The sequence below is a fragment of the Ovis aries genome, chromosome 4, assembly GCF_016772045.2.
Source record: "Ovis aries strain OAR_USU_Benz2616 breed Rambouillet chromosome 4, ARS-UI_Ramb_v3.0, whole genome shotgun sequence".
Lineage (NCBI taxonomy): Eukaryota > Metazoa > Chordata > Mammalia > Artiodactyla > Bovidae > Ovis > Ovis aries.
Window position 1 is genome coordinate 67183020 of NC_056057.1, and position 54160 is coordinate 67237179.

The window sequence follows — 54160 nt, forward strand, 5'->3', positions numbered from 1 at the left end:
ATTTACAGAATACTTGGAAGAGTGATCCAAAGAATACACATGTAGTTGCCCACATTTCCCCATTATTTACATTTTGCCTCATTTGGTATATTGTTCCCTTTATCACTATGTATGTGTTTATGTGTGCACGTGTACGTATATTTCTGAAGCATCTGAAAATAAGTTTGAGATATGGTGCCCCTGTAGCCCTAAATATTACTCCATAAGAACAAGACTCCACAGAGCAGTCATCAAAATCAGCAAGTGGAACATTGATACAGAGCTATTATTTAATTTGGCCTCCACATAGGAATTTCAATTGTCCCAATAGGCATAGTGTTAGTCTCTCAGTCATGCCAGGCTCTTTGTGACCCCATGGACTGTAGCCCGGGAGTCTCCACTGTCCACGGAATTCTCCAGGCAAGAATACTGGAGTGGGTTGCCTTTCCCTTCTCCAGGGGAATCTTCCCAACTCAAGGACTGAGCTTGGGTCTTCTGTATTGCAGGCAGACCCTCTACGGTCTGAGCCAACAGGGAAGTCTCCAGTAGGCATGGTGCCTGTTAAAAGCTCTCCGGGACAATTAGAAGATGCGGGCAGGGCTGGAAAGCCTGGTGGGGATGCGATCTACCCAGCCTATTCAGTGTTCTGGCCACAACCACCGCCAAGACCCCCTCTTCCCTTTCTCGGTTCCTCTCTCCCCGGAGCAGGGAGCTCCAGCCTTGGCAAAGGTGGCCGGCTGGTGAAAGGCATTAACCCCTTCTCTGGGGGCAGAGTCTGGGCTCTGGCTGCCTGGGCAGAAGCCGCTGCCCGGCGCCGCTATAAATAACCTGGAGGGGGCGGGCCGTGGGGCGGTGTCCCTGCGGGCGGGGGAGGCAGGAGATACCCCCAGTGCCCAGGGCCGTACCTCGGCCGCCCTGGCGCGTTGGGGAGGGAGGGGCCCACTCCGCTCCGACCGGTAGCGGAGGAGGGTGGGAGGCACCGGAGTCAGCGGGCGGGGCGGGACGGCCGCGCTGGGAGGTGCGCTCCTGTTCGCGGCAGCACAAGGCATGGGGGGTCCCGCGGGGGCCCCACGCCTCCTCCACGTCCCGCACTGTGTCCTCTGTCTGCTCTGCCTTCTCCCGCCACTGCTTAAAGTAAGTGTGGGGTGTGGTGGGGGGTGCTGTTCTCAGGGTGGGGGTGCCGGGAGCTGGAGCGCTGTGCTCTCCTGACTGTGAGGGGGCGGAGGTGCGGGGTGGGGGGCTCACTGCTTAGTTACTGGGTTTAGTTTCACTCAGCCCTGTTAGGAGATGGATGGAAGAGGTCTTAGGGCTTGGTGGCTGGCATGGAGTTGGGGATCCCTGCATCCGGTGATGGGATGGAGATGTCCTGCCTAAGTGAGGGGGAAGGGGAGGGAGATGAAACTCTTAACACTAGCTAGCATGGGACTTAGCAGCCCTTGTGGATGAGCAGAGGGTGCAGGGAGACGCCCTAGCGTCTAGGACATGCCCTTTCCTCAGATCCAGGAATTCCTAGTCTCGGTCCACTCTCCCCTCCTCCATGGATTACACTCCTCCTTCCTTGTAGGAGCCTCAAGTCCCTTCCTCACCCCATCCCAGTTCTGGTCCTTCCCCACAAGGGATCCCCAGAAAGCTGTCCTGTCCCCTGTCTCCTGCAGGCAGGCCAGTCCCCACCCTCCTCTCAGTGCCTGAAACCAGGCAGCCCTCTGTATCAAATGAGCAATGGAGCAAAGGGGATACCTGGGGGAACCAACCTTGCCAAGCACTTCTCAAAGCTGTAAGTATCCCCCCATGCCCAAAGCTGTGGGTGTGCGCACTGGCCAGAGTCAGGGTCTGCAGGTGGGAGCTGGGGGTGTTGAGATGGAGAAGAGCTGCACAGAAAGAGCTGAAGAAGTGGGAGCGAGGTTGGGAGGGAGTGATACCCAGAAATGGATGTGGGAGGAATTGATCTCTAACTCTTTCCCCCATTTTACAGATGGGGAAACTGAGGTTCAGAGAGGGAGGGCCACACTTTTCATGAAGAGCCACAACATTTAAAGTGTTCAAGGCCATGCAGGGCAAGAGTCAGAGCCAGGATGGAGGTCAGGAGGCCTGGTCCCATCCCCATATGTCACAGAGGACTCCTTGAGGATCCACTGTGGCAAAATGGTTTTGCCAACAGACTTGATCAAATCCCTGCTTTGCTGATTAGTGTGTCACCTGGGGCAGGCTACTCACGTTTCCCCTCAGTTTCCTCCTGGGTAAAATGAGGATGGTTTGGGTGCTTAATGAATAAGGTTGTCATGAGGAATGGTTGTGACTGTGCCTGGCACAGAGCTAGCACTCAGTAGACACAGCTGGGGTTTTGTACCAGGTACTTGAAATGAAGACACGAGGGGCCCTGCCCTTCCAGGGGGTCTGGTTAGGTGGAAGACAGGACGGGGCACCGTGCCAGGGTGTGGTCAGTGCACCAATGGGCAGATAGTCCCTGGACCTGCCAGGTCCTTTTAATGACATTGCAGGGAGAGGCAGAGGCTGTGGAGTAGATCCACTGCCACCCGCAACCTCTCGTTCCTACTCCTGATTTCTTCTCTGAGCTCTTTTGCCCCCTAGCACTTGTTCCCTGGGTGGGTGCCTTCCAAGAGAGCTGGTGTTAGGACCAGGGTGGCCCTTTGGCCCTGCCCCTCTGGGAGCCATGATGCCAACTGCCCAAGCTGGTTAGATGGAGAGGGTTGCTGGTTGCTACCCCAGACTCCAGCGCGGGTGAAAGAGTCTGTAGGAGGTTACCCTGGGTCCCAGGGATGTCAGGACCAGTAACCTCAGAGGCAAGAGCCTGCTCTCCCCTTAGAGTCCACCCAGGCCCTGCCCCTAGCCCCCTGGATGGCCCAAGATTAGAGACTAGTTAACCACCCAAAGGTATCATTGCATAACTGCCAAAGAGCACTGTGGTCTCTCTAGCCCCAAAGAGCAGTCTTCTTTGCTCTTGGTCTTCGTGGTAATGCTATTTATTTCTGGATCCTTTTCCAACTATTCTGAGATTTCTGTTGTCTATGAAAATAGAGTAAGTGACCTGGAGCAGGTGGTGGGGAAATAAGAGAACCCAGGAGGGACCTGGCCTCCAGCCCTCTCATTTATTCAGTAATACTTTATTCAACCAGAATTTAAGGAGGATTATGTGTGGTAAAGACTCAAGGGTGAAAACATCAGCCTTTACCCTATGAAGTTGATAGCCTAGAGCAGACATGAGCAGGGAGAAAATAATGGTGAAGAATTAATTGTGTATTTACTAGCTGGTCATGAAGACTGATGGCTCAGCGAGTAAAGACTCACCTGCAATGCAGAACGAACATGGGTTCGTTCCCTGGCTCAGGAAGATCCCCTGGAGGAGGAAATGGCAACCCACCCCAGTACTCTTGCCTGGAGAATCCCACGGACAGAGGAGCCTGCTGGGCAACAGTCCAAAGGGTCTTAAAGAGTCTGATAGGACTGAGAGACTAAGCACACACATAGGAGCTAAGAACAAGTGTGTGCAGATGTAAGAGCCTCTGCCAGAATTGGGAGATCTAGTGGGAGGTGGGCAGGATGGCGGGGGTGGAGATGCGGTGCTCCTGGATAGGGACTGAGAAAAGAGCAAGCTAGAGGGAAGGCTCCAGGGTTCCAACCCTGAGAAGAGATGGTATGAGGCTCCAGGGAGCATGGTGGTCCTGGTGGGACCTGATTTCTATCCCTGGGGAACTCAGGGCTCGCTGACCTGGGGAGGTGCCTGATCTCACAATTGCAATTGTGAAAGTTCCAGCAGGCAGTTGAATAGTGAGGATACCCTGGACCAGTCCCCACTGCAAGGGCCTGGAGGAGCCAAGCCTTCACTCTGGTGCTACTGGCTGCCCTCTGAGCCCTTGAGAAGCTACTTTGAAAGCAGTGCTGAAATCATACAGCCTTCTTGGGCATCAGGCGCCATGCCAAGCCCTTTGCTAAAACAGTGGGAAGGTGGGGACATTTATTTACAGACGGAAATGGAGGGCAAGTAAGGCTAAGGAATGTGGCGCTGGATTCCAAAATCCTTGATTAAAACCGCCTCGCCCTCTGTGACACACTGGTAAAGAATCTGCCTGCCAATGAGGGAGACACAGGTTCAATCCCTGGGTCAGGAAGAATCCCTGAAGAAGGAAATGACAACCCACTCCAGTATTCCTGCTTAGAGAATCCCATGAATAGAAGAGCCTGGCAGGCTACAATCCATGGGGTCACAAAAAGTCAGGCACGACTTAGCGACTAAACATCAACAACATCACCCTCTGTGAAGACCCCAAGAGTCTTATCTGGGTCCAGATCCTCAGATTTCTGGCCAACAAGACACTCCCTCAGGACCTCAAAACAACTTTTCTTGCTTCCCAAGAAGGCTCAGCAAACAGGGAAAACACAGAGTCCAGAAGCCTGGACCCTCCCTAACCTGCACAGCCCCTCCCCAAGACCAAGGCCAGGGCCCTGCACACCCCCGCCCGCCCCCCATACCCAGGGTCTACAGGGTGGGGGTGGGGAAATTCAGGGGCCATTTACCAGAAGCTAATTCATCTAATAACTCTTCCCCCGAATTCAAATACTCTCTGAGTGTTTTCTAACTTAATCAGCTAATTTGGTCTCTCCATTTTTGCCATTTTGTTGATGTTTTAGGATGTTTTTAAAAAACCAATTTGTCTGAGGGCAATGCCCATTTAATTTCATATTCCTAGTCAGTCTCAGATTTGCAGCACTTTATAAATTACGGGACTATTCTGTATTCTCTTAACTGTCATTTTCTACTTTATCTAATTTTAAGCATTTTTAGGCCTCCTCAGTCAGTTTGTCTCAGGTCATTGTATCCAAAATTTTATTTTTATAAGATGTCATTTCAAATCTTCCAGAGGGAGGGGTATATTATTCCATAAGCTTATTTTGTTTATTCTCTTTAGCATCTGCACCAGGCTTACCACATGCTTGATACTGTTCTAAGCCCTGACACACATTACTGCTTTTAAGCTTCGCAACCACCCTGGGGCATAAGACCATCATTTACCCCCATTTGACAGATGAGAAAGCTGAGGCAAGTTCACGTGGTCAGTCATCTGTTGGTAGTAGGGACAGGATTCAAAGGAGATAGACTGACTGCAGATTCAGTTCTGTTAATGAAAATGTAAGATATTCAGATACCAACACAATCAGAAAAAGGTGACTCTTAGGCAAACTGACATTAGATGAGTTGATCATTAAGAGATGATTTTAGGCCTCGTGACCTGTTATGAGACCTCTTCCTGAAATTTCTGCCTTCCCTCCCTCTCCCCACCCTCTTTATTCCTCCCTGCTGGTCCCTCAGACATCTGTGTGCAGAGATCAGGGCATGACACAGGACAGGGAAGAGGGACAGAGGTGAGAGGGCACCACGGGCTTTCAGAGACGAGGGAGAGCACTTGGCAAGGGGAGGTCTGGAAGTTTCTCCAGGCAAGCTGGTGGACTGGATGGGAGAGTGGGACATCTTGGGCAGAGGGACCTGCTGGAACATGCGGGGAAGGGAGATCTGGCTGGAAGGCTGCTGTGGACTCCTGGGCTCTTTACTCAGAGATCTGGGCAGCTGATTTTTTAGAACAGAGCACCTTCCAGAAAGCCTGTCCAGATACTCCAGAAAATCATCACCTACTTCCTTCGTCTGACTGCCAGTCCCTCAGCCTCTGCCTCGGCCAGCCTCAGCTCCCGTATGGCCTCCACTGTGTCTGCTCAGGGCCCAGGCTCAGCCTCCTCTCCCCCATCTTTCTTCCCCCTCTTCTGCCTCTCTGTCTCCCTCTAGTCTTCCTCTTGTCCTCTCCCCTTTCTTCCCTCTCTCCTCTTTCCTTCCTCCCCTGTGCCCCAGTGCCCTCATCTCCTCCTCCTTCCCCAGGACAGGGCCTGAGTTCCTCCTGCCTCTATTCCTAGCTCAGGCTCAATGAAACCAGTGAATGAGAGAACCCTGGGGAGGACTCCTCCCCCTCCCAGAGGAGTCCTCTCTGACCTTGGGCAGAGCTGGAGGAGGCAGGGAGCTTACCCCATTCCCCTCCAGTTACTGGCAGCCTTGCTGCAGGACCTGTGGTCCCAAATCTCCCAGGCTTAGACCAGTGGCTAATTTTAGAGGAAGCCTTGTCACCAAGCCAGACGGGAGCATTAGGCTGGGCCAGACCCCCTGGCTCCAGGGAGATGGCACCTTTCAAGCCCGCCTATCCCCTGGGGCACAGGTTCTGCTTGGACAGGGCCCAAGGGTGGAGAAAGAGCAGCTGGCATCTTGGCTTCAACCCACTGCCTCCTCCTCCTGCCAGGGCAACTCCCTTGCCCTCGTCTAAGGTGAGAGCTTCCGACTCCAGACACACCGAGGCTGGAACTAGGACCCCAGCCATTCTCAAAGGGAGAATTCAGAAAGAAGGCTGCCTGGCAAGCAGGAAAACCCCAGAGCCTGAGTTCCCAGAGCTGGGGGTCAGGGTGCCACTCTACCTGGTGAAGGGGGCCATGGTCTCATCCACACAGACGTTTATTGAGCACCTGCTGTGTGCCAGGCTCTGGACTGGGAACTGTGACCTGGATGTGAGTCAAACAGACATGGGCCCTGAGGTCCGGCAGCCTGTAGCTTCGTGGGGCAGGACTGAGGCGTAAGGACAGCTCTCTGCTGCTGTAACAGCCAAGAGCTAATCAGTACAGAAGCCCAAGGTGTCTGCCACACAAGGTAAAGGGGTCTTCAGGGGGCTCAGAGTCAGTTCTAGAAGCCAGACTTCTTGTGTCTCATGAGCACAGCCCTGCCCAACTGACTGGGTCTGCTTCCTCTCCTTCCATGACCTAGCTCTCTGCCTGAAGCCCCCCACTCCAGTGGTGAGAGCAGCTTCTTACTCACCCTGTTTGGAGCCAGGGTCCTCCCAGCATCCATGGACCACAGGCCTTCACCTTCTTACTCAGCTCGTCCGTGTGTATCTGACCAACTCTTAACCTACTAGACTATCTGTCCAATCGTGCCTCTGCCCCTTACTCACTCATTGTGTGGCCTTGAGCGGTGACTTCACCACTCTGGGCCTCAGTTGCCTCACCTGTAAAATGGGATCATTACAGAGACCTCAGTGGCAGTTGTGAGGATTAAATGGGCTTTGCTGAAGCATTCAGAGCTTCATCTAGGACTCAGGAAATGCTGACTACACATCAAAGAAGCCTCTTTCCAACCGGTGAGCACAGGCTAGTCTCTTGTTGATCTGTGCTGGCTTCTCATCGCGGTGGCTTCTCTTGTTGCAGAGCATGGGTGTCTAGGACAGGCAGGCTTCAGTAGTTGTGGCTTGTGGGCCTAAATGCCCCGTAGCTTGTGGAATCTTCCTGGGCCAGGGATCGAACCTGTGTCCCCTGCATCGGCAGGTGGATTCTTAACCACCAGACCACCAGGGAAGTCCCACCCTCTTAATAGCATCCCTAGACCAGAAGCTTGCTACTTCCTGTGCAGGCCCTGTGCTTCCCTGCCTCTCAGCCTTTGCTTGCCCAACTCCCGCCCCTAGAATTTCTTTCTGCTCCTCTTACCCTTCCTTCTCCCTTGGACTGAGCTTCCATGCCCAGTTTCCTCACCCAGCATCCACTGAGCACTGCTGAGCAGTGAGCCCGGTGAGGGAGGTGCAGATGTACTTCAGGGGCCACTGTCTGTAGAACAGGGGCTGCTGAGGGCTGAGGGGGAGCTGCACTGGCTTGAGAGTTTGGAAGGTGGAACACAGGGTTTCCAGAAGGTTTTTCTAGAGGAGAAGGGCTTGATCCAGGCCATGGGACTCCCTCTAATAGGGTTGGAACCCTCTATCTCTGAACTCTCTAACTAGAGCCCTCCTAGAGTCCATGGCAACATGGACACATGGAACATGTGCCTTCTATGTGCCAGCTCTTGACATTCAGTAATCTGTTTAATGCATACCAAATCCCAGGGGCCTGTATTATCCTCATTTCAAAGGAGGAGGACAGGACTCAAGGAAGTTGAATAACTTGGCCAAGGCCACAGCGCTGAGGAGCAGCAACCCCAGAGCCCTGAATGTGGGCGGGTTCGTGTCTGCTGCCTCTGAGAGCTCATCACGCAGCCCTTGGGGGTATTCATTCATGGCTGTGTCTCTGCTCTCCCTGGCCCACCGTGTGCTTTCTGAGGGCACCAGTCTCTTCTTCCTCCTGCCTGCCCACCTACCGCTCACCACCACCCACAGCAGCGGCTGTGTCCAAAATAGGCACCTCCAGAGTATGCTGCAGGTTTGAGCTGAGTCAGATCCAGCCAGCCGGCCCCTTGAAGAGAATGAATGTCTTTAACAGCTTATTGGACCAGTGAAGAAGGAGAGGGAGCCCAGATCTGGGAGTTATTCCAAACCCTTTCTGATCTGCTCGCCATTTTGCCCACGCTTGAACAGCACACATCGATGCTGAGCACAGTGGCTGTGCCCCCTGCTTTGCTCAGCCAGAAGACTCAGCTGTGGCCTCAGATCACAGTGACTGATACAAGGACAGCCCCACCATGCCTGAGTCCCACTGGAGGATGTCCTGTGTCCCTATCCGTGAGCTTAGCACACATGTTCAGACTCCCACCTAAAGCTGAACACGAGATGCCTGGTAACTGGGCCATAGTGTGGCCTCTGGGGGCTTTGAGAGAAGGGGCTTGCATCTAAGATGCAAACTCTGGTTGGTCAGAGTCCACCATCAATGGCGAGCACCTCTGCATTGAGCATTGCTCCTCCAGTGACCTCCAGAGGCTGGGGGCTTCCTAGGACTTCACCCCATCCCCAAAATAAACTGCTACCGGCTGCTTCTCAAACAAAGAGAAGGGGGCTGGAAAGGGGTAATGGGTCAGGCCTAGGACCTGCACTTTCCCCAGACCAGCTGAGGGTGGGACACCAGAATTCTTCTTGGAGGATCTTGGGACCCAGAGTGTCCCTCCCCAGCCCACCTCACCCCTGGCAGGTGGCTCTCTGGGCAGCCGGGCCTTCCTGATGCCCAAGAAGCTGACACTGGGTAGCTCCTGGCATTCCTGGGATATGTGAACAACAAGACCATGGCCCCCAGTATCTGTCCTGCAAGCCAAATGGCCAGAGCTCCTGGCTGATGGCTCAGGAAGCTCCTTATAGCGCACACACACTATATGCATGCTATTCACATACACAAGCACACACCCTACACAGACATATACATGCCCCGCACATATACCCCTTATGCACACTACCCTCACACACAGGACTTCGGCTCCCCAGCAGTTCCTTCTGCCCTTAGCCCCGTGGAGACAGTTGACAGAACCCAGGAGCAATGAGTGCTTGTGGGTTCTGGCCGTGCTGCTCTTGCTCTTCCATCTGACCAAGTGGGATCATTAATTAGGAGCTCCAGGCCAGTGTGGTGAGGGTGAGCGTGTAGCCTCCAGCCCCGGCACAGGAAATGGACTAAGCCTGATGTGAGGAACGTGATGTTTGAGGGCTGTCCGGCTCTGGTCCTGGGAATATTGCAGGACAAACATTGACCCAGCTGCCAGGGAGGGAGGATCCGGCAGGCAGGAGAAAGGGGAGGGGCTGCCCACTACAGGGGCAGTCCTTTCTAGAATCAGGAATATCAGTGTTGGGGTGGTGCAAAAGTCATCTCATATGCACACACGCAAGCGCACACACTCACACACACTGGTCATAGGATAAAAACAGTGGTGGTCTTGGAAGGAATGGGAGACGATGGCTAGAATTGTAGAGGGCATTGCTTTTGTTCAGTCTCACACCATGCATTTCCCAGCCTCTCTGTTTTTGGCGCAAGTGTTGTCTAACTATGACACCACCCTTACCCTATGACACCACCTCTATCCCAGCACTACCCTTATGACACCACCTCTATCCCAGCACTACCCTTATCAACTGGGCAAACTCCTACTCAACCTTCAAAGCCCACATCAGTGTGACTTCCTCTGTAATGCTACCCCATTCCTTCTAAGCAAATTATAGACCCTGTAACAAGTTGGTTATCTATCCATCTTTCCCACCAAAAGATGGTCCCCTCGAGGACAGAGATAACCACATCTACTTTATCCCTCCATATTTAGCATTCCCTCATGACTTTTTCAGATGTGATCCTGGGTGATTTCTCTTTTGGATGGGATTGCCATTGTTACAACAACCATATTTGTTCCCAGGCAAGTCTCCACATTGACACCATGGTCCCTTCCTTTTCCCCTACTCGTTTTCTGGCTGCCCCTAACATGCCACCTCTTCCAGGAAGCCTCCCCTGTCTTCCCAAGTTCAAGTTAGGAGTCTCTTCCACATATTAACCTTTGTAATTTTCTCGTTACCTGTGTGATAGGGAAACAAACTATCCACTCTTCTCCCATCTCTTCTGAGCCTCCAAGTCTAGGGGGTCCCTACCTGACCTGGGACTACTTTGAAGATGCCACTGTGTCCCCTAGCCAGTCCCCCAGCCTGACACACAGTCGGGGTTGTACAGTGTTTGCTGGGGGATTAAAGGGCTGGTGGACACCCCCACTCCAGCTTTGCCAACTGAAGAGCACAGGGCACATCCCATCCTGGGGAGGAAACCTTTAGGGGCTGAGGGATGGACAGAGCGTGTTCTTCCCTGGGGCACCAAGCCTCACTAGGCCACCTCTAAGGCCTTTTCAGGGTTCCAGGCCTGGCCAGGCTGCTGGTCTGCTGTGTGGGGCCTTGAACTTTCCCTCCTCTTTTTTCCTCTGTACAATATAGAGGAGTAAGGGACAGGACAGGGCGGGGCAGGGAGCAGGGAGGGGTAGACATATGCTGTCACTGTCTAGCCAGAGCCTGACCTTCATCCCTCTCGTCCTCTAGGTGGGGTCCAGCCAGGCACCCAGAGACCAGCCCATGTGGGCACTGCTGGAACAGTACTGCCACTCCATCAAGACCCTCGCCAACCTCTCAGGTATGCCAGCCCCTTGCCACCACCTGCAGCAGACCCTGGGAAATGAGGGCGAGCCTCTGGGCCTGGGGAAGAAGCGGGCCAAGTCAGGCTTAGCGGGTGGTAGATAGAGGCCTGGGCCTTGGGTCTGTCCTTGGGCAGCCCCCTTCCCCACTGAGGGCACAGGTCACTGATGAAGAAGGGCTCGGCCGGGAGTCCTCCTCCAGCTCCCGGCTCCCTATGTCTGTGCCTAAGGAAGTGGCTGGGCTGGCATTCAGGTGCCCAAGAAGGGGGCACCACTCTGCTTCAAACTCCAGCAGAAGGTGTAAAATACATTCCCTGTTGCCGTGGCTACAGGTGTCACCTCCTGGTAAGAACCTGTGAAGTAGCAGCTGGGTCCCTGAGTTCTGACCCCTTAGAGTTTCCTGGCAGCTGATTCAGAGTCATGGGGCAGCCACTGCAGAGCTCAGAAGAGCCCTGGGTCTTCACGGGCTCTGGAAAGACGTCCCCAAGGCTCCATCCAATGTCCCAGCCTTCTCAGGGCTGCAGCCACAGAGGCAGCAAGGAAGGAGGAGGGCTGCAGCGTCCCTGGGATCTGGAGCTACTGCCAGAGCAGAAGGAGACAAGAGTGCTGGCAAGAGCTGGGACCCGGCACCAAACGCAGCTTGAGTTGCGCACCAGAGAGGAAAACCCTGCCGTCTGCCCTCCTTACAGTGGGGTGGTCAAGAGCCCAGGTGCTTGGGTCAGACAGACCCGATCCCAGATCTGGATCCCAGCTCCTCCACCTAACAGCTGCATGACTCTGAACAAGTCACCCGCCCCATCGTATTAATTTGCTTGTTAGTCACCCAGTCGTGTTCAACATTTTGCGACCCCACAGACTATAGCCCACCAGGCTCCTCTGTCCATGGAATTCTCCAGACAAGAATACTGGAGTGGGTTGCCATTTCCTCCTGCAAGGGATCTTCCCCATCCAGGGATCAAATCCCGGTCTCCTGCACTGCAGGCAGATTCTTTAGCATCTGAACCACCAGGGAAGCCCATTAATTTGCTTGGGCTGCTGTAAAATACCACAGACTGGTTAGTTTAAACAACACAATCACAAGGCCTCCCCTGGGTGACTTGTAATATCATTCATCCATTTCATAAATGGAATATGTAATATATGTATATATTTAATTTGGAAAAAGATATTTTTAAAAATCGAAGAAGACTATTAATGCTCATTATCCCACAACCCAGGAATTTTTTAATGTTTCTATCTGCCAGAAGTTTATCACACCATAGAATTTCATGTTTTTTCTTTTTTCTTTTTCCACAAAACCAGGATGATCCTGTGTCTACAGTTCTGTAACCTGCTTTTTCTTCTTGTAACTCAGAGTGAACATTTCCCTGTGTCATTAATTATTCATCCACCACATTGCTGGTGGTGCTGCCTAGCAGCCACGGTGGGGACGCATCATCCCTCATTAACCATGCCTCTGCAGTGGGCGGTACTGGCTGTTAGGATGCCCTTGAACTTCAGGAATAGTTTCTCTTGTCCCCACATGACAGGTATCTCCATTTAGGTGTCCACCAATTGAGAAAATGCATGTTGACTAACCTAAAGCTCAGAAACAAGTAAAACAACCTATTGTTTAGATATATGTACATGTGATAAAACTGAAAAAATTAAGAGCAAAGGAATGATAAATGCAACATTCAAAGAATGGTCCCTCTGAGGAAGGAGTGTATAGATAAATTTGTAAGTGATTGGTAATGATCTAGTTTTGGATTGGGCAATAGATCATTATATGTGCTACTACATACAAACTTTCATAACAGAAAAGACTCAAATGAAATAAAGTTGGGCCATGTATAGGCTAATGATGACAAAGGGTCATGAATCAAAGACTATGATCAATTAAATTGCATGACCCTAAGGTCCAAATAAAGGGAAAAAAGCCCCACATAATCACAAGAGACTTCAGGCAGGCTTTAAATGGATTGTTTCTGTTTTATTCATCACAGAGGAATCTAATAGAGCATATACTGTAAGTTGTAAGGCATATTATTTTTTCAGTCCATAGGCAATGTAAGAGTCCAAATGGAATCAAGGATCCCTTGGAAATAACTCCCTAATCCAACACACACACACACACACACACACACACCAGGACTGGTCATATGTGAAGAGACCCTTGGATCTCAGGAGACAGGGCTTCTGCCAAAGCATCCATTCCTCCAGTGTTGATTTGCTGAGCACAGCATGAAGCACTCTGATGGGTGCTGGGGACTGGTTAGTGAACATGACCAGCCCTGCCTTCCACAATAGAAAAACTAATAACCTTGCTGTGATATAGACTAGCCCCCGGCAGACTGAGGCATGGAGAAGAGCTACCCACCCCAGATGAGACACAGGAGGTGGGGGCTAAGCTGAGCATTAGAAGGGCGGATGGGAGTCAGCTGGGGTAACCACAATGGAGCGGTAAGGGCATTCCCGGCAGAGGGGACAACACATGCGAAGGTGTGGAGGCAGAGAATGTTCCAAGGGAATGGTGAGTGGACCCACAGGGCATCTCAAGTTCAGCAAGAGGAGAGGATGGGGAATAGACATGAAAAGCGCTGTTTGCGGTGCTAAAGAGCTGGGCTTCGTCCCAAGGGCAGTGGAGAGATGCTCTTGCGAGAAGTCACACAATCTTAGAAAAATCACTTCCTCTGCCCAGTGGAGGAGGCAAGGAGCCCAGTCTGGCTGCTGTGGAGAGGAGGATGGCCTGGGAGGGGTTGGAGGGGGAAATTCCTTTTCTTCCTCTGGGCCTCCATTTGGCTATCTGTAAATGAGAGTGTGGAGTTGGACAGTTGCCAGGAGCCCTTCCTGCTCCACAGCCTGGTCCCTGGCTCCACTTGAAGACACCAGGCCATCTCCACTGTGCCAAGGTGAAGTGAGATGGAATGAGGAAGGAGTGTCTGGTCTGGCCTGGGGCACCATCCCCCGTGCCACAGGGCAAGAGTGGGGTACCTTCTGGCCTCTCCCAAGCCTTCCATGCCCTCAGCAGCCCCATTGTAACCACAGTGAACCCCACAGCCTGTCCCAGTTCTGTATACTCTTCAGCCTGACTGAGCACAGCCACTCAGACATGCAAAGGCTGTCCCCTTAAATCCTGTTTTCTAGCGGATATCTGATGGGTGGTGGGATGAGTGAGAGAAAGCGTGTACTGTGCAGACCCGTGACTATGTGAGATGCTGTGCGTGTTTCCATTATGCTCTGCACGCCTGTCCGGTGTTCAGCTGAACCCTGGAGCACCTGGACTGCCACTGCAGCTGCCATCAGAGGTGGGCCAGAGGTACCTGCCCCCACGAAGCCCAAGACACACAGGTGTCTCCCCCAGCACCTGTCACACTGCCCTACAGCTTATTTGCTACCTCTCCCACCAGCCTAGGGGCATACAGACTGTCCTGAATACCTCTGCCCCAGTGCCTGGCCTGGGAGCTCACCTCCATCCCAGGGACCTCCCACCCACCTCTGCTTCCTTAGCTAGCAAAAAGGCCCAAACTTTAAGGGTAGTTGGAGTTCATCTAGGTGAGGAAAGTTTTTGCTGTTTACAATTTCTTCCTCATTTACTTATTTGCAAACACTAAAATGAGCTGTAAAATGCATTTGTTCCAAAGCTGCTCCTTTTTCCATTTTCCTCTCTGTCACACCTAGAATAGCAGACAATCGTGCTGGTGATAATAAACTCCACAATGAAATGGCACTGCATTCTGGAGGCCAGGGGGCCTTGGGTCTCTGGGCCTGTGCCCAGGTCCTGACTGTCCTGTCAGGATGCAGAATGGTCTTTAGCTCTGCCCCTGAAATGGTCACTTCCCAGAGGAAACTTTATCACATCTGCTCTCCAGTTAAGAGCAGTCCAGGTCACCCAGGCCAGCCTTCCATCCTGCATGTGAGACGTTAAGTCCTTGGCCTCTGGTCACTGGGCACTCACCTTCCCCTGGGATAGCTGCTTTTCCTGTGCGGTGGCTCTGGTGATGAACAGGTTAATAACTTTAGCTTGGGCTCTCCTTTCCCTCTGTGCTGGGAGCAGTGTGTGGAGCGCCCTCCTTTATGCATGAATGAGACTACTTCCCAATGAAGAAATGGGCTGATCCTGCCAGCCACAGTCTAGCCTGTGGGGGACAAGCCCTGTGCAGCAGGGCTTGGTCTGGGACTCAGCCCGAGTCTCAGCCTGGCACTGGTGGCAGGACTCTGCCTAGGGTTGGGGTTGGGACCCAACTGATCCTCGCCTGCTCCTGGCACTGGTTATTAGGGACAGTCAGGGACCTCTGCCTCTGCAGCTGCCCAGAGCTGAGCCAAGGGCTCTGTCCATTTAAAAGGCAGAGGATAGACCTGGCTGGCTGGTCTGCACCTCGTACCTGCCAATCAGCTGGCCCCAGAGAGATTCCCGTGCTTGCTCTCTGGCTCTGCCTGGGCAATGAGAGCAGCATTAATATGGAGGTTGGTGAGACTGGAGCACACAAATACAGCCCAGTGTGCCTCTCCCCTCTCCCTGCTCAGGAAGTAACGCTGGCTCAGGATGCTCTCAGCCTTCCCTTGCAGCTTTGTTCCCAGTGAAAGATGGCAAGAAGGCCTAGGACTAGCCACCCTGGGGCTTCCAGCCCAGCTGGGACTGGGTCCCAGCTCTCCCTGCCCTCTAAAGATAAAAGCACACACATACACATTCACACACATGCACATCTCCCTCAGTCTTGGCATCTCATAACTCAGGACCAGAGTCTCAGGGCTGGGAAGGGCCTTTGAGAACGTTTCACTGATGGAGAAACTGCCCCAGAAGAGAGGGTGAGAATTGGGGTAACATGCAGGGAGAGCAGAGACAAAGGCAGGCCTGAATCCAGCCTGAGTTGAGGTGAGCCACATCCCAGGCCCTGTATCTTGAGCCCAGATCCACCCCCACCCCCCTCAGTAGACCTGAGCAGTGGATCTGTCCTCACACTCAGAATGGAGCCACAGGGAGTTAAGGAGCAGGCAGTCCTGAGGGGCCTGGGCAAATTCCAGATAAAGGTTTTCAGCTCCTCCACACTTGCTGTGGGGTCTGATCTCCCCTCCACACTTACTTAAACACACACACACACACACACCCTGCTGTAGAAACCAGTTTCAGGTTGCCCTGCCCAAGCCAAGAGGAAAAGAGATTCTCACTTCTCCTTTTATTCCCTCTGAAACCCAGGGCAGTAAGACCTGGGTGTTTGAGGTTCTCCAGATAATTCCAGCCAGTTTCTCCCCTGGACTTCTCCATCTCAGTGAATGGCAACGCTACTCCTGCGCCCAGTCACCCAAGCGGGAGACCCGGCATTACCCCTGCCTCCTGGCTCCTCTCTCTCCAGTCCTGCCTCACCAGGGCTGGTTTACCCGGAAATCCCTCTCCACCCTAGCCCCCATGGGCTGGTACAGGTCTGCATCTATTCAAGCCTCTTGATCTCCCCAGCCTCTTTCGTGGCTCCCTTGATTCCCTCGACGCCCTTCCAATCCACTCCTTTCCCAGAGGCCACGGAGGCTTTTCTAGAGTGCAGATCTGCTCGTGGGCTCTCCACTCCCTGTCATCCCCTCCAGTGTCCTCGCTCAAGGAGAAGAAACAAATGGCGAGACACCGAAGGAGAAGAAACATGAGGCGAGCTTCTCGGGCGGGCGGGCGCGCTTTCCTGCCCCCTGCAGCCCCCGGAACTCGACCCTCGGGCAGGTCATTCCGCCACCCAAGGCGCACACTGTCCATTCCCGCCGCCCTCCTCCGGACCTGGTGTGAGCCGGAGAAGGCGGACTCCGGGTTGGACTGGTGGGCCGAGGGCGGGAGCCTGGGCCCGGCAGAGAGGAGCCGCCCGGCCCCGCCCCCTGGTGCAGCCATTGGCCGCGACCGAGCGGGTGGACCCGCAGCCGGGTGCGTTCTGCGGCTCCTCTCCGCTAAGGTCCAGACTTGGCGGTCCCCGACGTTCGAGCGCAGCGCCGGGAGGCTGTTGGCAGGTCGGGGCTGGACGAGAGAAGCCAAGACTGCGCTCTCTCGGCCGCTCACTCTCGAACCCAGCCCCTGGCAGCCACGCTGGGCGCGCAGTCACACTCCCTCTCCGCGCGCGGCTCCGGGGCGCAATGGACGCGGCACTGCTCCACAGCCTGCTGGAGGCCAACTGCAGCCTGGAGCTGGCCGAAGAGCTGGTTTTGGACGGCTGGGGGCTACCGCTGCATTCCGAGGGTAGGCGGGAGCCGAGCAGACCCGGGCGGCGCGGACTCCTTGCCTGGCGCGTTGGGTGCGCCCAGGTCCCCGCGCTCGAGCGCCTCGCGCCCTGCGTCCTGCGGCGCCCCGCGGGCCCCAGCAGCCTCTCTGATCCCCGCTCCGCTCTCTCCCATCACCAGGTCCCTACTCCTACTGCAACACGACCTTGGACCAGATCGGGACGTGCTGGCCCCGGAGCGCGGCCGGAGCCCTGGTGGAGAGGCCGTGCCCCGAGTACTTCAACGGAGTCAAGTACAACACGACCCGTGAGTGTCCCTGGGACCCTCCGCCGCGGGCTCAACACCTGGCTCCCAGCAGGGCGGTTTAGAGGGTAGCGAGGGCTCCGAAGCCAGCGTCGAAGACCTGAGAGCCACGGCACGGTCATAGCGCCGGCATTAAAGACATAATGTTAGGGGCGCTCCCCTCTGCCCGTACCTCGGTAAGACAGTGATTTGCCCACGATTCCCGTGCTCCATGCGCTGAGAACCCGGAAAGAGGAGAAGGAAATCCTTCCTTTTGAAGACAAATATCTCTCCCACATTATATGCTCTGGTGCCTGAAGTTTCTCCGTTAGGGCTTCTCTTTGTTTAGCCGATTTCCGCCCCGCATCTCCCTGGGGCGGTGGGGAGGGATGGGGCGCCTAGGATATGTTCCCAACCCCTAGAGTGAGTGCGGTGGTCAGAATCTACTGTGGGAGACGGGAAGAGCAGGAGGCAGGAAAGATGGGGTGAGGCTTATGTTGGGGCTGGGCATGGGAAGTGTAGCTGTTTCTGGACCAGAGTGTGGGGTGTAGTCTCTTCCCTACCTGGATGTCCTGGGACTGGCTTTCTGGGCTGTGAGTCGGGGCAGTGGTCAGCATTACTCCTGCCACCCAGCGTGGTGTCTGAATCAGGCCCACCCCCACCTCCTGGGGAGAACAGCCTGTGCCCCCCTTCCTCCTGGCAAATCACTGGCTAGCTTGCCACTCTGTGGAGGACAGCAGCAGATGCTCCAGGAGTCACACAGCATCCAGGTGGGGTGGTTCTGTATGGGCTCTGGGAGGGGAAGGGGGTGCCTGAGTCTATGCCCTCTGGAAGGTCCAATGGGAGCCAAGTGGCAGTGTCTTGTGAGGCATGGGACGCAACATCACTAGCCCACCCTGAAGGGCCACTCACATCTCCAGCCCCACCCACACCAGCAAAGAGCCTTCTGAGATGCTAGGCAGTAGTGGAGGACACCTGTTTGTCTGAAGCCCCTCATCCTGGAAACATCATAGCAACCTCTGTGTGTCTGAATAGTGGCATAGCTCCCCCATCAGCTCACTCATGCGTGCTCTCTTGCACGCACACACACACACACACACACACACACACGTATGTCCACACTCATACCTTCACCCAGAGAGATGGTTAGTGGGCTAGACCGCAGCCTCTACATTTAATGCTAAGCAGCATTGCCCTGTCTGCACCAGCGGAGGGCTCTCGTGGGCCCAGAGAGCAGCTTGCTTGGAGGAGTCCAATGGCAGTGGTGCTCCTAATGGAAGTGGGTGGGAGACCTAGCGGGGCTGCTGAGGAAGATTTCTGCGTCATCTGACCACGCTTCCTACCCATGATTAAGATAGACCTTCCAGGGAGAAGGTGAGGTCCCCGATCCAGGAGGTGCGCAAGCAGAAGGAATGGCTTCCATGCTCCTTGCCAGTCCTGAGATTATAAAACTGTATTTAGGATCCTGTGTGCTCTGTGGGGTGGGGCAGTGGAGATCAGGGTCCCTGATTCAGTCTGAGCCAGAGATAAACGCTAAGTGAGGTGATGTGGCTCTTCGCCCCTCAGCCTGTGGACCTGGGGCAGCCCTGCTCTGGTTCCCACCCCTGCCTGGGCTGTCCCCTTTCTCCCCAACCCACCTGGAGCCCCCGAGGACAGGGCCTGGGTCTCTTCTCTTCAAACAGTTTATTAAACAGCTACTATGTGCCAGCCACTGCACTGGCATTGAGGCCCTCACTCACAATTGCAACAGACAAAGGGATACAGAGTTAAGAAATGCCATGATGGGGGAGTACAAGGGGACTGTGGATGAGGAGGAAGGTGGGAGGGGAGACGGGGAAGGCTTCCCAAAGAGGGTGTTGCAGCACCTCCCACACCACTCACACCACGTCAGGTGAGAAGGCAAGAAAAGGTCAGGGCGCCACCAAGGTTGGCACATGTAGTGCCAATTAGCCCCTGGTACTAATGAACCACTGTCTTCATTTGGACCAAAGTACTGCCCACAGTCTGACTCCTGGTGAATGGGAGAAGCATGGGGACAGAAGGAGCATTGCTGTTAATCAGTGTGACAGCTGAGGTGTGAAGAGCCGAGGCAGCTAATGTCAATGGCAATGATTGATTTCTCTCCTCCCCTGCCTCCTGGCCACTGCTTCCTTCTGCTCTGTTTGCCTTTTCAGTGGGATCTTTCCTGGACAAAGAAGGACACAGGAGGAAAAGAGGTCCTATGAGAAGCCTGGGGGAAGAGGTGCAAGGGTCCTGGCTCTCTTCTTGCCCAATTTTGTTATGCTGCAGCCAGATCCCCGCTGAAGCCTCATTGTTTAGAGGGCAGGCATTGTCCAGGTGGGACAGCAGCTTAGGCATTAGTCCTGGTGAACTTTCACCCACTCAGCTGAGCACAGAGAATCGGCCACCAAACTCCCAAATGTGGACCATGGTCCAGGTGCCAGCTACCACTGAGAGAGCTTGGCATACATGACCTCCCATGTTCCCACCTCCCTAAGGCCCCCTGAGGTATGTACTGCTCTTGTGCCCATATTGCAGATGAGAAAGCTGAGGCTCAGAGATGTGAATGGGATTTTAGCAGGTGAAAAAGTCGTAGGTCTAGGGGAAGAGATGGGAGCATGCTTTGTGCCTTGGGACTGGCTGGTGTTATATGGAGTACAGGTAGTAGGAGAAAGAAGCAAAGGAGAGCAGATGGGTGGGTGATGGTCAAGTGATGTAGGGCGTCGCATAGGACATCACCTTTGGTGTGGCAGGGAGCCTGGGGCCGCTTGTACAGGGAGGAGTTCAGCTTCACGGCTCAGAGTCTCTGGCCACAAGAGGAGGGGTTAGGAGCCACTGTAACTGACCTAGGTCAAGGGGAGGCTGCGGATACAAAGGACACATCTGTAACTGACAAGACTTGCGGGACAGGAAGGGGGCGGACTCAGGGACCACACCAGGAAATCAACGAGCACAGATGAGTGTTTGTGGGCTCTGGGGAGCTGGAGGGACTTCTGAATGAAGATGCAGCGGAGAAGGCAATTGGCTGGATGGGGAAGCCCAGGCAAGCGCCTTGGGCTGGAGACAAGGTATTTGAGAGTTCTTATGTGGTTAGTGAACAGTCACAGGAGGGAGTGTGGGAGGCTTGATCAGAGCCTTGTCATTCTTACCCAGAGACTATTTCTGGATGCAGCAATGGCCTAGGGAAGAGAAGAGACTTGTTCAAGGCCACTTATGCTAGTCTGTGGCAGAGCCGAGTTAAGTGTCCGTGTGTCTGAGTCCCCTCCAGTGTTCTCCCCACCTCCACGTCACTGCTTCAGTGGTTCTGTGTGTCTGTACTGCCGTTTGACCTATGTTAGCACATTGATCTTTACAATCAACCAATGATAGAGACATAGTATTATCCTCATATTACACATGAGGAAGCTGAGGCACTGAGGGGTGACTTTGCCAAAGTCACACAGCTTATAACAGGACAAGGATTCTGGACAAGGATTCTAGCCAAGGCTCTGCTGCCTCCGAGGAAGCAACTCTGACGGACTAAGCAGAGAAGGGATTTGTTGAAAGGATATCGGGAAGTTTATGTAATTATTGGACAGGATGGAGGATCAGATATGGGGTACCCAGCCAAGAACTGAGAGCAGAGCTGGCCTAGCGAGGGAACCCCCACTCTCTCTGAGTGGGCCTTGACAGTGCCGTGAGCCCTGATCACCAGATGGGCCTCAGCCCTGCCATCATCACTCCCTTAGGATCTCAAGCTTCCTGCAGTGGTCCTCAGGAAGGCTTCTCCCCATCTCCGTTTTGTGGGCTCCCAGCTCACTGATTTCCTTGGTGCCAGAGCATCTGAGGAAGTGGGGGAAGGGGGGACTGGGGTTCCCCAGTCCAGCTCTGGCTACAGGGGAGCCTAGAAGGGGGAGGGCCTTTCATTTCAGCTCGATGGCAGGAGGTGCTTTCTGCCCCCCACCCCGCCCCAGGTTTCCCTGTGCCCATATGGGAAGCAGGTTCGAATTCTGGGCCACCTGAAACTAACATAATGTGCATATACAGTAGAACCTGGAGCAAGTCCCACCCGCTTCTCGGGCCCCAGTGCCCCTGTCCCAGGGAGAAGGGAAGTGGTTGAGCTCAGCGGTGGTTTGGCCGGAGGTGGGCACTGTGTTCCGTTTCCTCCCACCTCTCACCTGTGTTCACTCTGGTGCCCGTCTCTGTGCGCGAGTCCCTGTGTTTCTCTGTTTGTCTCCAGGACTCTATCTCTGGTTCTGTTTCTATGTTTGGTTCTGTCTCTGTCTCTGGGCGTATTTTCTCAATGTCTCTTTCTGTGTGTATGTCTCTGTGTATTTCTCAGTCTCTCTTTTGTTTTCTATTTGTGTGGTTCTCCCACCTTAGCCCCATCTTCCTTCTCTGTACTCCCCTCCATCTCCCCAAATCCTCTGTCTCTCCCTCCTCCCATTGCTCACTCTGTCTGCCCTGCTCTGACACCTCCTCTTGGCTGTCACTGTGGTCCTCTGGGCTGCAAAGGAGGGTCCTGCAACCACATGGGCAGGGTCATTTTCCTCCTGTGGAATCTCTAAGCCCAGCCTGGCTCAGCCTCAGCTCCTTGACCTCAGGTCCCACCAGGTCCTGCTGAAAATGGCAGGCCCATCAATGCTGAAGGATCTGCCAGGGTGGTGAAGAGACACCCCACCTAATTCAACCCCATGGGGAGGACTGGGGTCCCCACCTCCCAGAACCCCGCTCTAGAGACACGCTGAAGACCTGGTTGTATTAAAATGGGAACACATAAACTAGATGGTCTCCAGCCACAGGGGTCTCCCCCGGGTCTGCCTGCTTGTACTTGGGAACCAGGGGTGATGAAAAAAGGCTAAGCCCTGTCCTCAGAGAGCCCCAGGGTGCTTGAAGACCAAGCTCACCCAAATCAGCCGTAAGGGACTGGAAAGATAAGCTTGGTGGGCACTGGAGCATTCCTAGAAGGCTTCCAGGGGGGTGGGCAGGACTGGTTCTTGAGATCTTGAAGCAGAGGGGACATCACATTTTTTTTTGAGGACAGGTCTGGTGCCAGGGTGGAGCCTCAGCTCCAGAGTCCCAGGAAGATGGCCCTCTGCATTGAGAAATAGAAGCTGTGACTCCAGGAACTCATGTCTGCATTCCTAGTCCCCAGTGAGACCCAGCCACACCCTGAGCCCTGAAGCCCAAGGGTCAGCAGTCACCCTTTTGAGAACTGTCCCCTGCTGGGAGAGAGGGAAAGTTGGATGCCTATCACTGAGGGTTTGGCTGAGGGAAGGAGGAGGAAAGAAAGATAGCAGAAAAGGACGCCTCTCTGGCCATAAACACCTGAGAACTTCTGTGCTGAGTCTGGCATTCCCCTCCCTTGCTGCTTAAGACTGGGAGATGCTTGGTCCGTAGAGTAAAAGATACTTACCCAGGGTTCCACAGAAAGCCAGCGCCCTGAACAGTCTCTGCTGGCTCTGAGAGCTCTTGGCCCACACCCCGCATCTGCATGCATGGGGCCTGGACCACTGAGAAACATTAGCAGTGGACTCCCAGCTGTCCCTTTGCCTAAGCACCCTTCATCTCAGGCAAGACCAATGCGGCCTCCCGTGACTCCCTCACCCCCTCACCAGGAATCCTCCACTTAATATCCCTTCATTGGGCTTATATGTTTCCCTTTCTCCACTAGAAACAAGCTCTTCAAAGAGGCATAAGACCCGAATCAGCCTTCCAGGGTCTCCTGTGTTAGAGAGAGAGATGTTTAAAGAGAACTGTTTGGTATTTGCTCTTCAGTGAAATAGCACAGCCAAGGCTGTAGGAATACATGGAAGAAAGTTGATTCCGAAAAAGAAAGGAAAGCAAGTTGGGAAGACTTCATGGAGCAAGTGCTATGGAGCACACCCTGGATAATTGGGCCAATGATGTGTCAGGTGGAAGGGAGAGTGGGAACAGCCGGAGAGGGGGAACAGGGCCAGATCATGGAGGCCTTGAATGCCAGGGCATGGGCTTCAGTTCTGCTCACACTACTCAGACCCCAGATGCTCATCCACGGCATCGTGAGGCAGGACTGGAACACTCCCGAAGAGTGCTGCTTGATGTTCAGGATGTACCTTCTAAATATGAATCCAGATTGGCTGAGACCTCTGAACTTGTCCCTCTCCCTCTCCTCCCTTCCCTCCTGCTGTTAAGTCAGAACCTGCAGCGTCCTTCACTGTCCACTGTCCCTCCACCCTGGCAACCCCAGCAGGATCAGGAACCTCCACAGCAAATTCCACCCCCGGTGCCTCTCAGGGACCACACCAAAGGACCCTAAAGGCAACCCACCCACCTCAAACCAGGTGCTCCAGAGTCTGGCTGGAATTTCCCTTTGCAGCACCTGCAGGGGTGGGGCTGGGGATGAGGAAGAGCAGGAGGGACCCAGACTCAGCTTCAGGGGAGCCCACCTAAGTCCTGGCTGTGCTGGGATTCACTGAGTGAATGGGGTGGGGGATCCACCCCATCTGAGTCTCAGTTTCCTTATCTATGTGAAGGACACAGGAAACATACTGACTTCATGGGCCCCCGTCACAGTCAAGAGACAGCAGTGCCTGGGACTCCCTGTGCACAGTAGGCTGTTTCAGCAAGGGGAGTAGAGTGTGGCTTAGGGTCTGGAGGGAGGAGCAATCGTGTCCTTGAGGGTCCCACTCACACTAAGGATGGTTGTCCTCCTGCTGGGGTGGTGTGGCCTTCTATTGGCCTTGAGAGGCACCAAGCTGTGTGGTCTCTGGATGGTGTCTTGGGGCGCCAAGAGGGGGCAGTCTGTCTACACTAAGAGGATCTGATCCCCGAAGGTCTCCAGAGAGAAGTGACCCCCTGGCCCCCAGAGACCCCTGTGTTAACAGGAGAACAAAAGACTGCCAGCCAGAGATGCCCTGCCCCAACCCCCATCAGTTCACAGAAACGATGGTTGGGAGCCAGTTCTAATTCTACTCATCTCACCTTTGGGCAGGTTTTTCTCCTCTTTGAGCCTCACTTTCTCTGTATGAGGTGGGTGGGGAGCTGGATGCATTCTCGGGGCCCCCTTCCCCTGACATCCTCCTCTCTACAGCAGCCTCTGCCTCGAGGGTCCTTCTCCCAGCCTCCCTGTGCTGGCCGGTGTCATGGCGACAAGCCGATGGAGCGTTGCTAGGCATGACTGGAAGGAGGGAGCCTGCACAATAGCGGCCCGAACGAGGGTAGGCGCCTCCTCCCACTTGCCCCTTCCCTGGAGAGGCCAGTGATCTCACACAGTGAGCTGGATTCTACTCACACCTCTTCCCTTCATCATGGACCCAATGGGGTCTGCACTGTGCCTTCCCGACTCAGTTTCCCCACTCTCTGCTGTAGGTGTGGACATTTACCCCTCCCATACCTACTCAAGGACAGAAGGGCAGAAATAGAGAGCTGAGGGTTTGGGGAGGTCCAGAGTGATGGTGGGGTCTGGAGAGCAGGACCACACAACACTGAAAAAAATGGGAAAGAAGTTCCCTTCCCCTCTGTCACAAGCAGATGGCCCTGAGGAGGCCCTTCCTAACCTGATGACTGGCTTGATGATGGCAGATTCTCAGTCTCTCAGTGCGGCAGGTGGGTTCCAAGTTTGGGTCAACATCACCAGCTGCCCCCACCTCTACCCCCCGCAACGTGCAGTAATCAAATAAGACAGGAAATGTGCAGGCTTAACTCAGGGAGACGCACATTGTTTGGGTAGCTCCAGGAAACTGCTGTTGGCACAGGGCTGAAGGTGAATGTGGGACAGGGGTGGGCTGCTTAGGGTTAGATCTTAGGAGCTCTCCAGTTCACTGAAGCTGCATCCACGGTGAGAAGCAGGGAGTGGTAGCATTCTGCTATCCGTGGTACTGAAAGTTTCAGTCCTGCACAGTGACCTTATTCCTTCAGTAAATATTGCTTCTGGCCCTTCCCGTCTCCCTGTCAGCACCTTTCCACCCTCACTTCTTGTCATTTTCTTTCCAGACAGCCAATGACCACATTGCTGCTCCTCCACCACAGTCTCACTCATCCCCACACCCCACCTGACTCTTCACTCTGTTTCATAACTACCACTAAAAAAATGGTCCCTCATGGCCCCCATCTCCCATACACTGTCGGTTCAACTATCAGAGATAGAAGTGCCAACCTCAGGAGTGCTTAAAAGTGACATATGGATGTCTGAGGTTATTACAAGGGCTTGAGGGTACTACTGGCCATTTAGCAGATTGAAAAGTCCCATGTAGCAAATGCTTGACGCCCCCCCCCGAAATGCTAATATAACATCACTGAGAAGCAGTTTACATTACTTTTCACGAGTGGGGAAGCTGAGGCCGAAAGGGGTAGGACTTAACCAACATCACTTAATCAGCCAGAGACAAAACTACAGCTAGAATGTAGGCTTCCATCTTCTCCCAGCCAGGCTCCTGGACCACTCAGGTGACTGCCCAAACCAGAAACTCTCATCAAAGTGTCAGCCTCTGGAAGGGAGAGAGCGTATTGTAATGGGGGCTTTCAACTGGCCAGGGCCGCTCTGGGGGCCGAGTCCTGTCATGCTGCCAGGGTGAGAGTCTGGGCTTCCCAGACCACAGAGACCTAGAAGAGAAGACCTTGCCTGCATCATACTGACCCTGGTGCCCCTGGAAGACTACACTGCACAGCACTGGCATCGACCTTTGGTGGGGGCACCTGTGTTGCTGTGGTAACAGGCACCTGCCTTGCCGCCTCCATGCCCACAATTCTGGCCTGACCACCTTCCCTGAGACTCTCCGTGCCCGTCTTCCTCTGGCTCCCAGGAGGGACTCTTCTAGTCTTCCTTTCTTCTGTCCGAGGCTGTGCCTGAGAGCTTAGTGTCCTCATTAGCCAACTCTCCCGAAGTGCTGGGAGCATCTGTCTTCCAGCCTCCTGGTACTCAGTGTGTATAACCAGAGCCTTATTCCCAGGCATGACTGGGTCCCCAGAGGGGAAGCCCCCCTCCCACCATTGCATCCCACACCTCAGACCCTGCTTTCCCAGGTTTTGCCAGATTTGAGTTAATTTGATTCAGCCCACGTGTACTCAGTGGCTCACTCCCAAGGCAGGATCTGTTGACTCCGACATGGTTTCTGCCTACTTGTCTGTCCCCAGGGAGCTTAAGTTCGGTAGCAAAGAAAAGAAGGATCAATTCTAAAGAGATGAAGCCCATAGTGATGAGGTCAGATGCTCTAGAAGATTTTTCTTTTTCAAACTGTGTTGTTCTATAGCAGATTGTGAAGTAAATTTAGGGGGTTGTGACTAGCATTTGGGTATAAAATACATATAATTCATTAGAAAAGAACAGAAAGAAACTATTATAGCTGTGGTAAGATAAAATTTGCTTTGTGAACTGGATTCAGTCATGTGACGGATATGTGTGTGTGCGCTGGACTATGATATGAAATGGATGTGCTGCTGTAGTTCAAGGGCAGTAATTGAGTGTGAAGACCTATGTTTCAAGAAATGGGAAGACATAAAGGAGGTGTTTAGAGGGAAAAGGAAGAGATTAGTACCCTGGGTACTGGGGAAGCCTCCAGGAGGAGGTGGCATTAGAGCTGGGGGTTAAAAGAGAGATGGGAGTTTGTCAGTGAGTATTGGGTGAGAGTCTCAAGGGGTGGTGTGTGCCAGGCCTGCTGGTGCAAATATCACCAGCCACGTGGAGAGGTAGTGAAGGGCCAGGCAAGTTCTACTGGGGCCTGAGTGTCAAGAGCCTTGATTAGCACACCTGGAAAGTTGGACTTTATTCTCCAGAGCAGTAAAAAGCTGTTGATGGCCTTTATTGGGCTTCCCAGGTAGCTCAGTGGTAAAGAATCTGCTTGCCAATTCAGGAGTTGTAGGAGATATGGGTTCGATCCTTGGGTTGGGAAGATCCCCTGGAGAAGGAAATGGCAACCCATTCCAGTATTCTTGCCTGGAGAATCCCCATGGTCTGAGGAGCCTGGTGGGCTACAGTCCATGGGGTCTCAAAGAGTTGACATGACTGAGCATGCATGCAGCAGCAGCAACAGCAGATGGCTTTTATTTAGATGGCAACATGAAATGGGGGTAAAGGACAGAGTGTCTAGGGGGACAAACGATGAAGCAGGGAGGCAAGAGAGGAGGCTGCTGTACCAGTCCAGGCGAGATGACCAGAGAGGAGGTGGATAGAGGGACAAGAGAGGGGTGGACTCTGGGGGCGTGTGGAATAAAGGAGGAGACAGAATTCCATAGAGCTTGGTACCCCGAGGGCATTGATGTAAGGGACCAGAAAGGTCTCAGATCTGCAGCCTCTCTAGCCTGACCCCTCCTATCCTCAAGCCCACCCATGGTCAGTACCACCACAAGATACCGTACTTAGGAGATGAACGTTCTCAGCTCAGGGGTAGGAATTGATGCCTCGAACTGTGGTCCTGGAGAAGATTCCTGAGAGTCCCTTGGACAGCAAGGAAATTACACCAGTCAATCTTAAGGGAAATCAACCCTGAATACTCATTGGAAAGACTGATGCTGAAGCTGAAACTTCAGTATTTTGGTCATCTGATGTGAACAGCCGACTCATTGGAAAAGTCCCTGATGCTGGGAAAGATTGAGAGAAGAAGAAGAAGGCATCAAAGGATAAGATGGCTGGATGGCATCACTGATGCAATGGACATGAACTTGGGCAAACTGTGGGAGATGGTGAGGGACAGGGAGGCCTGGCATGCTTCAGTCCATAGGGTCGCAGAGAATCAGACATGACTGGGCAACTGAACAACAACATCCTCAGGGAGCCCCACACTGATCTGAGACACCAGACTCATGCACCCGAACAGCTCAGGTCCAGGTCATATGCTAGAGCTTAAGTGTGGGGCTCAGGCTGTCAGGACGGAAGAGCATGGAGGTATTGGGAGACTCAGGAGAAAGAGACTGTTTAGATGGAAGCAATCAAAAAGGCCTTCCTGGAGGAAGGAGCTTAGCACTGAACTTCTGGAAGGCTGGATAACGTCTAATAACACAGCCATAGAAGATAAAATTTTCTGCCTTTTGGACTCTAGCCAGAATCAGAGTCTGTCTCATCTCACCCAGGCCTGTTGAGAGGGACTCTAAACCCCTATAGAGAGGGACTGTTCATTTAATAAAAGCACCCACCCTCCCAAAATGCCTTTACATTGGCTTCACCCTTTACTCTTCCTTAGTTCAGTGACATCACTGAGCCTATGCATCACATTCTCTTCACATACAACTTTTCTGTGTATAAAAAACCTGTAGGGGGAGAGACCCCACTGGGGCTGGGCGCCACGGTGAGGGGCAAGGAGCTGGTGTCTGCCCTGGGTCAGAGTCGGTGTCAGACCAACACTGGCCTAACTGACTCACACCCCGGCCGGGGACCTCGCTGACTGGTGACAGGCCCAGGAGTCAGCAGTGGGCCAGTAACAACCCCAAATTTGAAAAACCTATGAGCTCAAATTAAAAAACAATTAGGCTAATAGAATCTCCGCCATTGTTTCTGCTCTTCAGCAAGTATGCCTTCCTAATTTCATTGCTTTTAACTCACTGTTAGCTCAGCGGAAGTGGATTTTTAAAGTAACTTAATTATTTCAGAATTCATTGCTTCCAAAAACAATCAAAGGTTCCCCCCTCCAGCTCTGTGACTCTGTGCTCTGTGAACCATTTATTTTAATTAGCTTTGTATTGTGATTCAAACGTAAGCGCAAAAGAAAAATCCACAGACAACTGCCCATTAGCCAGAGAGCAGAACCCTGGTACAAATTACCGATAAACAATGGGTGGTTTAGAGTTTCTGAGTACGCGGGGGAGGTAAAGTACAGAAAACAGCAAAATGCCGAGCAGAGGCCGCAGAGGGCTTTGGAGTTATCAGATATGAGAGGTTCTTCCTGGCTGGAGGGGACAGTGGGTTACCCGGAGAGGGTGGCTTGGGAGCTAGATCTTGACAGTCAAGCTAGGATTTAGAGAAAATAGGAGCATTCTTTGAACTTTGTACATCCCCCTTCAATAAACCCCTCCCTTCTCTATATCAGACACAGATGTTCTGAAATGTCTTTTTTGCACATCACACTCCAACTTGAACACAGAGGCGAGTTCTCAAGCGTTTAGAGAGCACGTGGTGGCCTCCGAGGCAGCTGCAGCTCAGGGTCAGCCGCACAGTCTGGTTGCCCCACGTTGCCGTCATTCCTATGCCACTGCCCAGTGGCTTAGCGGTTCGGAACAGAAGCCCTGACTTGGACCTTCTGGGTTGGAATCTTCTTATCTTTGTCTCCTTGGCAAGCTGCTCGATTGCCTTGTGCCTCACTTTTCTCATCTGTAAAATGGGTTAATCTTAGTGCTTCCTTCATCGGGTTGCTGTGAGGATGGAATGGGCAAGTGTAAATGAAGCAGTTAGAAGAGGAGCTGGCACGGGGCAGACGCCTGCTGTGTAAATAGTGACTGGGCTGCACATGGAAGTGCTGGTGCTGGTGGGAAAAGTATGGATCTCGGGAGCATAAAATGACTGTGATAAGTTTGGAAGCTATTCATCGTGCTAAAAGTAGTGAATCTTCAGCTACATCCCAGGGCTCACAATGGCGTTCAATCTTTTTTTTTTTTTTAAAGTTTATTTACTGCGCCGGGTCTTAGCTGCAGCACACAGGATCTTCAGTCTTCACTGAAGCATGTGGGATCTCTAGTAGTGCCATGCAGAATTTTTAGCTGTGGTGTGCAAATTCTTAGTTTCCGTGTGTGGGCTCTAGTTCCCCGACCAGAATCGAACCTGGGCCCACTGCACTGGGAGCGTGGAGGCTTAGTCCTTGAACCACCAGGGAAGTCCCTGGGGTTCAGTTTTGAACAAAATTAAAGGAAATGTACAAATTGCTAGTCAAAGATTGTATCAGAAATGGGTTTTAATCATGCCTTTTAGCTACCCTTGGTGGTAAGCCTTCTATGCACTTTTCACATTAATGACTTTCACGTGAATGTGAGACGTGTTGTGTTTGCAGGTCTAGAGAGACTGAAACGTAGGGACCGTAACCTGTGGGTACCAGGGAGCCAGAGAGAGTTCTTGAGGAGAGAAGTGACCCCCACCCCTGCTTGGCGCTTGGCATCTTTTGTAGGGAATGCCTACCGAGAGTGCTTGGAGAATGGGACATGGGCCTCGCGGATCAACTACTCACAGTGTGAACCCATTTTGGATGATAAGGTGAGTGTCCCCACCTGCCCCACCCTCGGTCCTTGTATAAGCAGTAGGACTCAGACTGAGCACAGAGGATTCCAAGGCGGGCAGAACCAGTCCTTGTGGCAGCCACCCACCCCTTTTTGCACCTCTTGTCTCTGCCCTATGTCCTGTCCTGTGCTCAGTGACACTGTGGTGCGGTAGAGAAGGGGACATAAGGCCCCACCTTCGGGAGAGCTCGGCTGGTGAGCAACACAAGCAAGGTGGCACGCCACACAAGCAGGAAATGACCGTGTGACCCGTGTCCCCACATCTGACAGGCTGTGTGACTCCCGTCCTCTGGGCCTGTTTCCCCATCTGGCATTCTGACTGTGCGACTCCATGTGGAAACAGGCGCAGTGCTCAGAGGGCTATTCCCTGCAGGTAGCTGGGTCCCCTCAGACTTCACCCCTCCCCTTGCTCTGGAACTGGATTCTGTACTGTCTGTGGTGCCAACCTCCTCCCCTTTGAAGCTACTTCTCATTCCTGACTCCAAAAGATACATCCCACCTCCATCTTCCTCCTCATTCACCCATTACAGCCCCCAGTGAGGCTGTAACTTTTCCCCAAAAGAAGTCCAAGCTCAGAGGAAAAACATTTGTCTACCCTGAGAAAGTGATTCTACAAACTGTGAGCCAAAGGAAATCTATAGTGAGGCCACAAGAGAGGCAAGCAGGACGGTCATAAAGGAGGGAAAGTGGTCCCCTCCAGCCCTCCGCCTTCACTCTCCATCTCACAGTGCTTGAGATGTGAACACTGGTAAACCAAAGTAAGGATGGGGTGTCGGGACAATCTGCCCTGACAGGAAGGACTGTCTTAATCATTGCCTCTGGTTAGAATTGCCAGCAAGTGGTGATAAAGCAGACTGACTTTTATTTGGCCTTGATACTGTTCTTAAAATCTCTACAGACAAGACACCCCCTCACAGCTGTACCCAGAGCAGACTGGTCCCAAGGGAACCCCAGACTTGCCATACATAGTTCATGGCTTCAGAGACCGGAGGGCAGGTTGATTACACAGATGTCAAAACTGAGTCCCAGAGGTGGAGGTCAATGCACTCTGAGGTGCATCCCACTAGGGTGTGAGCTGAGACAAAACACTCAAAATTTGGTGTAGCTACACTAAAAAATGGTGTAGCTACTTCCATTCCAGAATTAAAAATAAAATAGAAGGGATGGGGTGGGGAGGGAGGTGGGAGTGGGCTTCAGGATGGGGGGACACATGTATACCCGTGGCTGATTCATGTCGATATATGGCAAAAACCACCACAATATTGTAAAGTAATTAGCCTCCAATTAAGATAAATTAATTACAACAATAAAATAAAAGTCTACATCCCTGCACCTCTGGCCTAGCTCAGGATACATTGTGTTCAGATCTGCCCCAAAGTGCATGTCAGGACTCCTGACCACAGCCATTTATACCAAGAGCCACGCAGGGCCGACAGGAGAGAGCTGTGGGAGCCAGGTGTGCTGGCGACACCTGGAGCCTCTTCTGCCCCCGAGGTCAGGACGCACTGGGTGGCCATCGCTAGAGCAGCCGCATGCCCCAGGCCTCCAGCTGCCTGTGTGTCTATCTGTCTGTCCAGCAGAGGAAGTATGACCTGCACTACCGAATCGCACTCATCGTCAACTACCTGGGCCACTGCGTGTCCGTGGCAGCCCTCGTGGGTGCCTTCCTGCTTTTCCTGGCCCTGCGGTGAGCCACCCCACCCCTGCTTTTTCTCCGCCCTCCCCGCCATGGCATCCCCTTCACCCATCCCAGACATGCTCACCTCCACTCCGGCAACCCTGGGGCCAATGGACAGAAGGGGCCAGGGGAGACACCAGAGCACTGACCACTAGCAGGTATGCAGAATGCAAAAGGGGTGCTGGCTCTGGAGGACTGCCTTGCCTTCATCCCAAGCTAAGTCTCTCCCTCACCTCGGGTCAGAGGGAGGGGTACAGGCCCAGCTGACCCCTGTCCCCTGCCCCAGCTGAGCTCTGAGCCCAGGTGCAGCCTGTCCCGGCTGACAGCTGTCCTGGGTCTCGCACAGGAGCATTCGCTGTCTGCGGAACGTGATTCACTGGAATCTCATCACCACCTTTATCCTGCGGAATGTCATGTGGTTCCTGCTGCAGCTCATCGACCACGAAGTGCACGAGAACAATGAGGTCGTGGGTGGAGGTTTGGGGCTGGGCCCCGGGGGGCTCTGGGGGCTCCCACCTCTCTCACCCCATCTTCACATGCGGACCTGAACCTGAGCTCACCTCTACCACATCATTGTCCCTCCAGAGCTGGGGGTCGGGGAATGGGGCTCCAGATGGGGTCTTGAGAGCAGCTCAGACCAGACACCAGACTTTGGTTTATCCTGTTCCACTCCCCGTCTTGTGCATTCAGCACCTCCCTAAGGTCCCTTAGAGGAAAGGGGGCTGAAATTAACCTCTATTGAGCTTTAGCTCACTTGATTCCAATCAGAGAGTTGTAGGAATTTTCCTACTGGAATTTTCCAGACATGGAAACCAAGGCTCAGAAAGGTTAGATGACATTGTTATGATGCCTCTGCAACTGGGCCGTCAGGCCATTGAGCAGAACAGCACATTAGCTGCCCACCCTGGATTTGTGTCAGCCGCTGTTATACAGCATCCAGGTTGTGAAACAGAGCCATGCACAGAGCTCTTCTATCCACTATTAGAGACTGCTCAACACATTGTCTTTGGATGGCTAGTTCTGAGCACACACCCAGCCTGGCTTGCCTTTTGACTTGGCCCCTTGTTGAGCCTTGCCTTGGCATCAATGGGATTCAACCAGTTTGGGGTGTCGTGCAGCCCACTGTTGGCTTGTATTGACAAGGCATTGTTAAGCTTTGGGAGGGAAAGCAGGATTTGGAGGAGAGGATCTTTGGAGTCCCTCCTCAGCAGGACTTTCTCAGAACAGGGAAAACAGACAGCCACGTGGAGCCTAAGACTGGGGCTGGGATCATGAGGGGAAGCCACAGAGGCTGAGATCAGCTCAGCTGATGCTCTGACAGCCAAGGCTATTGGGCTGAGCCGTCCACAGTCCACTTCCCACACTGCCCACGCTCTCAGCTCCGAGGGTGCCCTGGGGACAAATCCCCAGGAAAAATGGCCAGGTAGGGTCCATTGAGAAGAGGTCTGGCCTGAAGCCAGACCTGGCCATGGCACACGGTGGCTCTGGGCAGGCTTGTCCTCTGAGGGAGTGGTAGTAACTCTGCTCAGAGGGACGAGGACAAATTCCCCTCGACTAAGGAGGCACGTGGCAATGGCATTCATTTCATGGTGCCTGCCTTTGCCACCTCCATCTCCTGGAACCAGCCTGTAAGATGGCATTGTCTTTTTCTCTACAATGCAGTGAGATTCAGAGAGGTATGGCCACTTGCTAGAGGCCCCAGCATTAGCGAGTCTCCCTCAGTAGACCGCTGCTGCTGCTAAGTCGCTTCAGTCATGTCCCCATAGACAGCAGCCTACGAGGCTCTCCCTCCTGGGATTCTCCAGGCAAGAAGACTGGAGTGGGTTGCTATTTCCTTCTCCATTCCAGAGACAGCTGCTATCATGCTAAGCCCAGGATTTCCTAAACCCAGGAATCTGGGAGGATCACCTCCAGAGCTGTGGCTCACCTTCACAGACCCTGTACTATTTCAATAGCAGTTTTCTTTTAATTGACTCACTATTTTTTTTCTGCATGAAATTTCATAGTCCGTCCCTAAATGGAAACCAGGCTGATTTGCTGTGAACTGAAGGTGATCCTCGAAAAAATAGGCTTCCCAGGTGGCTCAGTGGTAAAGAATCCGCCTGCTGAGACAGGAGACATGGGTTCAATCGATCCCTGGGTCAGGAAGATCCCCCAGAGGAGGAAATGACAACCTGCTCCAGTCTCCTTGCTGGCAAAATCCCATGCAGAAAGGAGCCTGGCAGGCTACAGTCTATGGGGTCGCGTTACTGGGCTACTGAGCCCAATACATGTGCTGGAGAAAATGACAGTGATACACAGCAGTGCTGTTCAGTTCTAGCCTCTCCCTGCAGAAAGCTCAGAGCCAGACTCCCACTTTCTTTTATGAAGAAGGAGATTAGAAATCACCAGAAAGAAGTCAGACACCCTGGTTCCAGGGGAGCCTGGCCCCTTAATCTGAAAAACTGAAAGAGAAATGATGAAGGATGACGTTTCCCCGAATGAGACTCGAGAGTGTCTAATTCCGTGTCCGTGACCTAACTCAATGACTCCCCTCTGTCAGCGCTCGAGCTGTGCACTGGGGGGCTTGGCTCCAGGCACCTGCTGACTGCCGCCTGCCTGTGCAGGTCTGGTGTCGCTGCGTCACCACCGTCTTCAACTACTTCGTGGTGACCAACTTCTTCTGGATGTTCGTAGAGGGCTGCTACCTGCACACGGCCATTGTCATGACCTACTCCACTGAGCGCCTGCGCAAGTGGCTCTTCCTCTTCATTGGATGGTGTGAGGGTCCCGGGGGGCCTGCAGGGTCGAGTGGGGAGAGGATTCTGCTGACAGGGTCACCTCCTTTCATCTTGGGTCCAAGGACGGGACCACATTGCTGTCTACCATCCCCAGGACAGCCTGAGGAGGCAGGCACTCTCCTCCATATAGACGAGGGAAAAGCAAATGGTCCCTCCAAGAGCACAGTCCACAAATGGTCCTCCTCTTCTTGCTTGGAGTGGCTGATCCAAAGACCTTTGTGTCTCTCCTCAAAAGAGAAGCTGGCCAGCTCCACTTCTGTATCAAAAATCTCAGAAAATCACACTGTCCTCTCATCTCTCTGACCTGCTTGGAGGGGATAGCTGAGAGTGGGGGAGGGGTGGGGCAGGGGTCTAGGAACAGGGGCCCCCAAGGTCCTAGATGGCCTGCAGTTGAATGATTGGAAACAATGTCCTAGCCCTGTGTGGTCCCCCGACTCTGCTCTTCAAGAGGGTGTCCTGACCATCTCTCTGTCCACTGCAGCAGTGTCTGTCCTTCTTTCAGGTGTCCCCTGCCCCATCGTCATTGCCTGGGCCATTGGCAAGCTCTACTACGAGAATGAACAGTAAGTAGGACTGGCCAGCAGTGAGCAGGTAGGAAGTGCAGCCATGCCAGGACAGATTGACTTTTTCGTTGTTTTAAAATAGAAAAACTTTCCCCGGCACCCAGAGGTACTCATGTGATAGGTGTCAAGTCAACTTTGTGGAACTGAGTTGGCGTCCAATGCATGACCCCCTTGGCCTTTGGTAAGCCCTCCTCCTGGAGTTGGGTGTGGCGAGCCTGGCCTGGGCCCTATGGAGGAGGCCAAGGGCTCCCAGGTTTCAGGCCAGAGCACATCCAAGATTGTGGCATTGAGCCTCTCACAGATGCCCCGGGTCAGGCCAGTGGACACTTGTTTCAGTCTGCATCCCAGTCTCTGCCTGGGCTGCAGTGTTTCACACTGGGGCCCTCTGCACCAGAGACTTTGAAATAGCCTCAGCACAGATGGCGGCAACAGGTCAGCCAGGGAATGGTGGGGAAGTTGGGAGCCACCAGCTGAGAGAAGAAAGGACAAGGAACGTCAGTCTCTATGTTCAGATCTTCTAGCAGTCTCCAAGGCTGGAGAGAACAGATGAGATTTAGGGGTGGGGACAGGAATGGGTAGGTTCCAGGCTCCTAGCAATAAAAGCTGCCCAAGAGTGAGAGGGCTGCCTTGAGAGGTAGTGAGCTTCCCGTCGTGGGGGCATTTAAGCAAAGAAAAAAATCCCTGTGCTAGGAGGGCAGCAGTGAGCGCACACACACCTAGGCAGTGTGCACTGGTGGCCTCCAGGGTGTGGAAGACATAGAACTTCCTGAAGCCTGCAGGGCCCTTTCTGAGGTCCGCTAAGAGTTGCTGACAGCCGAACTGGGTCCTGGGCTAACCCTGCTCAGACCCTGAAGCTTCTCCACTCCTGGCATCCCCAGAGAATAACCAACCAGCGTAGAAGCAGGCTTCCTCCCCCAAGGGAATGAGGCTGGGGATCCACTGGGGGAAGGCTCCTGCTTCCACACCTGCGGCTTTGTGTGGCTAAGTGCCTGGCCCAGGAGCGGCGTGCTCCAAGCAACGCGGGAACAGGTAGTACGGGCAGTTGGGCTTTGGGCCAGCGAGAGGGAACCCAGCTCTGCATTCATGAGTCTCTTGTGGGTCTAGCCCTGGGCCCAGCAGTCTGGGATGGGGGTGGGGGAGTGGGGGGAAGGAGACCCAGACCCTCCCTTAGTCTACCTGAGGAGACCAGACCCTCCACGTAGGACAAAAGGCAGCTCAGGAGTGAGCCAAGGAGGTCAGTGGGTCTGGAGCTGTCCATCCAGGCTTTAGGGGGAGGAGCAGCCATGGAGATGGGGTCTCAGAAAGGATCAAGCCAGAGGACCCTGGCTCCAAGGCTGCAGTGGCACCAGGCTGTGGTTCAGCAGGCCACTTACAGCCACCCCATCTTTGCAGGTGCTGGTTTGGCAAGGAGCCCGGAGACCTGGTGGACTACATCTACCAGGGCCCCATCATCCTCGTGCTCCTGGTAGGTCCTCAGTGGGAACTGGGACTGGGCTGGGCACCCGGAGGACTGCAGAGGACCCACTGCAGAGATGCTGGGGAAGGACGTGGCCTGGAGCGGCCCCTCCCCCCGCCCCCACACACACTCTACACTGTACCGCGCTGCTTGGCACTCCGTTCTCTCTTTTCCAACACTCTGATGCAGCCCCCTTCCCCTCTCTGGCCCTTGGGTTCTTTCTCTGGGCAGAGAGTGAGTCTGACTGGCAGATTTCTAGTGCCTCTGACGTCTGATATCCCCTTGCCAGGTTCAGTGTCGAGACAGCCAGGCGGGGGGAGAGAGGCCAACTGGTGACCAGAGAAGGGTCTGCAGGATTTGATTCAGCCCAGACCTACCTCTCCCTCCACCCGCAGAGACCTCCTCCGGGGCTCAGCCCACCGCCCCCAGCCTGGAGCAAGTGGGACCGAATGAAGTGGAGCATAATGAGCAATTGTTCCTTACCCAGCTCCCCGCCCTTTGCCAAAAGTATTCACATCTAAGATATAATTGCCGCCACATCTCTAAACCACAGCGAGCTTTAATTAAGGTAGAGTTTAAGTAGAAGCTGCATTCTGCAAAAAAATGAACCCATTATATATCATACATTGAAAAAAAAAAAGGAACATACAAAAGAGCCCCATAAGAAATTGGCATTTACGTAAGACTTATTTCAGGCTTGGTAATTTCAGGCTCCTGTATGTACCAGCTTCCTTAAAGGGCCACTCGCTCCCTGTGGGAAGCTTGAGAGGGAACGGCCATGCCCCTCTCGCACACAGCAGGTGCCTAATGGGGGTTTCTTTGGTCTACCTTGGAGACAATGACTGTTTATCTCTTTTTATCTCCTTACTCTCCACCGTTTTGTAGCTTCCTCCAGGATTCATTTGACCCCTTTCTGGAGTGTCCTTGATATATATGACTAAGAAGGTTTTTCACCCACTGCCTGAAACTCTGCCATCAGGGTTCCATTCATTTCAGAAATGGAAGCCGTTCGTTGTCAGCAGTCAGAGGGGGGGATCATTGTCCTTGGATTCCCAGCTGCAATGAGTCACGGATCCCCACCCCCTCCACAGTGTGAATGGAAACCTCATGAGACCCATCCCTTCCCCACCAGCAGCTGAGAGCCCATTCTGGAGGGAGAAGGCTTCTGATGAGCCTGAGAACCAGCCAAGGAAGGCTGACCTGGGGGTGCAAGCCCCCTCTGCAAAGATGCTGGACAGCAGTGAGGAAATGCACAGAGAAGGGGGACAGGCTTGGAAGGCCGTGTGTGTGTGTGTGTGTGTGTGTGTGTCTGTGTGTGTGTTAGTCACTCAGTCATGTTAGACTCTTTGCCATCCCATGGACTGTGGCCTGCCAGGCTCCTCTGCCCATGGAATTCTCCAAGCAAGAACACTGGGATGGGTTGCTGCGCCCCTCTCCCAGGGAATCTTCCTTTCCCAGGGAAAGAACCTGGGCCTCCTGCATTAGCAGGCAGATTCTTTACCTTCTGAGCCACCAGGGAAGCCAGGAAGGCCCAATGTAAGACCCAATTCCCACCTCCTGTCCATGCCCCCTTCTTTGGTTCCACCCTCACTAAGGGCCCTGTGCTTGTCTTTCCCCATGGACCCAGCCCACACTCTGCTATGTGCATGGACAGGGCTTCCAGGTTCTACATTCAACCCTTCCAGAAGCTCTGTCTTCATTCCCGGTCCTCATATCCCTGAAGCCTGGAGATAGGGATAATGCTCCCGTTTCACAGATGAAGAACCTGAGAGATGAAATGACTATACAGGATTACCACTCATAGCTAGCTGAGCTGAGACCCAAGGGGCGGGTCACCCACCACATCTCGTTGTCCTTTCCATTGGATGCGAGCTCAGTGCCCCTGCCGCTGCTGCTCTCCCCTGGCAGTTCACAACTGTCCAAGAGACCCGTGCTCGTTTCTAGGTCCTGGGAAGGGAGTTGGCTTGGTTGGGTTTGCAGGAGGCTGTTGTCACTGGAGTCGGAGTGGGAAAAGCACAAGCTCAGTGCTCTCCGTGAGTATTTGAACGTGACCTTCCCAGACAGGCTCGGTGGCAATCCCTGCTAGATCGGCAAGGAAGCAGAAGCTCAGAAAGGTTAATTAAGCAATTTGCCCAAGGCCACGCAGACTCTAGTTGGAATAGCTGAAACTGGAGCCAGGTGTGTTCACGTGGGAGGTGGTCCCCAGAAGTAGGATGAGAGTGAAAGCAGAAGACGAGGAAGGAAACCAACAGAGGTGAAGTGATGAGCAGGCTTCCCCGGGGCAACAAGCGGGAGTCTCAGAACTGACCCTCAGTTGCGAAGCCAGGTTACTTACCCACACACTTCATGTCCCGTCAGTGGAGGATGCCCTGGGGACCTGGAATCCCCACATTTCCAGGCCCCTCTCTGTTTCTGGCTGAGCTAGCTCCCCTGGCACCAGAGAAAGCCCCAGCCTGGAAACTGCCCTCTGCAGGTATAGGAGAATGGTGGATGGCATGTGAGGGCTGTCTGGCGAAAGACTCGGCTCTTTGTTCCATGGATGGTGTCTTCCCCAGCAGCATCTCAGCTTCCCCTGTCCCAGATGCAAGTTCCAGGGCCCTCATCTGCCCCTGGGAATCTCTGGGGTAGCTCCAGGGTCTGTATTGGGAGTAAGCACCTTTGATGTGCATACTCTAGTTGAAGAACTGTGGTGTGTCCAGCGGCCTTGTGGTCAGGGATGTGAGTCGTCTGGGCTTTCTCCGTGGCCCAGACAGGGCCCTGCGTGTAGTTGAATTCAGGACCTGGGCCTCTGAGATGCTCTAGATCCAGGCAAGACTAGCAGGCTGGCTATGTTGCTTGAGCCAGTGAATGTGCATGACAAGCTGAGGCTGGGAGAGGTGCGAAGAGGGAGCAGAGATGTGATGGCAGCACCCCAATACCCAGAGCTGAAGGGATGCGGAGGACACCCCCAAGGGCTGGGGCTTCCTCTCCAGGCCTGGGTTTAAAGGACAGGAGGAATCATGTCTGAAGCCAAGAAGGAAGAGATGTCAGGCCTCCTCCCTCCCTGCCTGACTCTGCACATGCGCAGACAGGGAAGGTTTGGGAAGGTGGCGGTGGCGGGGGGGGGGGGGGGGGGGGGGGAGGGTGGTGTCAGCACCTCCCTGGGGCAGGGAAGAAGGTGCCTGCAGTTAAATGAGGTGGAGAAGATGTTGTAAATGGAGAGGCTGGGAGCCAAACTCAAAAGGAAAGAGTGACTTTGGGGTGCACAGACCAGGCTGAGATGGGGTGGGAACAGTGTCACCAACTCCTGCCTGGTATGAGGAGAGGGGATAAGGCCTTGTCTCCCAGACCCTCCACACCAGCCCCTGTCCTGCTCTTGCCTCACAGAAGAGGCCCTGTAACTCAAAGGTGCACAGCAACTGCTTATTGGGTAGATGGGTGGATGCATAGGTGGTTAGTGAATCTGTGTATGTTATCTGTTAAGTGAGTGAGAGGGTAGATAAATTGGTGAATAGAATGTTGAATAGATATTTAGATGGATGGATGGGTGGTTGGATGGATGGGTAGATGAATATCACACTTTAAATAAGTGGGTAGTTGGGTAGAGAAGTTAATAAATGGATGGTCAAGTAATATTTGGATGGATGGATTAAAGGAATGATGGATAAAAGTGAGTGGATAATTGAACTGAATTGGTTAAAGGGTTTATGGATGAATATTGAATAAGGTTTAAAATGCAGGGAAATATGGAAGAAATGAGAATATATTTTGATTCCCGTAAGCTCTATTCTCAAAGAAGTTAGGAAGAATCAGAAAAGGTCAAGTGTTTTGTATCACTTGTATGAGAAAATTAGAATCTACCTATGTGTCAAAGTGACCTCATGATCCAGGAGAATATAACAGAAACCCAGGAGCTAGAGTTTAGATGAGCCTCAAGAGGAAGCAAGGTGCATTAGGGCATGGCAGCCCTGGCTGAAAGCTTCCACCGGCCCTCACCCTGGGTTCACCGGGCTGGACCACTACAGTTCAAGAGCAGCAGGCTGAGACTGAGAAGGGACCCCCACCCCCACCCCAGGCCCCTGGAGCATCCTCAAGCTTAGGGGTGATCCAGAGGCCACAGGGATGTCTGTGTCCCCAAACTCCCTGTCTGGGGTCTGGAACTTAGGAGACTTCAGAAATGACAGAGTCTCAGGCCTGGGACAGAAGGGGTGGGTGTGTGTGTGCGCACATCCTCAGACGTGTGTACACACATGACCCAGCAGACACCCCTGGGCGAATATGTATCTCCCTCTTTCCTGGGAGAGATTCCTGGGATGTCAGGCCTACAGTGCTCACTTTCTTGTCTACTTGTACTTGGAGATGGATGAAGAGAGACACAGGCATGTCCGTGTCCCCAGATGCACATTCACATGTGAGCACACTCCCAGGCAAACATCCCAGCACAGAGCACAGACCCACATGGAACATTGAGAGGGCAGCACATGGACAGACACACAGACACACAGACGAGCCGACACTTGCACACCCACAGAGACCATACACAGCCTGAAGCTGCCCCAGGAGGCCACTTGGGCAGGTCCTGGGGAGAGGCTGGGTGTGGCAGGCTCCGATGCTAAGGGAAGGCTCAGAATGAAGATAAATGAAGCCCTTCTAGGAGCCTCGGAGTCAGCCCAGGAGCCTGTTCATCCGCATGGCCTCAGAGGTGTCTGTGAATATTTTAGAGTTTTCCTCTAAAAAATGAATGGTGAGAGATTAATCAGTCCTCCCAGCAACTGAGTTATTAATTGCTCCATCTGGCCGGATCTGCTCCACCAGGGCAGGGCCATCCTCTGTCCAAAGGACCTCCAGGAGTCCCTCAGTTGACAGGTGGGGGCCCTGCAGCAGGGGAGTGTGGGCAGAGGGCCAAGCAGGGCCCTGGGTTCCTTTGGCATCCCTGGAGAGGGCACGGATTTGGGGACTCTGAGGAGTTGTGCCTCCAAGTCTGTGTTTCCTCCCTTGGGCCTGGGGGTGGAGAAGCAGGCTTTGGAACCCTCGGGTGACAGGGGGCTGAGCAAATGGGGTACCTGCCTGCCCTTAGAAGGGAGGAGCAGAGGCCTTGGGACCCCACGCAGGTGCCGGGGTAACAGGTGGAATGGGAGTGTGCGTGGGACATGGATTTTCAGGGGGCTGCAGGGGAGAAGGCTGTCTCTCAGCTCGTCCCCACCTCATAGCTCTTCCTTTTTCCTTCCCTGCTCTTCTCCCTCCAGATCAACTTTGTATTTCTGTTCAACATTGTTAGGATCTTAATGACAAAGTTACGAGCATCCACCACATCAGAGACAATCCAGTACAGGTAAGTGATGGGTGCCTCGACCCTCAGCAGGGAAGGAATGAGGAGACCATCTGGGCCATCCCCCTGCCTCTGGGCAGGACCCTCCGAGTTTCACCTGGGGGCCTCACTCAGGCTCCCAGAAGAAACACCAGCCAGTGAGGACCCACCTGCAGTGTGGGCTCAGCTGGGTCTTGTCACCTTTTCCCCCTCCACCCCCCAGGAAGGCGGTGAAGGCCACCCTGGTTCTCCTGCCCCTTCTGGGCATCACCTACATGCTCTTCTTTGTCAACCCCGGGGAGGACGAGCTGTCGCAGATCGTGTTCATCTATTTCAACTCCTTCCTGCAGTCATTCCAGGTGGGGCGCACGGCGGGATGGGGCTGCAGTGAGCTTCCCTGACCTGGCATGCTCAGGCACCCCTGCCCTCATAGAGCACTTCAGTGGGGCTGGCGCCCACGGGGTTCACTTCATACACACTGAAGTACAAGTGTGTGCACACCCAGGGTCAGGTGGGCCCACCCCCGACTGGATCAGGGTCACCCTCGCCTGCGCCTACTGCAGGCCCCAGCCCCTGCTCCGAGGCTATGGCTCACAGTGAACCCCAGTAAGCCTGCTCCATGATGGGGGTGCCCACCCGGCTCTGAGCCTCTGGGGGCCCGAGTCAGAGTGTTCCCCCAGCCACCCCATCCCTGCTCCAACCCCCACCCCCAGGCAGAGCTGCTCCCGCAACAGGCCACTGACCTCTCCCTCTTCCTCCCCAGGGTTTCTTTGTGTCTGTCTTCTACTGCTTCTTCAATGGCGAGGTATGACACCCGTCCCAGGGAGGCCTGGGCTCTGAGGTCCTCAGACCCCACTCCAGGGCAATTTGAGGGGAGTCCCTGACTCTGGAAAAGGGAGGGCCAGAGAAACCACTCAAGTTTGGGGAGACAGGAATCCTGTCTCAGGGACTCCAACCAGTTTAGAAGGTCAACTCTGCAGGCAGAAACAATACACCAGCTCTCCACAATGCACCCGGAAAGCTGGGTGGGCAGCCGCCCAGGCCGCAGGGGCTCATGGGAGAGGGAAGCCAGAACATGGCTGATGACAGGAGAGTGCATCCTGAGATGCGCTCAGGATGTGAGCTGTGCATCCAGGCTTTTATGGCCCAGGGAGCAGAAAGACACCAGTGCACCCTTCCATCTCCCTGCTGCTTGAGGGACAACAGGCCTCCAGGTGGTTTCAGAGAGCCAGGCTCCAGTGAAACCTGGTGAGCTTTACAAAGCCCAGAATCCTAGCAGAGCAGATTTGCAGGAGAGAGGCTCACTCAGGCCTGTGATGGGTGAGGACCCATCGTAGGTGCTAGGGCAGGAAGCAGATACCCTCCCAGGGCTCGAGAGTTTCCATACACCCCAGAGAAATTCCAGTGACGTCCTGAGGCCCCTTCACCTGCCCGTGCACAGGGTGATAGTGGGGTCTGCATGCTGGGGTCTCTGTCAGTTAAAGCAGACCCCAGGTAGGAGAGTCCACAGTGGAGACCAGGATGGGCTGCTAAAGGGTAGAGAGAGGAGGAGCCACTAAAGCAAGCAAACAGTGAATGCTTGCAGACCATTTATTCTGTTTAGCCATGTGGCAGGCCAGCATGTGGGGGACATGATCCATTTTGCAGAAAATTCTTCCGTTGCAATGCAGGTGAGAATAGAGTGGCACCAGTGACAGTCAGGTCTTGAAATGAGTAGTGCTCCATCTCAGCTGCATGCTGGGGTAAGCAGGGCGTAACTTGCAGGGGCATAGAGATCAGGGCTACAGAGGAAGTGAGAAGGACCCTGCTTTTGGAACCAGCCTGTCCCTGGGTGTGAGGGTGGCAGTCAGGTGGGCCACCTCAGCCTCCTGTGATGGCCCAGCAAGAGGCAGGGGGCAGGGGAGAGGACTGGCTGGGACCTCAGGATCGTCCTCCCCCTCCCCCGCAGGTACGCTCAGCTGTTAGGAAGAGGTGGCACCGCTGGCAGGACCATCACTCCCTCCGAGTCCCTGTGGCCCGGGCCATGTCCATCCCCACATCGCCCACGAGGATCAGCTTCCACAGCATCAAGCAGACAGCTGCTGTATGACCTCTGAGTGCCCCCTTCTCGCCCATCACTTGACCACCAGGACAGCATCCCCATTTTCCTTAGCACCTTTCTCTGGGTTCTTCCAGCCATGCAGGCCCTGGTGGGGGCAGAGAGAAGGGAAGCACAAGGGGGGGGTCTCAGGAACCAGGGCCGGCGGGGCCCCAAGGCTCAGTGCGAGAGGGAGCCGAGCTGAGAAGTCACAGGAACCCCCAGAGAAGAGCAGGTCACAGATCTTCAGGCATTGCCCACACGGGCCTCTGGCTGGATCCTTACTGTCACCCTGTTATAAGACGAAGAACTGAGGCCCAGAGCCAGGAAGGGCTTTCATGACAGACCAGGGGCTCCTCTGCCCCTACTCACAGCTAAGGGTCTTCCCACCAGCAGCAGAGTGATGGCTGGCCCCTCCAAGCCTTCTGCCTCTGTGTTCAGTGGCGCCCCTGCAGTTGGAGGGAGGCACAGCAGCTGAAGAGATGACTTCCACCGGCTTCATCCCAGAGCTCTCAACCTAGAAAAGCCTCACCTAGCCCCAACCCCTGACCCCATCCTGCTGCCCCTCGGGCTCTTAGAAGGATATGCTGCCTCCTTTACTGAGGGGCCTCTTCTCATCCTGGTCCACAGATTCAGAGCCTGGGGGAGGGGCAGGTGAGGAGGAAGATGCTTCCAGGATGGCACATACTCTTAGACCAACCAGATACATAGTACAGGACAAAACGGGGAGGAGAAGAAGCCTGGGGGGGTGCGTTGGGAGAAGGAGTAGGGTAGAAAGAGCAGAAACCAAAGTTTGACTTTGGTGGCTGGAACTAATCCCTCAGCCCCGACCTGAGGCTGGGCTTCAGTCTCCCCTTCAGAAACATCTGTGCTATCTGAGAAATAAACCATGCCTTTGTGGAAACGCAGCCTCCCCTCAAGGGAAGGGGTGCTGTGGGCCAAGGATGGTGGGCCAGGTCCACCCTCGTTTGCAGAGACTCTCGCCCTGGCCTGGGGCCGGTTCCCCCTCTCCACCAATGCCTGCGGGTCTGTCCCTTTTGTTCACCAGGCCAGTGACTGCCCTTCCTGCTAATGCAAAGGCAGTTTAATTCAGCATGAAGGAGAGGCGCACCCCAGCAGGCTGCGGTCTGTTCCTGTTTCCTGTTCTGGAGTCTCGAGGGAGGTATAGAGCTGGCCCCTGCAGTCTCCATGGGTGATTACCGGGACTGGCTCCATCTTGGCCTCCATCTGCCCTTCCCTCCAGGAGAGGGTGGGAGTCAAAGGGCAGGGAGAGCCACCAGGCCAGGGTTTGAAAGAGCTTTTGCTCTTGGTATACTGCCCCCACCCCATTTTTAAAAAATTATGTATCTCATCTTGCACATTTTTAAGTTGGCATCTAATATTTTTCACATAAATTTTAAAACTTGTGAAGAATGTGATTGCTGGCATTTGGTATTTACATTTTAAAAATAAAACTGCCACAGTGCTTTACAATACATCATATAAAATCCAAACAGTGGTGATTTAACTCTCATCTATTTAAAACAAAAATGCAACCTGCTCTTCCTTAACAGCTGGAAATCTTAGGATGTTCCTTTTCTCTTGGGATTTGTACTTCCATTCCATTCCCCCTACAGAATTTCTTAGTAATGCAGCATTTTTTATGGTTAAAAGTTTATTTCTTACCTTATCATACTTCTCTGCCACAAATAAACATTTAGAAATTAGAATTGAAATAACTTCCTATGACAAAACATTCTAAGGGTTTTTTTTTTTAAGTCTTCTGGATTGAGTTATTACAACTGATTTTTTGACATAAAATATAATGTACAAGTGATTAAAACAATATAGATGTCTAAAATTTTTTATAAGTAATTGCTGAACCTAGAAAGGAAAATATTGAAAACACATCTTAGTGAAACAAATAAGAAATTATTTGTGAATCTGTGGATGCATCAGGACCCAGCCTCTTTATTTCCTTCCATTTTTATAGCTCTACATGCTGAGAAGCCTTTCACACAAATAAGTATAATAGATGTCACCCAATTCTCTGAACTCTTTTTGACATGTGTGCCAAAAATTGCGCAGTGATTTATCATCAAAGGTGATCTGTCAACTGGCCACATGATTAAGTCCTCTGTAAATGAGGCTGCAAATTTTCATTTTTCGAACAACCTCAGACTTGTCAAGGACTTTGCTATGTGGAGAATATGCTTTTTGGGTGGTCCCAAAGCACCAGAGCACCTGGACTTCCTCCAGTGCTGGGGCTGGGAGGGGTGGGGTTAAGCCCTGGGAGGTGCTTGAATGAGATGCAGGAGGGGGGTGCTCTGCTTCACACCTGTGCAGCAGAGAGAGGTGGGGGCCCTGACTCCCAGGTGCAGAGCCTTGCAGGTCTTGGAAAGTCTCCCTGCCCCTCAGAGGCGTCACAATGGCTGCTTCCATTAGCATCATCGTGGGCCCTTGTAGAGCAAGGGGCAGCAAATGACTCAGGCCCAAGAGGCCGCTGGAGAGCCCCGCTGCTGGAGGAGCTGAGTGTTGGTCAGAGCAGCGTGGAGAACTCGGGCAGCTGCAGAGGGTCAGTGCCATGCCCCAGCCACTCATTATCCTGCCAGCCTGCTCCCTGGAGGGCCTGCCCTGGAGCACCCCTGAAGTCGCTATCACTTGCGCAGCAAAGTTAGCCAGAGGGACCGTTTGACTCAGCTCCCTCTGCAGTTTGGAGAGGCCCCTCCTTGGTCCTGTGCTGACCCTGCAGCCCCTCATTACTGGGGCTCCTGGTCATGGCTCCAGTGAGCTCTGGCTTGAAATGCCACCAGAGCCATTAGGCCCTGTCTCTGGGTCCTCCGTTCATTAACCTTGTTCAGCCCCTGTTCGTCACAGCCAAGCCCATCCTTGTTAGCATCTGCTTTAGTGTAGACAGCCCCTTGTCTGCTGGCCTTCCTGGAAAGGGGCTTCATTAGCAGACTCACATTTTGAGCAGGCAAGTTCCCAGACCCCTGTGCCCTTAGGCTCTCCTGTTTAACCCTTTCACCTCCCCTGATTTATAAAGCTAGGAAAGACTTGAGACCACAGTGGTAGTCCTCACACCAGGCTTCTGGCTCCCCTGCCTGTCAGAGACCACAGACAGAGCCCTGTCCCCAGCACGTCTGCTACCTCCTGGCTCATCATCACAGTGAGGTCACAAAGTGCCTGCTGGGGTATGAGCCAGTAATGACACATGTCAGCAATCGTGGCAGGTGATGGTGGTAAGTGAAAGGCAGGTCTGACATTTCCCTCCTGGGAGGGTCTGTTTAGAAGCCTCCAGACCCCTGGTTTCCAGTGGAGGACAGTAACTAGCAGGACAACAGAAAAGGGACTTAAGATGCAGAAAGTGAGTGCCAGCAGGTGGACTTACATAGAGCTGGAACACACACAGAAGCTCACAGACGTGGAAGCAGACACCACTGAGGCTGCAAAGGGAGGCCTGGATGGACAGAGAAACACCTAGGGATGTGCAGGGGAGGACCCAGACACTAGACACACGTGTCCATCAGTCAGTCATTCCCCATTTACTACCCAATATGGAAGTAACAATAAATTAGACAAGGTTCCCATTTCAAGAAACTCAACGTCTAGTTGAGAAGAAACAGCTCCCGAATAGTACAGAGAGTAAAATCAGGAAAAAGGATTGGTGCTCTGCATCATGTTTGTCTGAGTATATGGTAGGAGCCACAGGGCTGCTTGGATAAACAAGTAAGAGCCAGATGTACAGAAACTTCCAAGTGTTAACCACTGCACTTTGAAAAGAGAGCCCGAGGAGGAGGAACCTCTGAGGCTGCATCCAAGTCTAGTTTGGGTATCTGCTTGTTGGACAGACCCATGAGCGGGGCAAGGAGGGAGGTGCTGATCTAACTCCAGAAGATAATCAGCATTCAGCCTCTGCAGTGAATAAAACAAAGTAATTAATTGTGATTCTTAATTAGCTCTGCAGGGCACTGAGTAAGGCCCCCTCTGGTTCCTGGAGGCCTGACAGCGATTAACAGTCTGGATCATGGATCCCCATGGAGGCTCCTTTGCCCACACAGGCAAAGACCTGTCACTTCTCCCTGCCTCCTCCGTTTCCGGCCCCTTGTTCTCTGGGGAAGATTAGTGGCAGGCCCACAAGCAACCCTGCAGCTGCCTCCTCGCTTTCTTATTCTTTCAGCTCAGCCCAAGTACCTTGTCCTTCCAGGGTTTCCAAAGGGTGCACTATGGGGTCTGTGTCACTAGTTCCTGAGCAAATGAACTTCTCCAGCCCTGGGTCTCCAGACCCATCTCATTCCTCCATATGACAGATTCTGGGCTCTCCTCGCACCATCAACATGCGGAGTTGAATGTTAAAGTCTGCACCTGAAGGAATGAGGAGAAAGTCCTCCTTGGAAATGTGATGGATTCTTTTCCCTAGAAAAAACACAAATGTATAACACACAAACATATAGTGTATTCAATAGCGCATGTCTATACAAATGCTCACAGGAACCATGGATCCAAGTTTAAAAGCCCCTGACCTCAGGATAAAATTACAGTGCTCTAATTTAGCTAGTGGGCTTCCCAGGTGGTTCAGTGGTAAATAATCTGCCTGCCAATATAAGAGACTCAGGAGACGTAGGTTCAATCCCTGGATGGGGAAGATTCCCCTGGAAGGGGAAATGGCAACCCATTCCAGGGTTCTTGCCTGGAGAATCCCATGGACAGAGAAGCCTAGTGGGCTACAGTCCATAGGGTCACAAAGTCGGACATGACTGACCACACACACACAGCGGCATGCACAATTAAGCTAAAAAAGAAGTCCCTGCGTTGATGGTGTGGGTCAGAAGCACAAGGGCATTTAAAGTCACACAGGTTTCTGAGCCCACTCCAGAACTCCCAAAATACGGAGAGTGGAAATTCACACTTTATAACAACCACCCTCACATAGGAGGACCCTGGGAGCCACAAGCATACAAAGCCATTCTTGGCTGTATCTCCCACTGTGCCGGCCTCTTCAGGCAGTGGGCAACTCCTCACTCACAGGTCCCTCCTTGGTGTCAGGTTGGGTCATGAGGGGTGTGAGGGCAGGGCCTTGTCTGTCCCAGCCCTGGATTGTCATTACCCAAGGAAATGTCAGGGTTTCAAGAGAGATTTCATTTGAACTAAGGACTCCAAAAGGATGAATCTGAAAACCACTGAATTTGCAAAATTTTAGCAATAGCAACCCACTCCAGTACTCTTGCCTAGAAAATCCCATGGACAGAGGAACCTGGTAGGCTTCAGTCCATGGAGTCGCAAAGAGTCGGACATGACTGAGCGACTTCACTTTCACTTTTCACTTTCATGCATTGGAGAAGGCAATGGCAACCCACTCCAGTGTTCTTGCCTGGAGAATCCCAGGGACGGGGGAGCCTGGTGGGCTGCCGTCTATGGGGTCACACAGAGTCGGACACGACTGAAGTGACTTAGCAGCAGCAGCAATGTTATGGTAGTAATGTAATTTAAGCCTAGACTTAAGTTATATATGTATCTCTGGGCTAGTCATTTCAAAGGAAGACAGTTATTACACCAAAATAGTGAATGTGGCAGCTTCCCTGGAGAAGATGCTTTCAGAAGTCATTCAAATATTTCTTGAGCACCTACTGAGTGCTAGGCATTTCTCTGGGCACAACAGAGGATATAGACTTAAATGAGGCCGACTCAAATTCTTGTCCTCATGGAATTGTTGGCTTAAAAAAATGCACACTGTGACAGTTGTGAGTCAAATTTTACTTAGGGCAAAATGGACTATAGCCCAGGAGATAGCTCTGAGAAACTGCTTCAAAGAGGAAGGTCAGTATATACATGTGATTCTGGTGAAGGGGGAGCACATGCAATCAGGCACATATTTTTTGCAGAAGTTTCTGCTAGTCATGTGAAGGTTACTGCTAATCACAAGGAACACACATCACCATAAGTGATTTTAATAGTTTTCTAGATATGAGGAGATACAAGAATTGGGCTCATAAAACTGGCTCCTGAAGACATCTAACTATGTGAAGCCTTGTCCTGCCAGTTCTCCCCGGAGCACAGTGTGCCTCATTTCTGCTCTCTCCCCTGAATTCCTTCAGGGGGTGTTGAAAACCAGCAGCTGCAGCAGCACATGATCTAATCCTTGTAGAAGCAGGTGCCAATTTGTAGTTGATAAAAGTTTATATTCCAGTGGGGACCCTGAAAATTAAACAGACAAAGAAGCAAAATTTATTATGAAGTGTTAACCACTAAAGAGAAAAAGAGAACAAGGAAGAGAGTATGAAATGCGTATGGATCTGAATGTTCTGAGTAGGGAGGCAGGGTGTTGCTCAGTGTTGAAACTGTAGGTGAAATGGCTGGGGGAGGGCTCATGGGGGTGACGGCTGAACAAGGTCTTGAAGGAGGTGAGGGAGAAGAGGTGAGGACTGAGATGAAAAGCACTGCAGGCAGATGAACAGCAAGGGCCAAGGGACTGCTTCTAGGTGTGCTGGGCAGCAGGACAGCGGGGTGTGTATGTATGTGTGCTCGGTGGGGAGGGGGCAGAGGGGCTTCACACGGGTGTTATTTAGTGAGAAGAAAAGCCACTGAGTTTTTAGAACGAATGGGACCACTTTGACTGCTGCTGCTGCTAAGTCCGACTCTGTGCGACCGCATAGACGGCAGCCCACCAGGCTCCCCCGTCCCTGGGATTCTCCAGGCAAGAACACTGGAGTGGGTTGCCATTGATTTCTCCAATGCATGAAAGTGAAAAGTGAAAGTGAAGTCGCTCAGTCATGTCCAACTCTTAGCGACCCCATGGACTGTAGTCCACCAGGCTCCTCTTTGACTACTGGGTGTAAATAGATTGTGATGGGGTACAGGTACAGCAAAGAGTTCATGGAAGAGTCCAGTAGACCAGGTGGGAGATGGCCTGGTGCCTTGGACCAGGGTGGTGGCCCGATTCTGAATATCTACTGAAGGTGGACTTGATGGCCTCGATGTGGCATGGATGAGAAAGAGAAGTCAAGACTGGCATCCATTGTTACTAATCCAGAGGACAGGTTAATGGAGTGGGCCAGTTTGCAAGCCTGCTTCAGAATTCTTTTTAGCAAGATAGAAGATCTGGCCTCAATTTTAAAATGAATGTTCATAAAGATTTTTAAAAGCTTATTAGTGCTTTTTTTCTTTCCTGTAATCTCGTGCTTAATCTCACTATCAATTAACTCACCCTCAGATGCAGAACAGTGGGTTTTGATGAGCCAAAAAAGGTTTCAATTAGTCTAAATTGTTTCAGTTAGCATAACTGCTTCTGCACTAATTGTTGGTGATTGAGTTTTAAGATCCAGCAAATGTAGACACTGCCTGGAAAAATGCTCCTGGGGCTCATGTCTGCTCCAAGTCCTCAAAGTTGAAAGAGGAGGGCAGAAAGCTTTGGCTCCCAAAGAGAAAGGGCTCTCTCTTCCCAGCCCCAAGGTCCAGAAACTTCCATGAGGTTCAGGTTCAGGCTGTGGCCTGGGATGGAGGTATGACAGTTAGAGCAAGGCTGGCATTGCTAGATTCTCAGAGTCAGGACCAGAGTCCACTTTACTTGGCTTCCAGCACAAAACTCACAGCTGCAGCCACCCTCATTCAGCAAGATCACGGCTCCTGAATTAAGGTCACCTGGGAAAACTGAAGTCCATTCATTGCTCATTTCCCCACCCCACACCTGCTTGTCTAATTGTCTTACTGGATACAAGGTTCTTCTAAATACAAACTCTGAAAGGGAAGCCCTTTTCAGGAGAGCAAGCAGTCCAGCATTTCATATGGCTGAGAAAGTGCACAGTGGTGCAAAAGTAGGGGAAACACTACAAGGGACAAAAGCAATGACAGCCCCTTTGAGGGATCCCCCAGGGCTCACCTTGACTACATTGTCCCTGACCCCCAACACACACAATCCACAGAGTCTGGGCTCCCACGGGGTGGAGAGCCAGTGTCCATTTGCTCTTGCAAACAGGCCCCCTTCTCTGCAAACCCAATAGCACGTGACCCAGGGCTAGATTTCTCCATCCAGCATTCACAACAGTAGTTCTGCAGTCTTCTTTCTAGCCAAGCTGGAGTGGATTTAGATTTTGAAAATAAAAAAATCAAGCTTTTTTCATTTAACACAGAGCCACACCATACCCTACCCCCAACCCCCCAGGCCCAGCACAGATTCATCTGCCTAAAGTTCTACTGATGGAGGATTTTTTTCTTATTTGTTTTCAGATGAGGACATAGCTTCTTTAGTAGTAAAGGACTGTCAGCTCTGGGTTAGACATGTTGCCCACAACACTGCCTGTGTGTCTGAGTCCATTTCCTGTGCATATGTCTGCCTCCAGAGTCAATGCTTTACTATGATAATATCTCACCTGCAGGAAATGACATTGAACAGGAAAACGAGAATGGTCGCAGATTCTGAACCCAAGTATCAACCAGCACAGAGAAGTCAGGCCAAGGACAGATGCCTCCCACTCAACCACCTCGGCTGGTGACTCCGAGGAGTAAAGGAGAAAGCTTTTACTTAGTCGTTTACGGACCAACCTACTAAAATCTGAAATCATTCTGTTCAACCAGGTTTCAGAAAAGGAAATGAACTCTCAAGGAGAGCAGAAAAAGAACTGATTCAGGTGACAGCTCTCCCCTCTCTAAGCTAGAGCCTCTTAGGTTTCCTGCGTAATAACTCTCTTAGCCCTCCTCACAGCCCCAGACAGCAGACAGCTATGCGTACTTCGTGCTGTAGCTGCTGGACCGATAGCCCAGTTCTGATACACGTCCTAACCTGAGCAAAGAATCTTAAATGGCTACACAGATGATGTCCAAAGGGTTTTGGTAAATCTACATATTGAGGTACACAGGAATGCTGTGAATCTCCCGATGCTAAGTAAGAATTGTGTTTTGTGGTAAATACCCCAAATGGGAAAACGTTGAACAGTGGACAAGAGATTAAAGTAGAAAGATGAGCAAGGGAAAGAGAAAGAGAATGGGAAGGGGAGTGGAGGAAAATTTGAGCTTGATAGGGTATTATGCAAAATTGGTGGTTGAGGACAGAAATGGGTTTGTGGAGACAGACAAAAATCAGTGCTGTAGTCTACCAGAGCCTGGGAGCAGTTTTCATGCCTCTTCCTCCCCTCATTGTCATCTCTAGTGCTGGCAACACCCTCGTCAAACACAGGTCTGCAGGCACAGCTTCTCATGAAGCTAAGTCATGGCTGAGAAGCCTAGACTTCCTAACCTGGCTGAGAATCTGCATTCACAAACTCCAAAGTGTGGGACAAGAAGGAAAGGTCCTGAGCTGTAGGGCGAGGGTTATGTACAAGCAAGCATTTCCTGACAGCAACAGACTGTTTGGAACTGTGTTAATAAGTAACCGAGTGCTCAGATGGTAAAGAATCCGCCTGCAATGCAGGAGACCTGGGTTCGATGCCTGGGTCAGGAAATCCCCTGGAGAAGAAAATGGGAACCCACTCCAGTATTCTTGCCTGGAGAATCCCATGGACTAAGGACCCTGGCAGGCTACAGTCTGTGGGGTTCCAAAGGGTCGGACATGACTGAGCGACTAACACTTTCACTTTTTCTTCTTTTTTAAAGGACAGTAATATTTAAATTACCTTAAGGGTGAAAAGAGAGAACACAAAGGACCTCTCTTAGAATAGAGCCTGGCACATGATAGGCACCCAGCAAATGTGCTATTTTCCCTGGAAACACTGAGCTCCAACCACTGAAGTCCTGAAGGGCAGGTGGGCAGAGGAGAGGCCTGAACCCCCAACACTGGACAAGGGAGGCAGGCTATGAGCTGTGGAGGGTTCGTGAGAGCATGTTTACGGACACTTCACCAGAGCAACATAAAACAATGCCTGCTAAATTCATC

The 54160-nt window shown here is 52.8% G+C and overlaps 1 protein-coding gene across 10 annotated transcripts; it reads left to right on the forward strand.

Moving 5' to 3' along the window:
* Positions 1–1016: 1016 nt before the first annotated feature.
* CRHR2 (corticotropin releasing hormone receptor 2) lies at positions 1017–45803 on the forward strand. 10 transcript variants are annotated; one of them, XM_015095322.4, is made up of 14 exons: positions 1017–1113; positions 10776–10866; positions 17219–17344; positions 30367–30452; positions 32053–32162; positions 32500–32617; positions 34760–34913; positions 35436–35496; positions 36889–36961; positions 42178–42263; positions 42463–42598; positions 43003–43044; positions 44188–44322; positions 45365–45803. In XM_015095322.4, exons 1-14 carry the CDS (start codon positions 1027–1029, stop codon positions 45386–45388), a joined length of 1329 nt encoding a protein of 442 aa, XP_014950808.2. In that variant the 5' UTR covers positions 1017–1026; the 3' UTR covers positions 45389–45803. The 10 variants fall into 10 exon arrangements, with proteins under 10 accessions (XP_014950808.2, XP_042104558.1, XP_042104556.1 ...); XM_042248624.2 differs by having other exon boundaries at positions 42210–42263; positions 42467–42598; XM_042248622.2 differs by having other exon boundaries at positions 32056–32162.
* Positions 45804–54160: the final 8357 nt, after the last annotated feature.

What these genes read in the sequence shown, in the direction of transcription:
- CRHR2 (XM_015095322.4), top strand. Translation starts at nt 1,027, where the DNA reads ATGGGGGGTCCCGCGGGGGCCCCACGCCTCCTCCACGTCCCGCACTGT. An exon ending in CTGCTTTTCCTGGCCCTGCG is followed by an intron (nt 32,163 to 32,499) that starts GTGAGCCACCCC and finishes GGTCTCGCACAG; the next exon opens with GAGCATTCGCTGTCTGCGGA. An exon ending in CTCTACTACGAGAATGAACA is followed by an intron (nt 35,497 to 36,888) that starts GTAAGTAGGACT and finishes CCATCTTTGCAG; the next exon opens with GTGCTGGTTTGGCAAGGAGC.